Here is a 67,178-nt window from a genome sequence, read left to right on the forward strand (position 1 = left end):
GGTCAAGAGGACTACCCACGGCTGTAAGTTCAGGCGTGTGTCGGAGACTTTGCAGGATTGAGGGCAGGTTGATGAATAGCAAGGAGATGTTTCCTTTGTAAACTTGTGGCTTTTATTCTGAGCTGAATTAAAGTGAGTCATGTTCATGTCTGTCTTTCAAGCCTGGCAGGTGTCCCACAGCTCCAATTCTGGACCAAGTGCTTTCTGGGGAGGATGGCATGGTGGGCTGGTCCTCCGTCCCTGGGAATGACTCTCGGGGGTGGTCCGGTTTTCTAGAGCTGCTGCATTCTTGTGCAGAATTCAGCCCCTGCACGATTCAATCTTGGTTCTGCAGAGCTGGTAATGAGAGGGGTGCCTGGGTCTCTGCTGGTGGGGTGGGTGGGTGCGTGGGTGCTGAGAGCTTGGCTGTGCCTGTGATGTCTCCTTTGCTCTGCCCCTTGCTCACTCGTTGTGCCCTGTTGTACCTCTTCTAGTCTTTGTAAGAATGGTTCTCCTCGGGATAAAGAGAGACTCTTTCTCTCCCCAGGTATTTATAAGGACTGTGCAGTCAAGGCTGTGATCTGTAGTTTTGTTAATTCTGCTCTTTTTACTGCCTGTGACTGTTCTTCCCCCGTGCAGGCGATGGGAAGAGCCGTTGGCATAGCGCTCATGAAGCGGTTTGGGTGGCGGGCTGATCTGCGGGACCCCGATGCAGAGGTCGCGGTGTTTGTCTGCCAGACGGCCTGTCGCTGCTTCCAGGATTGCCCCCGATAGCTTTTGGTTTGTTCTCTGCTCCCTTTGCACTCAGGACCGTGGCCTCTCCCCTGTTTGTCTTTCTGCTGCTGAGTTTAACTAGAAACCGTATGGTAACTCTGAGCAAAGCTTTTCGGTAGCTACCGTGTGCGTAGTGCCTTCCAGAGCACTGAAATAAATAGCAGAAGGGCCAGCATGGAAAAGCTGTAGTGGTCATATTGGCCGTTGAAAACATGTGACAATGCCTAGTGAATCGTTTTCTGCAGGTATTCCTAATTATGTGTCAGTTATGTCTGTTAATTTTTGCCACCTGAGGATGTGAAGGTACTTTGTTAAATTAAATGAGGTCTTCTGCCATGACAGCGAGGCAGACTTTACGAACAAGGAGTGCTCTGTGCGGAGGTGACAATGAGTCTTCGGTCTCGTGCCTTCAGGATACAAGATAGCTGACATTTTGTGACTTCTTTTTGGTTAGAATTGTTCTCTTCAAAGTCAGTTGATCACTTTCTGGGGCAGTGTGTGAATTTGGATATTATTTGGGTTTTACTGTAGCTGAATAATTACCCCTTAGGCTCTTTGGTTGTGGAGTGGTAGTTTGTTGTGTGCCTGCAGAACAGCCTGAGGCAGATTGGTTTCATCCACTTCCTGCTAAATAGCTGTTTTGGAAACTGCCTGTTAGTTACTACAAAGTGATTGAGGAGAACTTCATGTATACATTACGTAACTTTTTACACACATGCGCGCGCACACGTGCAGGCATGTGTATATATCCACCTGTGTAAGTGTGTATGCTGTGAGCTTACAGGTTGAGAGGTTTAGGAAAAAGAGTAGTAAACTGCTGCGTACAGAAGAATGTTTGATTTGTGGCGAGAATTTTATCTACAAATGTCTTTTACCCTTTAGGATGGCGCCAGGAGTTGCTGCAGTAGGAAGAAAAGGTGTCTATAACCACCTCTGTGATCTGTGGGCAGCTGGAATAACTGCTATAGAGCTTGCTAAGCTTCATTCTCCAATGTTTGACCTACATCCAGTGAGGTTAGCAAGAGGTTAAAGCGCGGTGTGTAAGTACAGCTCCCCAAATCATCCATCTGGAGTAGTGGCTACATGGGTGCTTGTGGTGTTTGGGGGTACTGCAAGGGTATTGGGTTGTAAGTGTTCTGGATGTACGTGACAGAAATTGTGACAACTCCTTTTGGTGCATAAATGCACCATGTTGTCCTGGTAGCATCTCTTAAACGGATGGACTTCTTCCTGCCAACTAAACAATGTATTCAAAATTCATGTCAGGTATGTACTGCCATGTAAACCACAGAAATACTGTTGGTTTTTTTAGAGCGCTTTTGCTAATGATGAAAAGGAACTGCCAGCCTCCTGAATTAAAGGACAAAATGAAATGGCAAGTACTTTTCTGTTTCAGTAGATAATGATCATGTATTTTACTGGGCAATTGATTCTCATGTTTACCACTTCCTTTTACAGGTCCAATAGTTTCCATCATTCTGTGAAAACGGTACTTAGGAAAAAATGCTAAAAAAAGACCGACAGCTGAAAAGTTACTACAGGTATAAATTTATGCATGGGATTTTTTTAAAGTTCTAAAATTAAAATGTGCTTAATATGAGTGGTTGGAATTTTAATCTGTGTTTTTCCTTCTGTCTTTCAGCATCCTTTTTGTTACCCAGCCATTAAATCCAAGTCTTGCTATTGAACTTTTGGATAAAATGAATAATCCTGAGCATTCCACTTACCGTGATTTTGATGACGATGATCCTGAGGTAGGAATGAATCAGATTAAGTTTTCATTTGCCGACAAAACTAAATGCTTATGATTTCTTGAGCCACAGAATGTTTTGTGGCCTGGGAACAGGCTCAAGGGTTGCTTTTACTTTTGGTTGTGCTGCTCTGTCACATGTACAGGCCCTTAGCAAAACTCATTATATTTGGGGGAGAGACGCTCAAAGAGAGAGAGAGATGAAAACACTTTAAAATTTTGTTTGCGGTTGTCCTTCAACAATTTTGCAGCAGTATGTGTGGACTGCTTCTCCAGTCCCGAGTTCTGTCGTGCATTCTGCTTTCTGTTTCTTTGTGGAATTATGTTTCCATTCATCTGCAAAACAAGCATTCATAAAAATCGTGTTCTACCTCTGCAGAACTTGTTCTTTTGTTCCTCATTTGCTTTCTTATGAGAAGGAGAGAACGATCCTGTAGTTGTTTTTGTCAAGCGGTTTGGTATGTGTTTCTTGCAGATTCTATTTTCTCTCTTGGAAGAGTCTGAAACTCCATTTCACCTACGGTTTTGTCAAAGACAAAGTTTCTGACTTTCTGCTTTAACAGCTGGGAAGAAACAGCACGCTTATGTAAGATGATAAGCGGTGCAGGACTGAAGTGTTTCATAAACAAGAGAAAACAGATATTCTGTTACTGCATCCTGTCTTCATACTTAACTGTATGTTAGTGAAGACTTTCCAACTATCAATACCGTTAAACGGAAAGGGCAAAAAGGAAATGTTATCTTGATACCAAAGACTCAAACAAATTAGTTAGCATACAAAAAACCCAGATCCCTTTGTGCAAACTTTGTACAGATGAGTTAAGATGATACTGCTACTGCGTTGCACAAACTGAAATATGCATTAGTTTTCCCGGAAACAGGCTGGCTGTGGCGATTAGCTCTATTGGGTTATGTTAATGTTGTCTACCTGGAGACAAAAGTAGACCTAGCACCTGATATAGCCTCTGGGTCTCCTGATAATGGCCGATATGCAAACTTGAGACTTGGCCAAACAGCCAAGTCAGTGAAATGCCCCAAATGGGTGCCCTAAGGCTGACCTACCTCATTATAATGTTAAAAACCACACCTCCTAGCTAGAAAAGCCCCCAACCCAAATAAGCCCCCTACTCTCTGGGCATGCGTAGTGAATTAAAAGAGAACTGTATCTTTAAGATGCAGTAAGAAAGATCCTAACCAATAGTTAGCTACGGGGTGGGACCAGAAGGCGTAACTAACTTTGTTAACTGTTTAAATACCTTTCATGATTTCAAGCCGGTGTGCATGCTAGGAGGAAGGATCCCCCATGCACCCAGCGCTGCAATAAACCAATGTCGGCTTTCTAAACTATCATTTGGTTTGGAGAGTTTTCTTGGTTACGATTTTCGGTAACAATCTTAGCAAAGATAAATGCTGGCCAGCATTGTCTTTACTTGCTCAAATCCAGTGTTTTAAAAACCCTTGTCTTGAAGTTAAAGACACTCTACAGATAAAACGTCTCCAAATAATTCTAACTTTCATGTACAAAAACGTACATGCAGTCTTTATTTTTAGCTTCCGCTTGATTTCTGTCTGTCTTTGTTGCTATTATGCTAAAGAAACCTGCTAAAAACCAGGTACACAATACTGGGTTGCAAGTGAATATATTTTGGTATTGAAGTATTTTATTGTTCACTTCTAGCCTCTGGTAGTGCCTCATAGGATTCATTTGAGAAGTAGAAATGGGAGAGAAGAAAAGACATGCTCTGAAATAAACTGTAAGCATATGACAACATTAAATATTCTTAAAATAATCATTGATATTCACTTATTTCAACTCGTATTCTGCATAGCTGACGTATATAGAAACAGTTTTAGTGATATTCAGGAAAAGAAAAACTACGCTGTTTCACTTACGGATATAGTTTCTAGATGACTATGCAAAAGAAACATTAGTGTAAAACATTTGAATACCCCTTTTGTCAGCACTTCAGCAAATCTCACTATTGCTTCACCTTAACTGAACAGGACACAACCTGAGCTCTTCTGAGAGCTGGTTGGTATCGCTTCATACGCCACTGCAGCAGGGATATTCGGAGTGATGCCAGATTGTGCTAGGTAGCAGAATGGCAGAGGAAGATTTTTCTGCCTTAATTTAGTCTCTTGTTGTGGTTTTTGCTTTTGAACTGAAACAGTCCTGTAGAAATCAGGAAAGGAGGTGGCTGATCCCTGGCCATTAAAAGCAGACTCCATCCCCCAAACTGAGGTCATTCTTTTGCTTGAATTAAATCAGAGCAATCCTTGGAGCTTTAGTTGTCTTTTCTGAAGCTAAAATTGTGGGAAGGAGTGTTGAAGAGTGTCTGCCAAAGAGCTTTCCTAGAAGATGCGATAAGCTCTCTCCAAACTTCATTCACGGCTCTTTAGTGCTATTGAATCACCCCAAAGAACGTGTTTTCTCTAAATTACATCTGTATTGTCGCTCTAAAGAGGGCACTTGATGGCCTTGTTTGCTGAATGGTTTTCCTCATCCTTCTAATGAGTAAGTAGGTGGGGCAAGTGGCGATTGTGCTGCCTTTGTGACAGAAGAGTACTTTCTGTGCCCCTTAGTTTCCAGCAGGCACAAGTTGGGGGTGTGCCTGTGTCAGAAGTTTCCATCAGTGGGGCTGTGATGCACTCATTAAACTGGATTTGCCTTTTTGGTTAGCCTTTGGAGCTGAATTTGGTCTAATTACAGTCCAACTTAGATTCTTGTTTTCATTTCTCCTCTGTAGTTGGTCAAGTAAAATTTGGTCCACCGTTGAGGGAAGAGACGGAGCCACATCGTGAGTTTGTGAGTTACAAGCAGCGTGGGCTATGCTCTGCACATTATTCCCTGCAAATGTCTGTGGAGGAGGAGAAATCCAAGATGTGTAGCATACCTCCTTAGCGCTACTGAAGTTGGTAGTGAATTTTTCTGACAAGTAGCATATTGGTCCTGGATCTTTTGGTGCCATTGCACTATATGCAGCAAGACCCCTTCTTTGTGGGCTGTGCCAGGTGTGATGTACGTGCTAAGCAACAGCCCTTGGTCTTGTGGGTTTCCCCTATGCTTTATACCTCATTGCCAAGTATATAATTCCCTTTATTTATAGACTTATTTTTTTAATTGTAGAATTACAGTGCATATTCAAATGTTTCTCTCCCTTGTGCTTGTATTGACACTTGAGCCACGCCGAGTCTGGCAGTTGATGTATTCTGTGAAGGTGTGTTGCCAATGTTTTCATCCTACGGACCTGTCAGTGCAAGGGGTGTGAGAACTCAAGCAGTGAGGGAAAAGGTGTCTGTGCTGCCTCACGCACGCGATTGCAGCAGCTTCCTCTCTTCTATGGAGACTGTTGCTTTCCACACTTGTGCTCTTGGGCAGTTTCTTCACATTCCTGGATAAAAAAGACACTCCTTTGCTTCCTTACTGCAGACTTCTGTGTTCTCTTTGTTTTTCTAAGGCAGGTGTTGAGGTGAAAAAGTTGGCTTAGTGCATAGGTGGGAGGGACATTGGCTTTGCTCTGAGTTGGTTTTGGGAAGGGTGTGTAGCTGGGAATGTAATTCCTCTTCTGAAGGCTACAAACTACACGTGAGTGGGATTTCTGGCGTAGGTTTCCTTGTACTGCTCTGTCGTTGTACTAAAATCTCCTTCCCGGTGCCTTGTCCTTTGGTAGTGGGTCAGCTGGCTCTGGGTGTATGAGTTTGTACGTGATCTTGCTCTTCCTCAGCAATGGCTGGACAGGTAGTCTGCAGGTTCTAGTGCCCGTTGGAGACAGAGGAGAATAGCTTACCACATCTCACGTAGGACTTAGGCAGTTGTTTCAGCTATGTTATTTAGACCTTGACATGACTGCATGACAACATCATTTCGGAGCCCTGGTTATACAAGTGTTTGTTAAACATTGTAATAAAGTCAGTGTTTCACTGTAAACTCATCACCGTAAACTCCAAAAGATTTTTGAACTGATTCCAAGTTATCCTGGCTTTGCTCCCCTGTTGCATTGTCTGGATTATAAAGAAAATACAATTGGTAGCATCGTATAGTTCAAATTATAATGCTTGGCTCCTTAAGAATTTCATTTATTTCTACAGACACAGACTCATAATTGCAAAGAGATGTTAAGGGAGAAGCTGAAGTTTTAAAAATACTTTTTCCATTTCTTTCTTACTTTATCAGTTACTGACCAAACCAAACCAGTTAGCGGACAACTTCATGGGGCAGAGACGTGTTTTCCTTGCACCTTAGGAACCTGAGTTGCTAAACCGGGGAGAGGGATTTTCTGCAGGGACTAAAGCACCACTTTGGAGAGCACTTCTTCGTCCGGTGTTGTTGGGAGGGAGGAGCAGAGCCTTTTCCTACCTTGTGGGTTAGCAATCAGGGCCTTTGCACTTTGGAATGGCAGAAGCCCTTGCTGCTCCAAGAAGGGACTTGAACGATGCAGATTAATTCTGCTGATAAGGAAATCTCTTAGTATTGTCTGCTCCTGTTGGAGTTTGGGTATTTGAAACCTGTCCAAAGAACTTGCCTCATCTCCCTGCCTGTAGGGAAGATCCCTGATTGCTTGTTTGGATCTTTCTGAAGAGGGCAATTAACTGGTCCACTGCTCGTATCAGAATGAAGCATGCAGTCCTGATCTGTCCTTTCCAGATAAAACAGAGCTATGATTTTGAAAATGATGATGTTGGGGTCTAGAGACCAAAGAAAATCTGTATTTTGTCGTTAGATATAGAACCGATGGACAATTTAAAGTGGCATGTCAAATGCGAACTAGAGCTCTGTTCACAGAATGGCTGTTCCAGCAAAGAGCCTTAGCACAAAGCAGGCTGAGGGAGAAGTTTGTAACAACCTACACGCTCTTTTAAATGCAAGCGGGAGCAAGAGGTGCCTGTCTGTTCCTCCAGCACTAACAGTGTGGATCCCTTTTCCTTACAGCAGTTCTTCTGACCCTTTTGCTTCTGTCTCACTAAAGCATGCTTAAATTTGATGTTTATAAGGCAAAGGACTGGACCGCTGCAGCATGAGGAGTTACTGGTGGTGGTGCACGGAGATGTGGAACTGGCACATACTTGCCTCTAACTGAGGCAGTTTGTCGCTCATTGCCACAGCTCAGGTGGTGAACAATAATCCATTCTTTTGGTGTGACTCGGTAGTGTCTGGTAATGTGACCGTACCCTTCGCTGTGTTTTACCTCCATCCCCAGAACTGGCTTAACATGGTTTGAGTTTCAACTAACAACTTTTTTTTTAGCAAGAAACTTTCCCTTTGTGTCTACCTGGCTTTCAGTCACAATGTAAATAATTTGAGTGTCTTGATCTCTGTCTAACAAACAGCCTGGCAGGAGTGATTTTTGGACGATTCAGAAGAAAAATACTACACTGCAAGATCTAACCTGGTATTTTTCATCTTATACCTTTCTTTGTCAATGTTAGTTCTGTCTTTGTTTTCCCTTTTCAAAGCTCATGTTGTGCCCTGTTGTTGTACTGGTGTTTTCATCTGTGTAAAAACCATTCAGTCAGTATAAGGATGAGTCTAGATGTGGGTTTCTGTAATGTGGGAAGGAATTCTTAGTATGTGCAGTATTGAAAGTATTTAACCCATATTCATGTTTAGTTGAATCATTTGTATAGAAGGGGCTCAATATTAGGCATTCATTCTAATTTGTTTATTTAACTGCCTTGCAAAGCATAACTTGTTAATTTTTTTGAAAGTGATTAAAAATAGAAGAGACAGTCTCTTTGTATTTTTGTCTGGTAGTTCCTTTAAATAGTCCCATGAAAGACTATAAAATTACATAAATGTAAGTCTCTGAATTCTCCAGATGGTAATTATGTGACAGAATGAATATACACTGAACAGCAGTAACAGAAAGTGGGGTCATAAGTGTTTTCAATGGCATTTGGCATCGCTTACAGACTGATACGTTTTTGACATTTTCTTTTACTGCACTGCTAAAAAATTTGGTTCCTAGCATTGCAGTGTAGAAATTACTCTAGAAAGAGAGTTTTCTTATTTCTGTGCTCTTTAGGCACTGTGTAGTTCGAAAAGTAATGCTTTGAAATCTTGGACATCTTCATATACTGTTAAAAAAGTTAAAGAAACGTTCTGTACTAGATGAAGAGCATTATTCTGCTAACTTTCTTTGATTCATGAGATGTTTCATAGAAGTGCAGTGAGGGGAACATGGAAGACTGGGCTGCTTGGGAATGTCTTGTTTTGTTTTTCATGTGGTGTTTTTTGTTTTGGATTTGTTACAAATCTGTAATATAAAAACTCATCTACACGATGTACATAGGTGAGCAGGCACTTCTTTATTGCAGTGCTGGACGCCCAGGGGATCACTCCACCTAGTGTGCGTGCCTAGTTTCTCTGCTACAAAAGTTATATTCAACTAAAGTATACATATTCATCATATTTCATTTCATGAGGTTCAGAGAGGACCCCCTTGCTTTCTAAACTTCTGAGAGAGGAGGCTAGGTGCGGCTGGATCCAGACCTGGGCAACATCCTGCGGCTCTCCAGAGCTAAACAGAGGGTAGGAGCATAGGGCACACAGGGCAGGAATGCCTGGGTGTCCCAGCTTCATCCCCTTGGGGCTGGGGTGCACCGAGGTGGACGGTCTCTTTCTAAAGACCTCCCAAGGAAGGGTTTGTCCTCAACGTCCAGATTCAGCCCCCCATGGGTTTCCCCTGCCCATGCTCCTCTTCCACCTCTCAGCCCTTCAAAGAGTTGAAGGGGTGCTTTTCTCTCTTTGGCCTCAGGACATGCAGCTCAAGCTCGCCCTGGTGCAGAGCATCACCGAGGTCAGCTGCGCCATCCAGGCTGTGGGCGACTGTGGCAGCTTTGAGCTCTCCTTAAAGCGGAAGGCGATGTGGACCTTGCTGGTGAGTACCCGTAGGTGGGGCAGTCGCACGGGGGAGTTTTGGGCTGCACCATCAGACTGGTTTCCCCAGAGGCACGATGGTCTCTGGGCTTCGTGCGAGCTCTGGAGCTGTGTCCGGAGCTGGTGGGGCCCTTGAGTGCTGGTGCTGGGTGGCTGTGGCTGGGGAGCAGGGTCCCTCCTGCGGTGCCTTTGGGGATGCGTGGGGGTGATGGGGCAGTGTCTGCCCAGACCTGGCAGCAGAGCCTGTCCCCAGGGGAGGCGGGAGGGCTGTCCCATGCCCCGGCCAACTCTGTGCTTCTCTCTCTGGGACTTGCAGGACTGGATCAAGGGGGAGCCCTGGGACTCCCTGGTGTATGGAGTGTTCCAGGCCCTGGAGGAGTTGAGGTGAGGTCTGTTCCCCAGGCTCTGGGGACTTCTAGTGTGCCCCATCCCAGCTGTCTGGGGCAGCCCCAGTGGCCTTGAGCATGGAGCTGGGAGCTGCTGGGGCTGTGGAGTGGGAGGGTGTCCCCCATGTCGGGTGTCTCCCCCAGGAAGGGAGCCCCCAGGGTTCCTTAACCTGGGGGCGGGGGTTTGCCTGCTGCCTGGGAGGAGGCAGGAATTGCTGGTGCTGAAGGCAGTGCTCGCTGGCATGGGCTGGGGGTGTTGGATTTGGGGCCCTCGATTAGGAGGAACCCAGCTGTGGTCTAAGCCACTCTGGAGAGGGCTAGTAAATCCTCTTTCTGTTTTCTTTTTTCCTCTGGCCAGCAAGCTGAGGCCACTTCTGAGCAGGGAGGAAAATCGCAAGCTGCTGTCAGTGTGCTGCCAGACTGTCTTGTCCTGTCCTTCCGAGGACTGGATGAACAAGGTCAGGAAGACAGTGAGGGCAGCTGTGAACACGCAGGTACCCACCAGCCAGTGCCTGCCCACCCCTGGGTCAGGGTCCCACCTCAGTGCGCCCCGGCAGCCCCCCAGCTCTGCTTTCCTGCTTTCAGCTTCTGCACATGAGATGCATGGAAGATCTGGGCCATCTCCTAGAAACTCTTCTGGAGGCAGAGGAGACCTCTGCCTGCTTTGATGACGTGGTCCATGTGAGTGGCCATGGTGCAACAGGGAAAGTGTCGTGGGGACAGAGAGTGGAGGCATTAGAGGGTGTTAGGAGGTGGATACCTTTCCTACGGGAAAGTGGGGCTTTGGCTCCTCGCTCTGAGGCTGTGCGTCTGGCTGGAGCAAGGGGCTGAGCTGGGGGACGGGAGCGCAGGCCAGGCAGGGAAGTGGGCCCTGATTTAGGCAAAGCCAAGAGCCAGCCCTGAGCTGGGTGAGAGCAGCCTGGGGGAAGGCTGGAGTTGGGGAGGTGCCGGCAGGGAAGCAACAGTGGGCTCAGGGCAGAGGTGGCTGGAGAGAGCGAGGTGGTGGAGGCTGCAGTGCCAGTGCTTAGTGGGGCTGGGGGCCGTGCTGGGAAGGGGCCAGAGAAGGAGGGAGTTGGAGAGGGACCTCAGGGAGAGAAAGATGCCTGTTGCGAGAGAGATGCACCCTGCCTCAGGTCCTGAAGGGCTGGCTCACCTCAGCCAAAGAATGGGAGCGGGAGAGAGCCCTGCAGGTTTGCGTCCATGTGCTGGGAGCTTGCAAGGAGCAACGTGAGCTTATGGTGAGTAAAGCCCCCCTGCATGCCCTGGTGCCCCCTTCCCACCATCTGTGTCCCCCAGAAGGGAGCCCTGCCCAACTGGGTGCTGGGTTTGGGGGCTCCTGGGGGATGGAGCTGCTAGGAGCAGAGGCTGCTGAAACCCTGAAACCCCAGCAAATGGTTCCAGGAGGAGGAGGGCTCTTTCCAGCCCAGGATTTCTCAGCAGGGAATTCCTGCTGCACCGAGTTCAGGAGGGCCCTGGGTTTCCCTGTGGCCTTCACTGCCATCCCTTGGGTTCTCCTTTGCAGTATCTGGGGTCAGCGGTTGGGTTTCTGTAGACGTGACTCGTCTTTTTTCCTGGTGTTTGCTCCAGCCAGGACCATGGAGGTGGTGCCTCAGGCAGATGAGATCAGGTGCTTTGGTGAGGAGCTGAACAGCCCAGACACGGAGACTGTGGTGGAGACCTGTACCAAAATAGCAAAGGTAACTGGCCCCAAAAGACCGGGGTGGGGGCCCAGCTCCTGGGCTCCTGCACGTCTCCCTGCTCCCCTCCAGAGTCTCTCACTGTCTCCAGAGCAAGCTGTCCAGGATGGCTGTTGTTAGCAAGTAGCAGGAGGCTTTGAGACAAGACTGTCCTTTAGACACACTGGAGCAGATACCGTGATGTGTGTATGTGCGTTCGCACATGTGTGAGTGCTCTTGTCAGAATACAAATTTGGTATATGAGCCAACGACGTGGGGGGAGACACTTCCAAATCGGTTAGCTGTGTCAGATGTAAACAGCACTGTATGCACAGCAGGAGGAAAAAGTGATTGCCCCCTCTACGATTGCCTGACTAACAGTCCCGTCAAGTTTCCTTTCCTTGCCGAATTGCTGGAGCAGAGCTGTGACGTGGTCTCTCCTGTTCCTGACTTCTCTCCAGGCTGTTTGCAAATGCATCCTTCCAGCACAGGCTACAGACTTTCTGAGTGCTGTCCTGGACAGCTTGCTGCATGTCAGATCTGCGTGTGTGAAGGCAGTATGGAAGTGGGTGTTCCATCTTCCTGGTGGAATGCAGGAAGGAAATAGTCCAGGAGGCAAAGGAGACCTTTTTCCCATTTGACTTTGTCTTTTCTCCTGTTGGCTGTTGCACGACACCCTGTGCAGTTGGCATGGGCTCAAGAAACACTGCCTGTGTGCCGAGCCGAGGGACTGCCGATGCTCTGAGTCGTGCATTGGCAACTGCTGCTGGGGTCTGCTCCAGCTGGTGACAGGGATGTGGGCCCGTCTTGTCCAAAGTCTTCCGTTGTCCAGGTCCTTCCCACGAGTGACGCACTGGGAGGCACCGACCTTGCCGTTCCTCCCCTTCCTCCGGGGTCACTGTCAGTCCTCCCTGCCCTGGGACCTGCTTCACTTTGCTCTTTCCTCACTTCTCCCCAATTCCCCCTATCCTGAGCTTTGCTGGGCACACCAGGTTTTCCATAGGTTGCATACTTGTTCATTGCTCTCATTGCTTTCCCCGACTGTGGTGTTTCCCAGCCTGCGAGGTGCCCTTCCTTTAGCCACCAGTTGCTGCCTGTTTGTAGCCTGGGAGCCTCTGGCCTCGTGCTGTGCCTGCCCTTTCAAGGCTCCTGTTCTCCTCCTCCGTTCCTGCTCTCCTGCGCTCCATTTGGGCTCCAGGGCCAGCAGCAGCTCGCTCAGCCCAGACTAACTCCGTGGCTGTCCACCGCTGACAAAGGCCGGTCGCAGTGACAGCAGCCACGGGTAGCAGCCCACAGGATCGCGCCCAGCTGAGCTAAAGCTCACCCAGCCGTTAAGCCACTGCCATTACAGCCAGGGCAGGGTGTCCCTGTGCCGTCCCTGCGCCGTCCCTGCAGAGCCCGCGGCCGCTCTGGGCAGCGGGAGTGCCGCATCCGTGGGCTGTGGGGTCACCCCTTGCTGCTTCCCCAGGCGCAGAGCAGGTTCTGTCTGCACCACGGGCCAGAGGTAGGCAGCTGTGGGAGAAGCTGGGATCTTCCACGGATGAGGGACCTGGCTGCCTATTTGTCCTTATCATGGCCACGGCTTCTAGCTGTGAAAGGCTCAAGCAAACACTCCTTCCTTCAGGGGAAGGTCCTCTGTGTGGGGAAGGGGTTGGCGCTTTGGGAAAGGAGGGTAGAGGCAAGGAGAAGTGTCCCCGGAGAACTGGGTTCCTCTGGAAGGAGTCACGAGCCCTTGCAGAGGCCCTGCAAGGCATCTTCAGGGTCTCAAAGAGCGTGTTTGGTTTTGCTCTTGCATCGCTACAGACACGTGGGGAGAGTTAGTCAAGCGTTGGGTGTGAAATGTGTCCGTGTTCTCTGTGTGCACAATGGCACGCAGCTGCTCATACGGTGCCCAGGGACATGCCATGACTGAGTCTGCCCGTGTGAGTGCACGCATGTCTGTGTGTGCGTGTGCGCGCACAATTGCTAAGAGCACGCTCGGCTCCAGACGTGAGCCAGGATCAGGCAGGGTGGAAGGGGTGAGGTTTCGAGCTAGGTCTGGACTCTGTGTCACGGGAGCAGGCACTGCTCATATGCTGAATGACTGTGTCTGGGCCCCGCAGGAGGGGGTAAAGGATGCACCGAGCCCTTCTTTCTCCTCTTCTTCCATTCAGGTGCCAAAAATCCTGAACACCCTTTACACCTGCATGCAGCAGAGCACCCACAGGCCCTTACCCAATAATGACCAAAAATGGCTCTTCACATCAGTTTTCTGTATGTTCAGGTTAGTTCTTTCAGTCAGACACAGAAATCAGAAGTGATTTCTTCTTCTTTCCCTGAAGTAATCAGTCTTTTAAGTAGTTACTGCTAAACAATGCGGAAGCTACCAAAAGAAGTTGAAGCAGGTACTTTCCTCCTCACAAGCAGCATATCATTGAAGTGCTTCCCCTGTTAAATTCTCTTCTCTACTCTAAAGGGTCCCTGTTTTCTCTGCCCCCAAGGGAAACTCCAGAGCTATTCATGGGGTTTCAAAGAAAGGCACAGGTAGTTTACCTGCCTTTAAAAAAAAAAAAGGGCACTCAGAGCTGTGAATGGAGACTGTTTACTAAACACTGCACAGACAAATTCACCAAAGAGCAAACGTTAATGGGAAAAGCTGGGAGCAGAATGAGAAGCATCACACAACTAAAGCTATCCCAAGCACTTAGGCCTCCATCAAGGACCACAAGCCCTGAGGCTGATGATGGCTGTTGGATGAGCTTCCCTCCCCCAGGTGGAAACACCTCTCACTGCGCTGTGCTCAGACCAAAGAAGGAAAAAGCGATACACCCCCCCACATCTAAAGGCATGCCACTCCTTTCAAAGGTAAATTTTGATTTATTTAGATAAACTGCCTGGCCAGTTTTAGCACCTGCCTCTAGAGTATATTGATTTCATCCACCCCTACCCACAAAAACTTCTGACTGAGTGCTGAGTAATGTGGAGTCAGGTGGACTTAGACAAGCACGTTGCTACCAGGGAACTGTATTTTTAACCTATTTACAAGTATTTGTTGCTTTGAAGCTGCCCGAGGGTCAGCATGCCCTCGCTACTGGAGGTTCTTGCTCTGTGCAGGCACTAAGGAAGACATTTCTGGCCACAGGTTATTTTAAAGCACAGCAGAACATACCGTTTATGACCTCCTGAGAATTATCTCCCAGACAGATCCGGAACAAGGGCAAAACTTGTATATTTAACATGCATTTGGGTTACCTGACTGTTAAACATGTTACAAATCTGTACTATAAAAACTCACCTACACAATGTACGTAGGTGAGCAGACACTTCTTTATTGCAGCGCTGGACGCACAGGGGATCGCTCCACCTGTGTGGGTGCTTAGTTTCACCGCTAGAAGTTATATACAATCAAAGTATACATATTCATCATATTTCCAAGAAACAATTAACATATTCATACAATTTCTGAGAACTCATTAATATATGTAAATGCTCGTGAGGCATGGGCCTTCAGGTACAGAGGTGGTCGTCTGACGTCCTCTGGTGGTCGTCCATAGTCTTCCTCATGGTGTCCTTTAGTTGAACCCCATCTTTGCGCATGCTCAGGTTGGTTGCAAAATTCCATTCTTGGAATCATCTTAAGTTTTCCTCGGTTTACTGACCAGGCCTATAACTTACCATTCTCTTGACAAGCAAACCCTATCAATTCACAATGCTACATTGTTCAACAGTTAGTTTATGATTAAATCACAGATAAATCATGCCTAGTTACCTTCATACAGAATATATATAATTTATTTTTTATTAATCGCTCTCTGGATTATACTATTCTATCAATATCCATCCTTAAAATAATCAATGGTTATTTCTATTAATATCTATTGATTGGCATTCTTGATATTCAAATCAAGATGGGAAAGGTAAGGAATTTTCCAAGCAGCATCACTGGTGCCTATCAGGTCACATTGTCACAGGACTCAAACGAAACTTTTCTATTCAATTCTTCATCGTTCCATCTCGTTACTGTTAGTTCCTCAGTATGGAACGGCAACTCCCTGGTGAGGTTCCTATGGTTAATGCTTCTAACTGAAAAATCCTAACATGCATTTGTATTTTATTATTTTATTTATTAATCATATTTAACCTTTCTGTATGATTATATTGGATTATTTTAAAAAATCAGAGTATTTACAACAGATTTGTTTGTTTGTTTTGGCATGAGTTGGCTTGGTGTGACGTGAATCTGCCAATACCATAGTTACTGAGAGCTTAGACTGTCTTACCCGTTCGTGGAAGGATTTTCCTGTATTGCTTGATTATGAAAATGTTTCATAAATTGCGTTGAGATCAGTAGCTTAGATTTCTCTGTACGCGGTTGGAGCACCTCCATCGTGTGCAATTGCTCTGGTTTGGGGAGTGTGGTTTTGGTTTTTCGGTTTGGTTTTCTTTTGTTTTCATCTTTTCAGTTTAATGCTTTTTAAAATCTGCCTTTTTCAGGTTACTTTCAGTGTTTGTCGCATGTCTTGCTAGCCTCGTATCTGGGGGTCTGAGAGACAGCTGAAAACATGTCTCCTAACTGGACTGTCCTTTCCCATCCTTCTTTTGCCCCATGCCGTTCAGTACCCTCTTCAAAAATTATTACTATGATAAAGCTTGTAAAGTACTGTTGTTGTCCCATTCGTGGGAGGGTTTTTAAAGTCAATCGACAGCACTTTCTGTGTTTCACTGCTTTCTTCACAACCTCCTGTGCTCATTGTGAATCAAAGAGGAGAATTCTGGTTTGGTGGCAATGCTTCACCCATTTGTGAGGTTTTTTCCAGTAAGACCTAATCCTTCTGGAAATTAGGAGATCTATTTAGTAGTTGGTTCCTTCTTCTGTTGTGGACCAGCACACACTGATCAGACTTTCTGTCTCTGTCCTTCCCCCACTCCCCGCTCCTGCACTGACAGTATTGGCTTCAGCTATGTTCAGTGAGAAAAGTGATATGTGGATTTTTCAAACGTCATCAAGAGGAAAAGAAGCATAATATATCACCTACTATTGTTGGGGTCTTTCCCATGCTGTTTTACTGGCTTTATAAAATGCCTTATGAGCAACAACTCTTTTGCAGAGCTCCATGTCTCTAAGATCCTGCGCCAAAAAAATCATCAGAAATTGAGACATATTTGGGGCATCATGAGTCATAAAAGGTATACAGTCGAGGCTGGGAGCACATCTGGGGAGTGAGTGAGGGTATTTTTTCCTATCACCTTGCATTTGGCACAGCTTATGCAGTCACCATGCACATTACCTTTTAAAAACTTGACAGCTACGATGTGGTTACCCTTAAAAAGCATTCTTCTCCTTTTCCTCTTCCCCCTCCCTCTGCAGCTGTGTTCCTGAAACAGCTACCTGGATCTGCCAGAAGGATGGAGAAATTCAGTAAAGGTCTTGTTAGCAGGGAAAATTCCGTGTCCAAACCCCAGTAGCCGTTCATGCAAATGGCAAACAGACAAGAACAAGATAGTACTCCTCTTTGATCTTCTACAAATATACCCCTTTGATTCGTATCTAAAGACAGAATAACAGAATATTGTGCTGTACGTACAGGGCTCTTCTCTTTTTCAGGATAGATCTTTTTTACTTTTTCTGCACCTAGACAACGAGTTTCTGAGGAACTTACTAACTTGAGTACCTTCCGCCGTTTGAGATTGTCTTGCACATTCTGCTTCCTGTCATTTCGAGTTCCTCCTGTTCCTATTCCGGTCATTGCGCTGTGTTTTGGCAGCTGTTTTCTGACAATCATCTCCTTTGCCTCAGGAGCAGCAGAGGTATGCTGGTCTTTAAAAAAAAAAAAAAAAAAGTCTTACCTTCTGTGTATGTAGGTGAGCAGGCACTTCTTTATTGCAGTGCTGGACGCACAGGGGATCGCTCCACCTAGTGTGCGTGCTTAGTTTCTCTGCTACAAAAGTTATATACAATCAAAGTATACATATTCATCATATTTCCAAGAAACAATTAACATATTCATACGATTTCCGAGAAATCGTTAATATAAGTAAATGCTCGTGAGGCATGCACCTTCAGGTACAGAGGTGGTCATCTGACGTCCTCTGGTGGTCGTCCATAGTCTTCCTCATGGTGTCCTTTAGTTGAACCCCATCTTTGCGCATGCTCAGGTTGGTTGCACAATTCCATTCTTGGAATCTTCTTAAGTTTTCCTCGGTTTACTGACCAGGCCTACAACTTATCCTTCTCTTGACAAGCAAATCCTACCTATTCACAGTGCTACATTGTTCATAGCTAGTTTATGATTAAATCGGGGTAGCTCATACCTAGTTACCCTTATACAGAATATATATATATATATATATATAACTTTAGATCTTTTAATAATCACTTTCTAGCTTATAATTTTCTGTCAATTTCCATGCCTATGAATAATCAATGTTTATTTCTATTAATATCTATCGATTGGCATTCTTGATATTCATATAAAGATGGGAGGGGAAGGGGATTTTCAAGCAGCATCACTGGTGCCTATCAGGTCACACTGTCACAGGACTCAAACAACACTTTTCTGTTCAATGCTTCATCGTTCCATCTCGTTACTGTTAGTTCCTTAGTATGGAACGGCAACTCCCTGGTGAGGTTCCTATGGTTATTGTTTCTAACATAACAATCCTAACTTATTTATTTATTAATTAAATTTAACCTTTTCTATATATCATATTTTGATTAAAACCCAGAATATTTACAACAACTCTGTCCTGGGAGGGGGCCAGGGAATCCAGTTTGGACTGGGAATGATCCCAGTCTGGCCTGGGAGGGGGCCAGGGGATCCAGTTTGGACTGGGAATGATTCCAGCCTGTCCAGGGAGGGGGCCAGGGGATCCAATTTGGACTGGGACAGGGCCTCTCTGTCCTGGGAGGGGGCCAGGGGGACCAGTTTGGACTGGGAATGATCCGAGTCTGTACTGAGAGGGGGCCAGGGAATGCAGTTTGGACTGAGACAGGGCACAGTCTGTACTGGGAGGGGGCCATGGGATACAGTTTGGAGTGGGACAGGTCCCAGCCTGTCCTGGGAGGGGGCCAGGGGATCCAGTTTGGACCGGGACAGGGCCCATTCTGTACTGGGAGTGGCCAGGGGCTCCAGTTGGAACTGGGAATGATTGCAGTCTGTCCTGGGAGGGGGCCAGGGGATCCAGTTTGGACTGGGAATGATCCGAGCCTGTCCTGGGAGGGGGCCAGGGGATCCAGTTTGGACTGGGAATGATCCGTGTCTGTCCTCGGTGGGGGCCAGGGGATCGATTCTGTACTGGGGCAGGGCCCAATCTGTCCTGGGAAGGGGCCAGGTGATCCAGCTGGGACTGGGAATGATCCCAGTCTGTCCTGGGAGGGGGCCAGGGGATGCAATCTGTACTGGGGAAGGGCCCAATCTGTACTGGGAGGGGGCCAGGGGATTAAGTTTGGACTGGGAAAGGGCCCAGTCTGTCCTGGGAGGGGGCCAGGGGATCCAGTTTGGACTGGGAATGATTCTAGTCCATACTGGGAGGAAGCCAGGGTATGCACTTTGGACTGGGAATGATCCAGGTCTGGACTGGGAGGGGGCTATTGGATCCAGTTTGGACTGGGAATGATCCCACTCTGTACTGGGAGGGTGCCACGGGATCCAGTTTGGACTGGGACAGGGCCCAGTCTGTCCTGGGAGGGGGCAATGGGATTCAGTTTGGACTGGGACTGGTCCTAGTCTGTCCTGGGAGGCGGCCATGGGATCCAGTTTGGTGTGGGATACAGCGCAGTGTGTCCTGGGAGGGTGCCAGGGGATCCAGTTTGAACTGGGAATGATCCCAGTCTGTCCTGGAAGTGGGCCAGTGGATCCAGTTTGCACTAGGACAGTGCCAAGTCTGTACGGGGAGGGGCCAGGGGATCCAGTTTGGATTGGGACAGGGCCAAGATTGTACGGGGAGGCGGCAGGGGATCCAGTTTGGACTGGGAATTATCCCGTTCTGGACTGGGAGGGGGCCAGGGGATCCATTTTGGACTTGGAATGATCCCAGTCTGGAATGGGAGTGGGGCCAGGGGATCCAGTTTGGACTGGGAATGATCCCAGTCTGTCCTGGGAGGGGGCCAGGGGATCCAGTTTGGACTGGGACAGGGCCCATTCTGTACTGGCAGCGGCCAAGGGCTCCAGTTGGAACTGGGAATGATTGCAGTCTGTCCTGGGAAGGGGGCAGGGGCTCCAGTTTGGACTGGGACAGGGCCCACTCTGTCCTGGGAGGGGGCCAGTGGATCCAGTTTGGACTGGAAATGATCCCAGTCTGCCCTGAGAGGGGGCCAGGAGATCCAGTTTGGACTGGGAATGATTCCAGTCTGTCCTGGGAGGGGGGAAGGGGGTCCAGTTTTGACTGGGAATGATTGCAGTCCATACTGGGAGGACGACACTGGATCCAGTTTGGTCTGGGAATGATCCCATTCTGGACTGGGAGGGGGCCACCGGATCCAGTTTGGACTGGGAATTATCCCAGTCAGGACTGGGAGGGGGACACTGGATCCAGTTTGGATTGGGAATGATCCCAGTCTGTCCTGGGAAGGGGCCAGGGGATCCAGTTTGGACTGGGACAGGGCCCATTCTGTCGTGGGATGGGGCAAGGGTCTCCAGTTGGAACTGGGAATGATTGCAGTCTGTACTGGGAGGGTGCCAGGGGCTCCAGTTTGCACTGGGAAAGGGCCCAGTCTGTCCTGGGAGGTGGCCAGGGCATCCATTTTGGACTGGGACAGGGCCCAGTCTGTCCAGGGAGCGGGCCAGGGTATCCAGTTTGGACGGGGAATGATTGCAGTCTGTCCTGGGACAGGGGCCAGGGGATCTACTTAGGACGGGGAATGATTGCAGTCTCTCCTGGGACGGGGGCCAGGGGATCTAGTTAGGACTGGGCATGATCCCAGTCTGGAATGGGAGAGGGGGCAGGGGATCAAGTTTGGACTGGGAATGATCCCAGTCTGTCCTGGGAGGGGGCCAGGGGATCCAGTTTGGACTGGGACAGGGCCCAGTCTGTCCTGGGTGTGGGCTAGGGGATCCTTTTTCGACTGGGAATGATCCCAGTCTGTCCTGGGAGGGGGCCAGGGGGTCCAGTTTGGACTGCGAATGATCCCGGTCTGGACTGGGAGGGGGCTAGAGGATCCAGTTTGGACTGGGAATGATTCCAGTCCATACTGGGAGGGGGCCAAGGGATCCAGTTTGGACTGGGACAGGGCCCAGTCTGTCCTGGAAGGGGGCCAGGGGATCCCGTTTGGACTGGGACAGGGCCCAGTCTGTCTTGGAAGGGGGCCAGGGGATCCATTTTGGACTGGGAATGATCCGTGTCTGTCCTCGGTGGGGGCCAGGGGATCCAGTTTGGAGTGGGACAGGGCCCACTCTGTTCAGGGAGGGGGCCAGGTGATCCAGTTGGGACTGGGAATGATCCCAGTCTGTCCTGCGAGTGGGCCAGGGCATCCAGTTTGGACTGGGAATGATCCCAGTCTGTCCTAGGAGGGGGCCAGGGCTTCCAATCTGGACTGGGGCAGGGCCCAATCTGTCCTGGGAGGGGGCCAGGGGATTAAGTTTGGACTGGGACAGGGACCAGTCTGTCCTGGGAGGGGGCCAGGGGATCCATTTTGGACTGGGAATGATTCTAGTCCATACTGGGAGGAAGCCAGGGTATGCACTTTGGACTGGAAATGATCCCGGTCTGGACTGGGAAGGTGCCAGGGGATCCAGTTTGGACTTGGAATGATCCCAGTCTGTCCTGGGCGGGGGTCAGGGGATCCAGTTTGGACTGGGACAGGGTCTATTCTGTCCTGGGAGGGGGCCTGGGTCTCCAGTTGGAACTGGGAATAATTGTACTCTGTACTGGGACGGGACCAGAGGCTCCAGTTTGGACTGGGACTGGTCCCAGTCTGTCCTGGGAGGGGGCCAGGGGATCCAGTTTGGACTGGGACAGGGCCAAGTCTCTACGGGGAGGGGGCAGGGGACCCAGTTTGGACTGGGAATGATCCCGGACTGTACTGGGAGGGGGCCAGGGGCTCCAGTTTTGACTGGGAGTGATCCCAGTCTGTCCTGGGAGGGGGCCTGGGGATCCAGTTTGGACTGGGACAGGGCCCAGTCTGTCCTAGGAGTCGGCCAGGGGATCCAGTTTGGACTGGGAATGATCCCAGTCTGTCCTGGGAGGGTACCAGGGGATCCAGTTTGGACTGGGAATGATCCCAGTCTGTCCTGGGAGGGGTCCAGGGGATCCAGTTTGGTCTGGGAAAGATCCCAACCTGTCCTGGGAGGGGGCCAGGGGATTCCGTTTGGACTGGGAAAGGACCCATTCTGTCCTGGGATGGGGCCAGGGGCTCCAGATGGAACTGGGAATCATTGCAGTCTGTACTGGGAGGGTGCCAGGGGCTCCAATTTGCACTGGGACAGGGCCCAGTCTGTCCTGGGAGGGGGCCAGGGATCCATTTGGGACTGGGATAGGGTGAAATCTGTACGGGGAGGGGGCCAGGGGATCCAGTTTGGACTGGGAATGATCGCAGTCTGTCCTGGGTGGGGGCCAGGGGATCCAGTTTGGACTGGGAACGATCCCAGTCTGCCCTGGGAGGGGGCCAGGGGACCAGTTTGGACTGGGAATGATTCCAGTCCATACTGGGAGGAGGCCACAGGATCCAGTTTGGACTGGGAATGATCCCAGTCTGTAATGGGAAGTGGCCAGCGGATCCAGTTTGGAATGGGAATGATCCCACTCGGTACTGAGAGGGTGCCAGGGTATCCCGTTTGGACTGGGAATGATCCCACTCTGTCCTGGGAGGGGGCCAGGGGATCCAGTTTGGACTGGGAAAGGCCCCATTCTATCCTGGGATGGGGCCAGGGGCTCCAGATGGAACTGGGAATGACTGCAGTCTGTACTGGGAGGGTGCCAGGGGATCCTGTTTGCACTGGGACAGGGCCCAGTCTGTCCTGGGAGGGGGCCAGGGATCCATTTTGGACTGGGACAGGGCCAAGTCTGTCCTGGGAGGGGGCCAGGGGATCCAGTTTGGACTGGGAATGATCCCAGTCTGTCCTGGGTGGGGGCCAGGGTATCCAGTTTGGACTGGGAACAATCCCAGTCTGCCCTGGGAGGAGGCCACCGGATCCAGTTTGGAATGGGAATGATCCCAGTCTGGACTGGGAGGTGGCCATTGGATCCAGTTTGGACTGGGAATGATCCCACTCTGTCCTGGGAGGGGGCCAGGGGATCCAGTTTGGACTGGGACAGGGCCCAGTCTGTCCTGGGAGGGGGCCAGGGGCTCCAGTTGGAACTGGGAATGATTGCAGTCTGTCCTGGGAGGGGGCCAGGGAATCCAGTTCGGACTGGGAATGATCTCACTCTGTCCTGGGAGCGGGCCAAGGGGTCCAGTTTGGACTGGGAATGATCCCAGTCTGTCCTGGGAGGGGGGCAGGGGATCCAGTTTGGTCTGGGTCAGGGCCCAGTCTGACCTGGGAGGGGGGCAGGGGCTCCAGTTTGGACTGGGAATGGTCCCAGTCTGTCCTGGGAGGGGGCCAGGGAATCCATTTTGGACTGGGAATGATCCCAGTCTGTCCTGGGAGGGGGCAAGGGGATCCAGTTTGGTCTGGGTCAGGGCCCAGTCTGTACTGGGTGACACGCGGAAACGAGCTTCACAACTCACACAGAGTTATAAAGCTGACATTGGTTTATGGCGGCGCCGGGTGCAAGGGGATTTCTCCTCCTAACATGCACACCGGGTTAAAACCATGACAGGTATTTAAAACAGTTAACAAAGTTAGTTACGCCTACTGGTGCTACTCCTTAATAACTATTGGTTAATAATTTTCTTACTTCATCTTAAAGTTGCAGTTCTCTTTTAATTCGCCACGCATGCTCAGCGAGTAGAGGGCTAAATTGGGTTGGGGCTTTTCTAGCTAGGAGGTGTGTTCCTTAGCAGTAGAATGAGATTATAATGAGACAGGTTAACTCTAGGGCACTATTTTGGCAGTCTTTTCTATATTTCTACGATTCGTCCTTGCGCTAATCATTATTGCTAGTTAGCAGAGAGTCAGTGAAGACAGTCTTTATCAGCAGAGAGTCAGTGCAGACAGTCTTTATCTCTAATATGTCTAAGTACGGGGTGCAGTTCTTACAAAGTATCTTCTCTGCACTTTTCTTTCTTACTTTTAGCCCTTGTCTCTCACGATGCCCTGTAACATTCCCCTCTTTTCTTTCCATTAAGCAAATTCTTTTGCTCTTAAAAGTGGTTCGTTATGTTTCATCATTACTTTTAGTGTCCATACTTGCCCAATAATTTCCTTTAGTTTACACCAAAGGATAAGATTCACCGTTGTTAATGTTGAGGTGGCTCTTAGTAACACCAATATCGGGTGGGTCATTATGTTTAAGATTTTGGTAGCTGACGGGGAATAACCCCTAAACACATCCCATCTGCATCATGATGGACAGTAATTAAAGTCTTTCTTCCACTTTCTTCAACTTGTTTTAACAACCTTTTTAAATTTTCATGATGCAATAGTTTTCTTATTAGAGTGAGATTCATTCCAATAGAGGTGGGCTGTATATCCTGAATCAATGTATAATTAAACTGTAGCAATTGATAAGTAGTAACAGGAGCCGTGTAGGTAAAATCACATCCTGTAAGACTAACAAAGTTGCAAATGCAAATATTTGAATGGTTGCTCGTGTCCACCATTTGATCATCTACTTGTACAAAATCCCATTGACTTCTCCGACAAACACATCCCATACCCCTGTAAATTATGATGGTTCTTGGGGTCTCGTTGGGATGCACCTCAAAGTGACAAACTTTTTGTTCAGTGTCAAGACGAATATCTTGCCCTTTGATGGTGTTTCCTTCACAAATAAATCCTTGCTGGTCTCGTACAACACAGGCCTCAACATCAATAGTTTGCCACTTATTCCTGTTTTTCATAGCCCATACCCTATGTTTTGGGGGATAAAGTACAGTTCCATGGTAATTTAATCCTAGCACAACAATCGGGTATATGTTATATACTAAAGCTTTATATATTGTTAGTACAAAAGCTGTAGCTGTGTTGTTAGTAGGGTCAAAGGTAAAATTAACTAAATGCCACCACGATTGGAATCTCCTTTCAAATTCCGCTGCGTTATTCCAAATCACCTTTCGGATTTCTTTTGGTAGGATTCCGTCTTCACCTTTCCCTGATGATTGCAGCTGCTATTGTCTGTAACCATAACTGAGCTTGGATACAACTGAGTGCTGTAGAAACATTAGTCTGAGCCACGTCTAATGCATTTATAATCAGTTCATTGTCCTTTTCATTAAGCTTTTCCCACTGTGGTAACACATTTGCTGTAAGCCATTGACCGGTTCCTAAAGTTAGGAGGGAAGATCTTAAAGGGTTCTGTATTTTGTTCAGATCACTGGTCACCGTTGCGAGTTTGTTCCTTATTATCGCAGTATCTATACTATTTATAACTCCCAGTCCTGTTCCTACTGCACCAATCGCATGTCTCCTTTTCCTCATTCGGGAAGGAAGGGTCCTTTTATGTAACCATGATGTCCACCCCGTATGTAAGGGTCTTATAAATGACGAACAAGCTGGTTGAACGGTGGAAATATCGTTCTGTATCAATAATTCCATTCGCTTAAGGGACCATATTGGATTAGACATTACCTGTTGCTGACCGACATATTGAATTACGTATGGTCCTGTTGGATACATATATGGTCCTATTTGCTCAGGCTCTGTGGACTTGATTTAGTAGCCTGAGTCAGGGTGGTGTAGGCAGGGGGAGTGGTGGTTTCCTCTGGTGTCTGCAACCGAAATCTAAAAGTTAGAGCTTGGGCCCCCTCTTGAGTTGCCCCCAGACATACTATGGTCACCGTTTGAGTTATACTGAAGGGATACCAACAAACCTCCTTGCTTTCACATATCGTGCTGCCTGTTCTATTGGCAGAGTCCCAGACAGCACCGTTCTTGGCAGTAATTTGGGTCTGGAGAGGAGGCGGGTTACTTACATTAAGGAGTCTACAACCTATCAGGACCTCCTTTCCTTTCTCAAACATCCAGGTACAGACCAATTCTATTCTTTCCCATTCAGTTGGTCGCAGTGCCATGTTATTATTATATATTACCACAGTTGCCAAATTCAATCCGTTTAAATCCTTTCCTGAGCTTCCCATACACCCAAAATAAGCGTCTGTCCAAGGCCACTCCCAACAGTGGTTACAGTTCAGCAGAGTCATAAGAATCCATATCATCGCTTTTGAATGCGAAGCTTCAATGCTCCCATAGGTGTCGATTCCCATCGTGGCTTAGGGCCTTTCTTCACTCTGGTGTGATGCACCCACGAGGTCTGCTCTTTAATCTTGATCGCTGTATGGGATGTCAGCAGCACCTGGAAGGGGCCTTCCCATTTCGGTTTCAGAGGTGAATCTGTAAAGGACTTCACATACACATAATCACCAGGCTTAATATTATGCACCGGCCCATCAAGACCTCGGGCTCTGGTTCCTAAGACAAGTTTCTCTGTCTCCCGAGGTTGTTTTTGCAGGTTTACAATATAATCAGATAACATCTCATCTCCAGTCTGAGTTGATATTCCTGCCTGTACAATATAGGGCCTCCCGTACAGTATTTCAAAAGGGCTCAACTCCTCTTTAGTTCTGGGCTTAGTTCTAATTCTCAGGAGTGCCAGAGATTGTGGCAATCCAGCCTCCTCCTGCCCAATTTTACAATCTGTAACTTAATTAAGTGGTTCATCTTCTCCACTTGACCACTTGCTTGTGGCCTATATGGGGTATGTAACTGCCAATCTATTCCCAAGAGTTTACTAACTTGCTGAACAATTTTTGCAATGAAATGTGGTCCTCTATCTGAGGAGATTGTTGCAGGAATTCCAAATCTCGGTATTATTTCTTGTAATAGTGCTTTAGTTACTTCTCTAGCCTTATTAGTTCAGCAAGGGAATGCTTCTGGCCAGCCTGAAAAGGTGTCTGTTAGAACCAGCAGATATCGAGACCCCCCTTTTCTTGGAAGTTCTGAGAAATCAATTTGCCACCACTGCCCTGGATAGTTTTCCTTTCCCTATCTGTCCAAGTTGGACTTTAGGGCTTACCTTAGGATTATTTTTCAAACATATTTCACACTGCTGTGTCACTTGTTTAACAGTGGTGTAGAGGTTTCGGGCAACTATACGCTGACTCAAATGTTTATACAATGCCTCAGCTCCCCAGTGGGATTTCCTGTGTTCTGCTATAAATATGGCCCACAATAACACAAATGGGATTATTATTTTGCCCTGCGTAGTCTTTGCCCACTTACCTTTCTCTACTTCTCCCCCTATGTCTTCAACTAATTTCTGATCTTCTTTGGAATACCTGGGTTCACAATCAATTTGTATTTTACCATCTGGAACCAATGACTGCACCTCTAATTCACCTTTCTCAGCTGCTCTTTTGGCTTCTCGGTCTGCCATAGCATTGCCCAACTCTTGAGCGGTATCTCCTTTCTGATGAGCCTTGCATTGTATGATAGCCACTTTTTCAGGTTGCTGTACTGCTTCCAGGAGCCTAAGAATTTCTTCAGCATGTTTTATATGTTTCCCTTGGGTGGATAGGAGTCCTCTTTCTTTCCACATGGCTCCATGGGCATGGACTACCCCAAGAGCGTATTTGGAGTCCGTCCAGATATTAATCTTTTTGTCTTTGGCTAGCTCCAACACTCGGGTTAAAGCGATTATTTCTGCTTTTTGTGCCAAAGTATTTGGGGCAAGGGCTGCGGATTCTATTACCTGATTCACGGTGGTTATTGCATACCCTGCTCTGCGGACACCTTGTCGAACAAAGCTACTTCCATCTGTGTACCAGGAATCCTCAGCTGTCGGAGTGGGAGTAACGATGGAATCTCAATATGAGTATAGTCGTTCTCCCCTTTATTCAAGCTTAGAGTATATATAGACAGATGCCAAGAACACGCGTCCGCAACAGTTGTATGATTGGCTTACAGCCTCTGTTCACGCGTCAAGGCGGCGAGTGAGATTGGTACAGTGCTCTTGTGCACGCACAAGAGCACTTCTCCTCTTCGCGGATGTAGCTCCTTCTTCTTGTTTACCATTCCACTGTCTCTTATCACAACAGGCTTTCAAGGACAGTGAACGGTTTCCTCTGAGCCTTCCCTCTCATCAGAGACTGGGTTGCTCATGGGAATCAGATCATGTCCCTTGTTACTAAGCCATTCCTCCACATGTATCCTTCCCATAAATTGTTTTAATTGGCATTGGTTAACAAATGACTTAATTTACAACTGTACATGTAGCAAGAAAACGTCCTACTTCAGTATGAACATAAGTAAAGTTAGACTTACTTTGAGCTCACAGTCATCCACAATCACTGGCTGTGTGAGAATTTCCTTTGATTTCTCAACTCCTATCACTTCTTGTTCTTCTACCCGAGAACATCTCTCACGAGTCATATGGTGTGCCCACGAATCTGGCATGACAAAAATTTCTTAAGTCAGGATTTCTGTTTATCGGGAATACAGTATCAGTGAAGTGTCCTGTGCCTGGAATACAGTCTCTCTCTGCAATGACAGAGGCAGACCCATTACCATTTTTTCACTGAGAAATGCTTGACTTTTACTTTCTTTCTGGCAAAAGCCAGTGCTCCATAAAAATTAGAAATTCAGGCACACAGAAAAGCACTAGAGAAAAAGGCAGGGTAAAAACAGGAAAAAAAAGTAGAGTCACGTTGCCATTACAGCACTGCACGGTAAAACTCCAAAGTAATTTAGGTTAGGAAACACATCCTGCATTGCAAACATTAGGACAGAAGTCTTCTTTTCCACATGTGACTCTGGGTCCACATTGCTTGAAGTACAGCTTTTTAACCTCTTTGGAACTCACCGGCAGCGAATAAGCTAGGTGAACCTCCAAAATGTAACTGCTTGGTTTTGTTTGGGTTTTTTGTTGTTGTTGTTTGTTTCTTGGCTCGGTAACAGTCCTAGAACTTTATGAACATACAGAAGAGCATGCCATCATCTATGTGGCAGCAATGAGAAATAGTTTCACATGGGATGTTGACCATACACCTCTGTCACATCCTACCTTTTCTGTTTGCAGCAGCTGAAAGCACACTGCATGGTTTTTGTGCGTCTTAACTGCACGTTGTATAGAGTGAAGTTGAGGGGAATACTCAAATTTTGTGCTAGCTGATCTGAGGGAGGCAGAGTTTGATGACGGGCACTTGTGAGGCAGTAATATTTTCATTTGGTGTGGCTGCTCTTTTAAGCTACACAGCCTCACACAACACAGATGCTGAACAGCGCAGCAGGGGAAGAAGGTGCTGCCACTAGCTTGTTACTGCTGTTTTCCCAGAGATTATCACATTTACGTCTTTGGTAACAGAAACGACTGTGTGAGAGATTAGTAATCTGCTCCAGGCAGAGTCACTCTGCTAGTTTATCCACTCTTCAGTTTAAAGGTAGGAGCTAAGTGATCTAACTTTGCTTCCTGGTCTGCTTTAGACACTTGAGCAGTGTGTTCAGAGTTGTAGGCACAGTACACGTTCAGCTAATGGGCAAAGGTGAGCACCTAAGGATGCTTCTGTTTCCAGCTGGGACAGCTGTATCTAGAAGACCTGTAGCCCGCCTTCCAAAGGTCCATTTTACGGTGCCCTGCATTGCAGCAACAGTTTCTCTAATGAAATGCTACAGTGGCTTTGCTGCGGCAGCAACTCTACGACAAAGTGGATTGTGTCATTCCCGGCTGTTCTGGAAGCAGTTGATTCGCAATTATGATAGTTGATGTGATAGATTGATTAGTAATAAAATATTGTCTGAAAGGTAAGCCTTCCTTTTTTCTGAAGTATGAAAAATTAACTCATTTTCTCCAGTTAAATCTTGCAAGATATTTAATCTGTTCTCTGAAGTGTCACTCATATTTTATTTAAAATTATAAGAAAGTAAGATGGCACTTTGTTGCATTGTTATTGTTTAGCTTCTGAAAACCTAAAGAGCCTATTCAAAGGATCTTGCGCTATTCTAAACTTGTAGTTCCCATTTTTTTCTTCAGCAACTCTTGCATTTTGTCACTGTGATAACCAAGAACTTCAATGTATTTCACTTGGTAAAACTATATGCTGTTCTTAGTCAGTGCATTTACCAACATCGGGAAGATTACGACAAAACCGAATTAGTGAAGGTAAATTTTTTTGTCTTATAGCACTTTCTACCACTGTTATGCATGTGTGTGTTATGCATATGTATGCGTGCACGCTGGACATCATGCTTATTTAGCATTACTCTTTACTGCTTAGTCGCCTGTGTCACAAGACTTTTTCATTTCAGTCTGGAAGACATTTATCCATATTGCAAAACCATTGTTGTATTTGGCATAATTGTTGGCAGTTTCAGCAGGAAAAGGCTTCAACTTGAAGACAATGGGTCCATCCACACAGCTCTCTCAAAGCAGTAAACTTCAGTCTGCAAACAGTCCTTCTCCAGAACCTTTTTAGGTGTGGGGGGCTATGAAAGGAGGGTGCTTTTCACAGTCTGTTGCTTCCTCTTTCTCCCCTTACAGGCAGTCAGACATGGTAATACTTGGTATAGTAGTCATTCTATTCTTGAAAAGAAATTAAGTATGAAATATAACAAGACGTTGAGGTTTTTCTGTAGTCTCACCAGAATCCCTTTTTAACTAGCATGGCTCGAGCATCTCGAGTCTTATGAGGAGCAGCTGAGAGAGCTGGGGTTTTTTAGCCTGGAGGAGGCTCAGGGGAGACCTTATTGCTCTCTACAACCTCTTTTCAGGTAGTTGCAGGGAGGTGGGTGCTGGTCTCTTCTCCCAAGTGACAAGTGACAGGACAAGAGGAAATGACCTCGAGTTGCACCAGGGGAGGTTTAGATTGGATATTAGGAAAAACTTCTTCACTGAAAAGGTTGTCAGACACTGGAACAGGCTGCCCAGGGAGGTGGCTGAGGCACCATCCCTGCAAGTATTTAAAGGACATGTGGACAAGGCGCTTAGGGACATGGTTTAGTGGTGGACTTAGCAGTGTTAGGTCAACGGTTGGACTTGATGGTCTTAAAGGTCTTTTCCAACCTAAACGATTCTATGATCTTTAATTTGACATAGGGGAGATTTCTGCCTATGACAGTTTCATGCTAATGAGTGAGATTCTGTGATCTCTTCCTGTAAGAGAAGATTTCTGAGTTGTCAGAACTCAGCAGAAATCTTCCAGAAGCACCTGTGGTCCCAGTCAGGCATTCCCAGTATTGAGTCAATTTAGATAGGTTGGATATTCAGTCTTCAGATTCAATATCCTTGAATCCATTTGTCTTTGAGACGCTTGTGCCTGAGAATAGATAAAATTTTTTATGCCTCTCAGTCTGCCTTAAAAAAGGGGAAGCCTCTTCTTTTCAGCCCTGGTCATCTCGATCTCTTCTTCCAGGTCTGATGAAGAGTTAGAACAGATGCTCTGTTCCCATTGTGCAACAGTGAGGATTATTTGGCTTCAGGGAGGCCATTCCTGAAAAATGCGCCCTTCTCTCATCTAGGATAACGATGTGTTTTAGCATGAGAAGGGATTTATTTGTTATCTCAGGGCTTGTGAGCTTTTGTGACTTAACTTTTAATGCTTAAATTAAAAGGGACTTGATTTCTTTGTTTTCTACTTCTACCTTTAGCTTTAACAAAAAAAAAAATCTCCTATTCCGAGTGACTGTGTAGGTCAGTCAGGAGCAAGCTCTACTGTATGAAGAGAGAGACTTCGACAAGTCATTATTCAGAGTGCAGAAAACAACATTTCCAGCTTTTAGTTGTGGCTTTTCAGGAACTGTCTCCTCTTTCTAATTGTTGAAACCACTGTTGATACAGATCCATAGTCTCTTGATACAGAGCCATACAGTCTCGCTAGCCTACTCTCTGTTTTGGATGCATAAGGATGCGTTTGAAGCTAGTGGGTATAGAAAGACGTTGTGGTGGTGGTAGCACATGTATTTGCTAAATATTACTGACAATTGTATGTATGTACAGATTCTTCATTCTTTTTATGAAGAAATAAACAGGGCTCTTAAACTTATATTTATGCTGACTGCTAGTTTGTCTTTTTTTCTTATTAGGAAATGAAGAAAGAAATTACAGCCTTCAGTTATGCTCAGTGATACTTGATTTCAGCGTACTCGACTTCTACTCTCATGTTTTCTTTTCATTGCATGCTGTTACCTGTGCATAATTCAATAAAGATTACTTCTACATATATATTTATACATACATGAAACAAATATACCTTAAAATTTAAGAAAGCTGAAATAAAGTCCTTCAACTGCTTTTATTTCATATTTGTCTCCTATATACATATTTTTATGTGACATACTGCTGTGATTGCCTTTGGAATGCTGCAGATACGAACATCTCCCAGATAATTTCAGTACCTCTCTTTAAAAGGAAACAATTGAAAACTTGATACACTTTTACCATCGTTTTCCAGCTTGTGGGAATACATTTTTCTGAAGTAGCTTGTGGTGCTGTATAGTCAATTGCATATTACATAAAGGTTTTAAACCAAATCTCATTTTGGTATATGAAAAGTAAATCCTTTAGAAACCTCTTAATGCAGTTCAGAGGTAATTTTTTTTAATTACCTGATGGCACCTCAAGTGGCTTTCATAGAATTAACAACCTAAAGAAAGTATGTGGGAGAAACGCTCTTTCCACAAACATAAGAACTTTTGCTATGGCATATGTTTGCCTGTCAAAAAAACCTAACTTGAAACAAAGCAAGATGTACTACTGTAACTTTCTAAGGTAAAGTTGAGTCTTGCTTCTAATAATGACAATCTTCTTGATACCAGAGAATTGCATTTTAATATAAATTGTTAGTTACAGGTCAGGTGGCTTGTAGTTGAATTTAACTGTAAATAGTTTTCTAGTTACCTGGGGAGAATTACATCTGTTTATTACATAAAAGTGAATATATTGTTAGTGATAAGTATGTTTAAGTAAAAGCAAAGCAGTACCCCGTTTTGAAGATGTATGCCTCTTCAAACCAGCAGAGAAAATGTCTCTGTTAATTTTTTAAAAAATTGAGGATAGGCAAAGTGTAAGTTTATGAGAATAGTTTATATCAGCTGTGATAAAGTATGTGGCATGATACATTGCTGTTATGTCACCTCACACACACAACGTCTGGTGACACTGAATGCCTAACTGTGCAATCCCTCCGTGCTTAGTTTCTTACGCATGTTTTAGTTTCCTTTGTTTGGTTCTTTCTAGTGTGTTTGTGCCAACATCTGTGTACTATGCAGAATTTTTTCTTTTATCTGTATTGTTTGGATGGGTGTTAATAAAAAATGAATCACCTTTTTGGGGGGTTTTGTCTGCTCTATTTTAAGCACAGAATAATTTTGATCATTAACAATCTTACACTTGAAAAACAGCATGAGCCTTAAGACTTTAAAATAAGAACTGTACATGAGCTAGGTGTAGCTAGCTACACCCCACTCTAGGTGTATTGGTTATGTGGCCAAGGCAAGCACAGGAGGATGAAAAATTATATTGAAAATTTACATTTTAATGTAACGTATTACATTGGAAAGGTAATAAAGGAATTAACGTAATTTTCCTCAACTTGATCTCCACCTTGACTGCTGACAGCCATTTTCGATGGGACTGTGGGGGTGGTTTGCTGACCACGTTCCCCAAGATGACTGTTTGAAAAACTGAACAGGAGTGACAGTGTGGAAACGAGGAACCAGAAACATTCCTGCGATCAAATCTTTTGCTTTTCAAAGCTTTGACCAAACTCTTTCCTGGCAGTAGTCTCGACAGGATACTGTACCTATACAGTTTTTAAAAAAAATTGTAGCTCTGTGTATCTTGAGCTTCCATGACCAACTGTTAACGGTTCCCACAAGGCACACCTTTATTTTTCTTCCTCAGGGAAACAGTCGTATTCTAGTGTCTGAACCAAAACGGCAAGCAGCGATCAAAGAAATAGTATGTAGAAACGCAACGTTTTTGACAAGTAGGCAGCGGGAGTCAAAACTAAATATTGCCTCAATAGCTAGGTTATGTACTAAAGGAAAAGGTCCCCGTTCTCCAAGTTCTGTAACTAAACAAAAAAAAAAGGGGGGGGGGGGGTGGTGTGGTGTGGGGTTTTTCCCTCAGAGCCGTCACTTTGTGCTCACTCGCCCCTGGTTTGGGGCTCTGGACCCTGCGGCCATGTCCTCCCTCAGCGACAGCTCAGGGCGCCTGAGAGAAACTCGGGGCTGGCGTCGGAGAAAAACCCTTCACGGGGCTAGAGACGACGCTGTCTTTAAAAACCATCTGGGTGCGTGGCGGGACGGTCTAGCGCGGAGCCGAAGTTTGGCGGCGAAGGAGCGGGCTGTGAGGGCGTCCCTGCCACCCGAGAACTCCCAACCTGCGCAACCGCTGCGCACCGGCACCTCGCCTGGCCGAAGGGCGAGGAGACGCCGGCGGCCACCGGCCTGCGGTGCCAAGGATTTCTGTTTATCGGGAATACAGTATCAGTGAAGTGTCCTGTGCCTGGAATACAGTCTCTCTCTGCAATGACAGAGACAGACCCATTACCATTTTTTCACTGAGAAATGCTTGACTTTTACTTTCTTTCTGGCAAAAGCCAGTGCTCCATAAAAATTAGAAATTCAGGCACACAGAAAAGCACTAGAGAAAAAGGCAGGGTAAAAACAGGAAAAAAAATAGAGTCACGTTGCCATTACAGCACTGCAGGGTAAAACTCCAAAGTAATTTAGGTTAGGAAACACATCCTGCATTGCAAACATTAGGACAGAAGTCTTCTTTTCCACATGTGACTCTGGGTCCACATTGCTTGAAGTACAGCTTTTTAACTTACGCTGCTCCTTAGTGGAACAATACTCATACAATAAAAGAAAGTCAATGACTGTTTTTCAATTAGGTACCATTTGGAGAAACAAACTTCAGAATCAAAAGAACAGCAGCTGCAGAAAAACATGAGTTTGGCTACTATAACTAGAGGGGCAGCACGATTATGCAAGAAACACTGTGTGCTGATTTTAGAGAGATGCAACAGAAACAGCAGAATGGAATTAAAGAAGGCTAAAACCTAATAAACAGTGTAATCCTCCTCAGGAAGAAAAAGGAGCTAAAGGACCTGTTTGACCTTTCACTTACCATTTGAATCTCCGTCTTCAGAACTTTCTGCTATTTGGCAATCTGGCATTTCACTGTCCCCTCTTAGGTCTGAATGTTCAGAAAGCATGACACTCTTCTTTTCAGAAGCAGATTTAGCCACAAGGAGAACCCTCTCTCTTTCGTTTTCTGACCCACATTTATTTTCATGCCCATTTTTCTGTCGTTCTTGAAGTACGCTTCCATTTTCTTCCATAGAAGAATCCTGTGTGGACTCAACTTCCGTGCAATCCATGTTAGAAACATGTTCTTCTGGAGACTCTTCCGCACTCTCTACTTCATTTTGGTCTTCTGGAACTTTATTCTCTTTATTGAACTAAAATTTCCTCCTCTTTGCTGCGATACTTGAAGACGCTTTGTTCTTTCTGCGTTTCCTTTTTGACATCTCTACAAAGAGATATCAGAAAAAGTAAGCCAAAACATTACCAGAACAGTTCTTCCTTCAAAATCCAGCATCCTCATCTTACTTGACTTACAAGGAAAATTATCAAAGGAGCTCAGGTAACATTGTCTGTCTCCCTACATATGTCTAGAGAAAGAGTTGCAAGTTAATGAGGTCAATTTGCTATTAGATTTTAAAAAGCCAGCTACAGAATTTCACTCACAAAACCATCAGCTTCAAGATTTTATGAGCAGAAAATTCTTACTTTAGATAGGAAGTATTACCAGAAAGCAAGGTTATTAGGTGAAGTTGCTTACTGTCTTACTACGTGAACTAATATAGATGAACAGAAAAGCATTTGGAGACGAGCCCTTCTTCAAATCGGTTATAAAGCTGTAAACTTCAGAAGCTAAACACATGTTGGGCAGAGTTAAAGAGACAATTTTAAGGGAATATTTGCTGGAGAAAAATTTGCCTGTGAAGACTTACACCTCACACGCTTTCTGTTAACCTTGTTTAAAACAAACTTAGCATTTTTGCCTTCCAGAAAAACCCACCGTTCTTTGTATCGACGGAGTACTGCACAAAGCGCATGGGTGAAGTCAATGGCAAAATTCCTAGTCCTGTTATGGAGACCAGGAAAGTTCACACCATGTCATGCGTTTTAGCCGAGAGACCCAAGTCCCTTTGTTCTTTCATGTCCTTTTCACAGGAAAAGTGGGGAAATAATTGTCTTTCCTTTACATATCTATTATTATTGCTCCCCTATTTTTCTGCCCTTTCCCCCTTCAGTTGGAAATCACACTAAGAGGTGGCATAGATTTTAGCATTTGAGGGCAGGGAAGGGAAAAATACTGTTTCTCATAACTAAAAGCTAGTTGAGTATTCAGAAACTGCCATGTACAACATTTTTGACTTCAAGAGAGAGCAATTTAGGAGCCGTTAAACATCAGTTGGGTCATCAAGTCCAGTGTCTTACAATGTAAACCATCCACTGTACTTGAACTTCATAACTATATCGAATGAATGACCTCTGGATTTATCTCACGTTTTGGAGCAAATTAAAAACACTGAACGCCTCTGGCACAAAGAACCAGGCATCACAGAAACCTGTTATGTCACAAAACCAGAGAAGGTATCAGTGACTTTAGCACCTTCTCCAAGAAAGTCTGAATAAAATGCAACTTGCCTTCAGAGCACGGTGTACTGGAATCTACAGGCGCTGCTGGCATCTTCATCTTTTCGTTACACTTTGGGTCTGTTTTCTCACAGCCAGGAACATAGTTCTGCTTTGGCATTACACGGTAGTAAGGCGGAGCATACTTTGAAGAGCTACAACCTTGCAATAAAGAACAGATAGCAAAGAATTGTGTCTTGCATTGTTGGTTACAAATACCGAGACAAGTCTTAAAATCATTAGCGTCAAAAACCATACCTCTTTTCTTGCGAGATTCTTGAATTTCTTCACAGCATTGTTCAAAATCTTCATCCATTTCCTCTCTCACGATGGCATATGCAGTATCTCTCAAAGCACAAGCTCTGTGCCTAATGAGACGATCTGAAATTTTACAGTCAGAACTGAGTCTTTTCTACCAGCCGATGAAATCCTTTATTTTGATTACTTATCGAAAGATTTTGCTCTTTTCATAGATAGGTTCTGAAGGGTTATCTCAGTGAATATTTTCAGCATAACAACATAAAAGTTAATCATTAAAGCAAAAGCACTAGTTACTGATCAACACTTCTATCACAATTTCTTGTCCAAGTAGTTTAATGCTCCAACATTTACAACCTGGCAAGAAATGCTCTCTGTGGATATTTAAAATGATCGAATCCCAAGTCTACTGTCCACAGACGACGTTTATCAATTTATACATTTTTAATTTTTCCAAATTAGGGATCAAAACACATTCTTACCTCCAGGGTCTTTATCTGGGTTGTACTGTAAAGCATTGCTGCAGATTAGATCGATGTCTTTTAGAAAATCTCCTGCAGTTAGGTACTGGTGCAAGTCAATCTTCGAGAGAACTGCCGAAAGGTCCATGGGCTGTTTAATGACTGCGTCATAATCAGGTACCTACAAATGAAATATGCGTGTTCAGAGATTTAACACGGTATCTACCAACATTAATTATTTTAATAACGTAAAATAAAGGACTTCTTCAAAACCCCAAATATTTATGACACATCCAAAGATATGGAAATTAACCAGTTAGTTGCTTGAAAATAGAAGGGCTATTTCAACTGGCTTTGAAGAGACAGACCAGAAGAGGGAAAAATAAGAAGCAGGGAGGTCAGAAGCACGTGTGGGGCAGAGAAGGGAGGAGACACCCAGAGTGGGATTCATTTCACTTCGCTTCAGAAAATCACAGCAAAGAAAGCTTTCTCAGTAGAGTCACCCGAGATTCTCTTTGTTGTTGGCGGGAAGAAAAAGGTGCAGGAATGCACCTTTGAAGTATCTGTCCTAGGCATCTACTTTTGCATGAGATAACTGGACCGAGAGGTGCCAATTTCTTTACTCAGACCATAAAAGGAGCCTAATGACTAGTAGAGATGAGGACATCTAGGTTTGTTTAGGTTATTTACATCTCAGAAACTAGAAGTAAAGGGAAAGACAAGTCAGTGGATGTTTAGGGGAACAGGACTTTGCTGAAATGCAAAGCTCTATTAAAACGACAGCTGACTTCCAAGTATATGCCCCTGGCTTAGACTTATTCAATACATTACATGAGAAAAAAAAAAGACAGAAGTGTATGGGAGGAAGAAGAAACCACACAGCCCTTATGGTTGATCTTATACGGAGGAGCCCCAGACGAAACAGAGAATAGAATCTTAGAATTTATTTTAAAAACTGCTGTTCTTACTCCTGTTCTCACAGAAACTACTGACAGTCAATTAAAGAGCTTTAGGCTTTATTAAAACAGTCCTATAGATACTGTTTATAATTATAAAGAAAGAGATCTCTCTGCTTTTCAGTGCTGTAACATGCCTACATGTCAAAGCCTTTTCATGAGTGAACTGTGTTGGCAGTCGGTCTAACTGGCAGTTGGTCTAACTGGCAGTCGCTCTAGATGATCGTTATAGGTCCCTTCCAACTGAAATATTCTAAAGTTCTGAAGGCATTGCAGAAGGAACCCGGGGCTTTCAGTGAAACTCAAATAACAGACATTTGAGGGCCTCAAGGAGTCAGCAAAAGTAAAAGCAAACTTCCTGCTTCTTGAAAAATCAGAATAGTACGGTCCTAAAAACAAAGACAAACCTTCCTATAAAGAGCACACAAACTCTGAGAAATATAAACATGCAGAAATTATGAACACACACAGATAAAATGGTATTACAGATCAACACTAATTTACCTCCTCTGGGTCGGCACGCTTTGTAAATGCTCTGAAACGTCTGTCACCGGCAAGTCTACGAGTCACATCCCTTAAGAAAATCCTAAGTTCACGCAATATATCCTCCTCCTGCTCCTCCAGCTGTCTTATTTCTTCCTCTGTCAGCTGTGGAGGCTTAGGCGGTGGTGCTACAGGCAGTACTTCCAAGTACTGCCAAGCTTAAAAGAATCAGAAACTTTTAGTCAATTTACGGTACTCAAATACAAGCCTATGAAAAATTATTGATAGAAAATTACCACCAAAGCAAATGCTGTAGAGCTGTTAACTTACAGTTAGCAAAGTTTTCTATGTAGAATATCCTCACCTGTCTTAGTTTTTGATGCAGGAGGTTTAGCAGTTTGATTTACAATTAAGTCCTCAAAAAATGTTCTTCTTTCTTCCTCATTAGGCAACTGGATTTTGAACACTTCATCATCATTGATAAACAATTCTTTTATCTAAAGCACGAGGAGAAAAGATATTTCAGATGTAAGGTCACACAAATTCATGTTCTGTTCCAAAAAGATGAGTGCCTTTCCAAATTAAACTGAATAATCACCTTGATAAGACAAACTGTGAAAAGGTGTCTTCTTGGCCTTAAAAGGCTGGATTTTCATAGGTTAGCATGGCAAATTAAAGTATCTTCTCTAAGGAACACCTCTAGAGTTAAAGCTCAATGAAGGGACCCTATGATACACTGATAAAGTGCTGACATTCAGCACCTCCTAGACTGCTTATTTTGTATTTACCTGCCTTGCTGTCCTTTAGTTTGAATCTTTATGGCAGCTATAGAAGGAACAGGCAGGATTCAGGAGACAAGTGTGGGCTTTTTTGGTAAGGTGCTGTGGGTTTTTTTAAAATTAATTTAAATGAGGTGTCTAAAGCTGCACACTTCCAAGTTTTACTCCATTTTTCAATCTCTACTACCAGAAAGTATGGAAGGAATTTCAATACTTATTTTAGAAAGAATTTATTAACCGTAGAAGAATTTCTGTAGAAAGTTAAGCCCTTTCAAAGCATTTGATGATAAACACATCTAGGCAACCCCCTCTCTCCCCCCCAGTAAATGAGACAAAATAATCAGAGCAGCATATTCACATTTTGAACACCTTCCTTTAATGCACACTCTCAGATACCTAGAAAGCTAAGCATATACTCTTACTGAATTTGTTAAGAAATACAACTAAAAATAGATTTCCAAGTTACTTAAACAGAAGTTGGAACTTAGCTTTCTGATTTGTAAAGCTTTCACCGATATGAAGAAAGAAATTGAAATTTTTAATAAAGAATTTAAATTTGAAATTACATTCCATCATTAAGAGTGTGACCATCATACTTTCTCTGTAAAACTATCTTTCACTTTTCAGTAAAAGTATCTTTTTCCCATGTACATTTCAAGCACCGTATATTCTTGCCTAAGTACATACCTAACAATCTTGAAGTCACTGGAATTATTGTCTGAAGTAAATGTTTATGTCTGTCTAATGAGCATGAGTGTGTGAGAAGGGGGAAAAAGTTGGGTCAAAGTCAAGCTCTTTACTCAGAAAACACTTTAGGCAAATGCTTTCAAGCATTGTTTTGTCTAAGCAAATTTTAAGAGACCTGGTTAGGGTGCCTGAGTAATAACAGTATGAATTTGCTTAAGAGTGCACAGTACTCCAATGTTTAAAGGATTTATAAATTAACAAAAAACTGACTAAAAAAAGTAAGAAAAGTATCAACAGAAATACCTCTTCTGGGAGATCTGCATGACACACATCAGATGTTGCAAGCAGCAAAACTGGAGCAAATGCTGGAATGTTCTGCAGTAGTGTTGTAAAAGTAGCTCTCAATGTAGCTCCAGCAGCCTCCCACCACAAATGGATATGTGGAATATAAATGATACTTGGTGCTGTTCTTTGTGCTTCTCGCATCAACTGGTAAAATGAAAGCTTGGATAAGAAAACTAAACCATGTAGAACAGGCTAATAAATAACTACGCGTCAGTCAAACTGTCTTATGAAATAGGAGCACATGCAGCCAAAACATCAAAACAATCCAACAAAAGAACAACTCCTTAACAATAAGGTAAAATTTTCACTTTACTCAAATATGGACATTGCTACACAGACAGAAACTGACCTGAATCTCTGCCTGATTTCAAAACTACTTAGGTGTAAGGTAATGCCTAAAGAGCCTTACAACTCAGCTGCTGTGGTGGTGTGCCTGAAAAAACAAGACTAACCCTTGAGCAAGATGTATTAGCCTGGGTAAATCACTACACGACTCTGACTGCACCATTTTCAATTCAGGGTGCGCACATATCCAAGTCACTCTGAAGCACAGTTTGAACAAGCAAAGACCTATGTGAAAAGATGAGGGCTGACACTGTGAAAGAAGCCTGGTTACAATTCATAACTTCACGTACATTTTATAAGAGGTGACCAGTCTGAATAGCTGCCTGAATAGCTAAATCACTCACAGCCTCTCATTATCAATCAGACCAGATTACGTGCTTTGGAAGACCACAAGCCATTGCCTACAGATGGTACCTCGATCACAGAAGAGGACGTGCATCTACCACATGAGGGAAGCGGCAACAGTCCTTTCACATGACAAATTTCTCCGTGCACCCTTTCAGATTATCAATATTCAGGGAGTTCCTGTCACAAGATGGGAAGTGCACGTGGTATATCCGGGCAGTGACTAGACATGCTAGTTATATGACCGCAGGTGCAACCATCACATAACACAAAAGGAATTGTTCCTCTTATGTGACAAATGAGTATCCAGTCATGTAACATGTCCATCCTTACTTGTAGAGCTCTCAAATGCTGCTACTAAAGGTGAAAATATTTTAATACAGTGATGTCAAACAACGAAACAGATTTCCTGCCTAAAAGTAAAAAGGAAAACAGCACTAAATCTGCTTATATTTAATTTATAGTATAAGAAAAACAAACATAAGTGTTCCATGAATTTTAACGCTTTTACTGCATATACTGCAGCAGTACAAGCTGTATATGTATATATAAGAAAAGAAACACTTCTTTTCCCCAAAAGCTTGATTGCCTTACAAATATAATGAAAATGAAGGTTACAAAAAGTGCATGACAGGCAGTCAGGCTGCTGCAGAGCCATCTACTGGGAGCACAGATTCTTAAGCAGCAATGAAAACAACTTTCTGGATCCCACCGAGATGGGGAGGACTTCTTGCTATAAAGAGGGGTTTATTAGCAGCACCTCCCAGCTTCCCAAGCTGCTAGCAACATCCTCACTTTCCATTCCTTTGGAATGAAAGATACGGCCACATGTAACATCCTCATTTGGTATCATTTGATCTAGCAGAAAAGTGGCTTTTCAGACAGAAGTAAACATAACAGCACATTCAAACCAGGCCACCTCCATTAACAATGAATTTTGCTTACTTTACTAGTTTATATACAGTTCATGAATCCTATGAGATTAAAGAGAAAAAAAGGTACCTGTGCACATGTTTCTTCCGATGATGTGATGCTAACAAACAAAACAGATAGGTCTAGTGTATAGACTGGAAACTTTTCCAGGGCATGTATTACTGCAGGTGCCAAATGAGAAGCTTGCCCGTATCCTGGCTCTCCAACTAGTAAGAACCGTGGCCTGCAAGATGTTGGCTGGTAATAAGCATTTCTAGAACAGGAAGAAGAAAACAAGTTTAAAAATGAGGTGATGAATAGGCACACAGATGATAAGGTTTTTTCCTATACACCTTTCTTTCTTTTTTTTTTCCCTTTCGGTAAATACTCTCCATGTTCCAGCAAATAATAAGCTGGTCTGTGATCAGGAACACTGTCAAAGCCCATTTTCTTTTTAAAAACCTTGTACCATACCTCCCTTAAGAAATCCTGCCAATCCCCAGCATGTCTGCTGTTCCTTTGGCTGGGTTAAGTAACGGCTCTTAAATCATACAGGGGGACTGTCCAGCCAAATACACGTGTGACAACTCATCAGTAACCCGATATGGGGGAGAATAACAACTCTATCTCTCAGCACATGCCAATCTGGATCTCCTCACTGCCCGTAGACACTGATTTTCAGTAGGTCTTGAGTTTAAGTAGCTGTGAGATCTCTACATCTGTCTAGTTTAGCTGAAATTTGGCCATAGTTACTGGACATAGTGGGAAGGAAGGAGTAGAACAACATTTCTAGAAAAAAATTAACGTGGGCACTGAAACACATTAGCTGTATCTGAAGAAGTACACAAATGGACTGGTTAAATTACAGCAGTACACTCAATATGTATTAAGATGTATATTTATTTTATTCAGTCATTCTAATGTTTCATCTTTGAATTGTCTATTAATTTCCTAGTAATCCTGCTTTACTAGCATGAAACACATTTGTGAAGAGCATTCGTTTTTTTCCACCACAATACTATTGTACCTTTGCTGGCTGAAGACAAAGATCTAGAGACCTAACCAAGCTCAGCAGGTCAGAAGATTTTCTGGACAGCGCAGCAATAGAAAGTGAGAAAAATAACTGACCCACCAGTGACGACAATAATCTGTTTTTTTAACTGTCAGCTTATATGACTTCCACATTAAAATGTTAAAAAGTTAACATAAACTTAGTCGGTTAAAGGTACAAAATGCAGACATTGTTTAAGTTTTTCTCACAGTGTTTTAACAAACCATTTCTCAGTTCTGTTTCTGCTACATAATTCGCTGCTGGTTTAACAATCTTGGAAATTAGAAGGGCAAAAGATGTCTACACGAATCTGTAGGGTTTTTTTAGCTAAAAGGACAGGCAGCACGTTTCTTTGGTCTTGAGTCTTTCAAGGAATGCCATGGATTAAATCAACACATTCTAATAGTCTGTGGACCACTTTGACTTAGGAAAAGAGGGCTGGGCCATTCAGTTTGATGGGTTATGGCAGTGTACTCCATTAGAACCTCAGTACCCAGCTGGATCTTCACGCTTACTTCTTGCAAATATTGATCACCCCCCCACACCCCTCCCCTCTACTTCTTCATCTACCACCCCTCACACCAAAACTGTTTACAGACACGGTCATCTGAATAATGCAAACATAAAGGGACAAATATGTACCTGCTAAAATTGAGGAATTTTTCCTTTTGTCTGCCAGGCATTTTAGGAGTTGGCTTATCTTCAAAGATTGATGGTGATTCCTCATCACTGTCAATCGCATAATTTCTTAAAATATGATTTAAACTGTCTGAAAGACAAGAGAGGTTTGTTAACTTTCCTGAATAGTCCATATCTCGCTCTCACATTAATACAGCTTCTAAATCAGTGCTGGAGACCCCTTATATTGTATTTCTTCATTTGAGGGCACATGCAGAATGTTATTTTCTGAAGAGTTTATCCTACCACAGATCTAAGGAGATTGCACAAGTCTCTACAAAGCTGTCCTACATCGCATGATTTGCATAAGGTATTCTCTCTCTGTTGGTGAAAACAACAGGAGGTTTCTTCCTTAGAATAAAGATGATTAGGAACTTCTGTAGTTCCTAGACACCTGAAAAACCCAACAAGGCCACTTCCTTCTGGAGCAGGTTCCCCCACTGGATGTGGGGAAATTAAGTGAACGTGGTGGCCACAGACTTCCCTTTGTCTAGGACTAGTGAGTCAGAATATACAGACCAACACATCTTCTAAATAAGGCTCCTCAAAGATCCCCGAAGGAAGAGATCATGAAAGGCCGACAACGGAGACGGGATGCAATTACCAATCCCTTAGCCTCTCTGCTTTTATATTGTTGGTGGGTTTCTGCCTCTTTCACCAATGCAAACAATCTACCAGCTCTACTGGGAGTAATACTGGTAGGATATTCTCCAGGGATTAGGATAATAACTAACTATTCATGGATCTCCGTTAATCAGGAGTGCAGCGAGTTTATCGATTTATTTGCTGTCACCAACCGACAGACAACTTGGTCAGGGTTGATGCAGTCAGGAGTGTGAGCTCACATACGCTATGCAAGCCAAGCCCCAGAGTATACGTTACTGAAACATTCTGATCTCATGTGCAGGCGTACAGTGTGATCCACAAACATTCAAATTAAGAGACTATGGTTAAAAATCACGATAGCTGTAACACTATTTAGCTTAAACCACTTATACTTGTATTGTGGTTCCGACATTCTTCACAGGAATTAGAAGCATTCATGTAAAAATGCCCTCTCCCCCCATTTAAACATTTATTTTGAAAGAGGTGCCTCACACATTAAACCTTAAATCCATCTCTACGAATGATAAACACGATATTAGCTACTGTCAGAAACAGGGTGCTCTAGGAGAGAACGCGTAGTTCTCTCCCATGTATTGCGAGTCATTCACAGCTCCCATCCAGCACTTCAGTTTAGAATCCAGAATAAAAACTATGCACGATATTCCTGAAATAAAGGCGTGCATGTGCATATTATAAAATCCTACTGTCATTATGGCTGAGAGGTTTCTGTATGTTGATTGCACAAATCAGAAGTTTTTGCTTTGGCAGAAGTTTAAAGAAGCGGCTACTATTGTTATACCTTGCTGTTGGTCCTTCTTTAGAGCAAGCTCTGCGTGGGGAAATACTCTCTGCAAGGCTTGTAAAATTCTTGCTAGTGTGTTTTCAAGCAGTGGTTTTGAAATAGGTGATAGTGCTCGCCCAGGTGAAGCCACAGCCCTCCGTGAAGCTGGAACAGTCTTCTGCATAGCCATGACAAAATCCTTCGCTGTTATTTTAATAGAAGCAATATCTAACTGCAGTTTCTCACTGCTTTTGTATATTTGAGGATAGCGGCGGCGCAGAGCACAGAGGGCAGCTTCAGCACATAAGCATTTAATATCAGCACCACAGTATCCTAATAAACAAAACAAGAATCAAATGTTATGTCAGTCTCAGGCAACACAGAAGTCAAGGCCAAGGTTTCCAAAGTGCAACACTGAAAGACTTTGTATGCAGCTAAAAATTAACAGGCTAAGAGATAATCCAAAGCGTTACCGAACTGCAGAGAAGTTTTGTTATGTGGCTCACAGCTTGATACCCTGCGCTTATGAAGCGGCCTCCTAATCAGAACTTTAGTCCTGAGGAAGATGCCCCAAAGCTATTTAATGTTCTGAGAGACAAGAAGAAAATGACAAGAAAAGAAGCATCTAACTTTGTTTGCTCCCAAGGCGTGTCAGCTGCCTCACGCTGCAGCAAGGCACAAGAGCTCGGGTGCTGCCTGGTACAAGCTCGGATTCCTTAGGACTCAGTCACGTGCAGTGACTGACTTTGTTTTCAAACTTACCAACACATTTTTCAGCTAGCTCTTCAAGAAACATGTCCAGTGGCTTAGGGGTCCAGTCTCGTGTGTGAATCTTGAAAATATCTTTTCTAGCCTGGAAACAAAATGGTTGCATTTTGGTTTGTCCTAAGTTTTCTCTTAAAAATAAAAAACAAAACACAAAACCACCTCACATTAATAAAAATACTTTTTCTCTCCAATTCAGCAAAATCTCATGATGACAGGCTCATTAGTTCATCAAATTTGGTTTTCTGCCAGTTCATTCAAGGAAGACAGTCCTAGCACTACCTTTCAAATTGCTACAGTTACTACGAAGAACAATAATTATGACTCAAACGCCTGTCATTGATCCAGAAAATGTCAAATGTTGCCTGTCTTCGTGTCTGATCTTAGCAAGACTTTCATTTAAGTATTTCCTGGTACACAGATTAATTATGGCAGATTTCTAGAATTCTTCCACAGTAGGGAACCGTGTATTATATCCGTTTCATGGCACCTCCTCTCCTGTTCCTGAAAGCAGATAGAAACTGGAGGCAAATGTGTGTGTTAACTACACTGCTCAGTGCACTTTTATTAGCCTTCACTCCAATAAGCATTTTATCCTTTTTCCAAAAAGTGCTACTAAAAGAAAAAGCAATATCAGCGGTAGCCAGAGAAAAACCACAAAAACAGGGTTCCAGTTTTGCACACTATCGTCCCCCAATATGTTTTTGTTGCTATATACCTATTTTTTCATTGCTTAGCTATTGCCATTGAACTAGAAGCTTCCCAAGCCCTGCACCTGTGCAGTGTACTTCACATCTTTGTCCAAGTCGCTGTTAACGAGTACCAGTAAGAATGTCAGATCCCCAAATACTTATAGGTAACTCCCAGGATACCCAGCCTGGGAACAGTCCAACACAGGTACGTCCACTATCCATTCATAAACCAAGAACTGAGAGCAAGAGTGCTTCAGGGTGAAAGTGCCTAACTGGATTAAATAAGTAAGCAAACATGAACCGCTTTGGGAATGAAAAATCTTAAGTTGCTCCAGCACCAGCCTTGGTAAAAGTTGTTGTTAGCAGAAAGGAATTCTTGCGTGCACACCATTTCTGTCATTTTCCAGATGAGATAGCAGTAATTTATAGCTAATTCAGACATTGATCCTTACTTAAACATTTCAGTGACTAGCAGCATCCCCTTTTCTTGGCTGGTCACAGTGAAACCAAAATTAATTCTAGAACTACCTACTTGTTGAAATCATCTTAGTCATATATATTCAGTACCAGATCTGCCCTCCACAGCACAACGCAGCTCTCTCCAGACATCCCTCTTTTGTCCAAGTTGTACAACACTGATTTCGACTTTAACTGCTCCGTGATACTGCACTGTTATGTGATTTTGTTACAAAGAGGGACTTTGCCACATTAGCATTAGGGTTGAGTTTAAGTTCTGACCTCTTTATTTGGCAGGCTGAAGAGGAACTCTCGATCAAACCGTCCGGGTCTTCGTAAAGCAGGATCTATAGAATCCAGCCTGTTGGTGGCTCCAATTACCACAATCTCTCCTCTGCTGTCTAACCCATCCATAAGTGCCAGAAGTGTTGATACAATAGAGCTAACAGAAAAATATAATTTTCATTCACTGGTTTAGTAAATTTTGTTACGTTTTACATGACCTTCTCCAATGACCACTCAAAAAGGACAAGCTTTTATTGATGAGATGCTCCTTACTGAAAGACTCGTTTTAAGACATAAAGAAACAGACAAGGTAACACAGGTCTTGTGCTGCTATCAAGCTTAGTGAATTGTTTTCAATTATTGTTTAAAAACCATCTGAAGTTTAGTAGCATTGAATTACTAGTTTTCAGGACAAATGAATGTGTCACATGAAGTTAAATAGGTTGTGGTCTTCTTTTCACAAAGATCTAGCAGCTTCTATGTAGGTACAAAAAATGTACTACCTATGGATTTCGTCTTGTTCACAGGACCGCACAGGAGCAAGACCATCTATCTCATCAAAGAAAATAATTGAAGGTCGCATCTGGTAGGCCTAGAATGAAAACACAGGAATACTGACATAAGTAAACCAGCACAATTTTAAAGAGAGAAATGTCATGGTTGGAAAGTCACTGGAGCTAGATTTTTCCAACTAGCATCAGGGATCTCTACTAATGGAGCTAACGGAGTAAGTGGCACGAGTAACAGAAGACAGCAGCTATGTCAACCCGCTGAGACTGGGTGACAGGAAACAAATCATACCAGTAGTTTTTACAGCTATTTGGCAACCACCGAGAACAGAGCCAGGACTTAATTCAATTAGAGGTTCTGGAAGCAAGCTTCTGTTATGAATTTAAATGACCATGCTTGCAGCCTGCATCTGTTTCCCTCTGATCTAAAGCCACCGTCTCTTGCCTCTTGAAACCTTCTTTGTGGCTGTTTGATGTTTTTTTGAGGGGGGGTGTGTTACTTTGTGAGGTTCTCTCATTTGCTTTATTAATCTTTCCCAATACACCTCAAGATTTCAAGCCCCTAAAAAACCCACTGAAAAAAGAAACACTGACAATCCCGTTTCAGTGGAAGGAACTGACAAAACCCAAAAAAGAGTGAGTTCTTAAAAATATTGACCACAGAAAACTACAGTTACAACTCGGACAGAACACGTGGCACATTTCCACTTTACCTGATCAAACAATAAACGAAGCTGTCGTTCAGATTCCCCCGCCCATTTACTCAGGCAGTCGGCACCTTTTCTCATAAAAAAGGCTATTCTCCTGTCACCTTGGCTACATTCATTAGCAAGTGCACGAGCAACCAGTGTCTTCCCAGTCCCTGGAGGGCCATAGAAGAGACAGCCTCTGCAATTAAAAATACCAAAGATTCACATAAGAAAAAAACATCATGGCAAAGTACCTATTACAACCCTCATCCCTACAACACACAACTCTTCTCTCTAGCTTACACTTCACGTGTAAGAGAGCGGTAACAGCTGAAGCGTGAGAAAAGTCAAACCAGATGGAAGTTTTGTGTTCCTACACAACTCAACAAGGCAGTAAACAACATGAATAAAGAGGATCATGCAGATGTACAGAATCTTGAGAAATGATCGTAGTGTCCCAGAACAACACTTCCAAAACTGCTGACAAACTAACAGGGGTGGTTACAGCACAGTGGAGCCAAACAAGAACAAACTTCAGCACAGAATCTAAGACTGGGCTAACTTATGAATCACCAGTTCATTCTTCAATGATACACGGCACATTCATTCTTGTTTTCACAAAAGGCAAGATTTGATAGTAAAGCATTTAATTCTCCCATAAAAAGCTTTAAGTTAGTGGACTTGGTCTCCCATTGCTAATGATAAACGAGGAGGAAGTCTAAAGCTGGGATGGTATTCTGCATTTCCAGATAAATATAGCCATCAGCTAGAAAAGCCAATACACTGCTGTTTCAAAAAGAATTTAAATGAATAAAGAAGCAAAACACAGATTTTGCTGTCGTTCTTTGTAATACTTTTAAAGTTACTGAAAGCAAAGGATTAAAAGTCCTATTTCAATATACCATGATTGAGTTTTGCTGACCAAGAATATGTAAAGCTAACAATTAAATCTCTAATAATTTCATTTCATAACTAAGTACAACAAACGCTGCAAGGTTCTAGTTGCAAGTCCTATCAATTGTAAAATTGATACTTGAGCACTTGAAAAAAAGAGAGTCGGTGGGAGAGACAACAGGACTTCCAAGAAACAAATTACAGTTGACTACCAGTAGGTAATTCCTTCTTCCTGCTTATAAACTAATGAAGTTGACTTGTACGTAGAACTCAAAACAAAAACACTCCAACCCTGCCTTTTAAAAGCAAGACACTTTCAAAGTATATTCTCCCCACACAGTACATCTTCGAACCTACATATATTCTGGGTTCTATCCATTTTTAAGAAATTACTTTTTACTACTGCTAAAAAACCCCATCAACACTCCTGAAAATTTTGAAGCATGGAAACATATTGATACCTCAGTTGAATATTCTCATGAAAATGGGTGACCAGCAGGTCGAGGGAGGTGATTCTTCCCCTCTACTTCACTCTCATGAGACCCCACCTGGAGTACTGCGTTCAGCTCTGGGGCCCCCCACGTAAGGACAGGGACCTGTTGGCGCAAGTCCAGAGGAGGGCCACAAAGATGATCAGAGGGCTGGAGCACCTCTCCTATGAAGACAGGCTGAGAGAGTTGGCATTGTTCAGCCTGGAGAAGTGAAGGCTCCGGGGAGACCTTAGAGCAGCCTTCCAGTACCCGAAAGGGGCCTACAGGAAAGCTGGAGAGGGACTTTTTGCAAGGGCATGTAGTGACAGGACAAGGGGTAATGGCTTTAAAACTGAAAGAGGGTGGATTGAGATCAGCTATAAGGAAGAAATTCTTCACCATGTGGCTGGTGAGGCACTGGAACAGGTTGCCCAGAGAAGCTGTGGACGCCCCAACCCTGGAAGTGTTCAAGGCCAGGTTGTATGGGGCTTTGAGCAACCTGCTCTAGTGGAAGGTGTCCCTGCCCATGGAAGAGGGTTGGAACTGGATGATCTTTAAGGTCCCTTCCAACCCAAACCATTCTATGATTCTATGAAACAATGTCTGTTACCTTGGAGGTTGAATTTTGAATCTCTCAAAGACTTCTGGGTAAAGCAAAGGAAAAACGACCATCTCTTTTAAAGCTGAAATGTGGTCAGAAAGACCACCCACACCATTAAACCGTACCTAAAGATAAATTCAAAAGAACACATTTTATATGTTAAAGAAAGCTGCAACCTTGATAAAGTTCCATCAGAAATTGTATGTCAGCACAAAGGAAATGCTCTGGGCAATTTTCAAACTGCTTGAGAGAAAACTGTAAACCAAGGTAGCTGTAGACAGCACGTTATTGAAAGCTTTCATAAGCACTGGAAACATCTCACTGACACAATGAACTAAAAATACTTACTGAACAATCTGTTTGCATTGGATCAACGTCAGCCAGACTTGCTCCAATTTTCATTCGATCCTTGTGAATTCCCTTCAAATCATCTTTCCGAAAGTTTAGTGGAAGACACCTGATTTGAATTAAGAAGAAAGAGAAAAGCGCTTTCTAACTTAGGATGCAGCTAGAAAGTTTTTGCTTTTATAACAATGGCAAGTGAATGCAGAAAACCTTACAAATGAGCTTAAACTTCCTAAATAGTTAAATACTTGTTCAAATTGTTTTCTATTTAATGTCTGTGAGTAAATAAAGGAAAAAGGTCACTGCAGGCATTAAACTGGGTTTACTTTAACAACTCTTAGCAGTTACGAATAGCCACACCAGTCAACACAGCACATACATGAATGCAAGCTTCAAACAAGTTATTCCCTATGTGGAGACTGTGAACTGACCTCGATTTGTGTGATGAAAGAACCCCCCAAAACACAGTGACATCTTTCAAAGATTTTTTGCTTCTACATTCAAAAAGTTACAGCCCAAGGGGATACTTATTTCAGTGCGGATTAACATTATAAAGGCTGCCCACCACTGCTGGTCCTTCCCAAGGACTTTGGGATGCGTGTGCCAGAAGACACACATGTCTGAAAGACACTGGGCTGAAAACCTGTTTCTTAGATTGTTATCAAAATAGTTTTTCTAGACCAATTGTTAAGTAATAAGAGCACCGTCATTTCCTCTATTTATAACATTTTCTGTTACGATGGTTTTCTTTCGGAATGAACTACTGTAAAGCACAGGAGCAGTAGTTTTACATTTAAAAATTACATAAAAGAGTTCCTCCCCCCATTCCCACCTAGAAATCAAATTGCTTATTAAAAATCAATTCTAAAAATCCAATTTTAGAGAGTCCAGTTACAGTCGTCAGTACCAAGAGATACGATTAAATATTGCCACAATTTAGAAACTATACAAGATGAAGAGGATAACAGTTCACGGTTAGACAGGTGCAGACTCCTCCCAAGTAGATTTCTCCCTCCCCTACGCTCCAATTTCATTAACCTTTTTGAATCTCTGTTACGGCTGCACTTCCTACGCCTCTCCAAATGCTCTTCGTCATCAGATGAGGAAGAGGATGTGGAATCCCTGTTGTGGACTGTGTGTCTCCGTCTGCAAACATTTAAACAAACAAGCAAAAAAAATTGAAGTACAGACTAAGTGATATCAAAATTTAAATGAATTGTATCTCAGAATTTACTTTGAGATCTATTAAGTTTCCAGATCAGTGTACTCCTTATGAATCTGATTTCAAAGTACACTACATGATTTTCCTTATGACAGCAAAATTCAATTTTTTTTAGGAAGGGAAAATGTTTAACTAATTTGCAAATAAATTTCATGAACAAATGACGCATTTTGTCCAATCTCTCTCTCTCACACACAAATAGAGTTTCACTTAGCATTATGTACCCACTCCGTGAAACATAAACCTTTTTAACTGATTTAAAAATCTGGCTTCAGAAACCCTTCCTTCCATAACTGTCTGCTTTCAGGGATGCTAAACAAAGTTCTCATATCTAGCAAGAGACAGCGTTCTCCATGCTTCAGCTGCTTACAGGACCCAAACCCCCTTTGTCATTACTCTTGCCATTTATCATCTATAATTTCATTTAGTATTTTTCTTGTTTAATGATAGTTTCATACAGAAACATTAACTGATTGCAAAGAGAAACCAGAATCAGTATTTGAGTGATTAAAAAAAATTCCACTAGAACTTCCATACAGGCTCTCCCTCTAACTAAATTATCTTCAGTTTTAAGAAAATAATTGGTCTCCTTCAAGACTGAAGAGTCTAAAATTTTCAGAGTGAGATTCTGGCTTCAATTCCAGAACAAAAGAATTTCAGTTATACAATCTCAGCCACGACCTCCATAATCACCTCATCAGTGACCACAAATACTGCATTTAAAAAAAAAATCTAACGGCTAATAAAACGTATAGTCTCCCCCCCAAGATTTGTTTTCTTTATACCCTCAGACTACCACAGCAATAATCATACTACTAATCTGTAACTACCACCAATTCAAAACCCTTGCCCCTTGAAAGCATTATTCAGTAAGGGGCCTGACAGCATTCTTGATAAATAAGAACTATCACTAACCATACACCAACCTGTTAGTTCTTTTGCAGCAAGAGCCTTGTGACTGAGCACTTCTAAATGAGTATCTCTGTCTGACAGGTGAAGACCGGCCCGAAAGATAGTTCTTACGTTGCCTTGGTTCTGTTGAAAGCAAAGAATTTAGAATAATGTTACAAACAAGTTTAAGAGAAAGCAGGATAGTGAAAGAGGCAGAAAATGTGATGTGTTTCACTGATCTCTCATTTCAGGGGAAGTTTCAAGTGATTGGGGGCGGGGTGTGTGTATTTATTTTTTTTAAATCAGCGCACAGTAGAAGTGAAAAAACACGCACCTACTTTTTAAGGAGAACTGAAAACCACAAGAGTAAGGTTATCAATTCTGTTTAATTACCATTCTCTCAAGGATACATAGGTCATTTTTTACTGAAAAACAACAGGAAGCATGCCAAATGGCAAAGAAATACAATGTGCACAGGATACATACATTTAATAAAATCTAACTGCAGAATGAAGGTAATAAATTTAAATAGGAGTTGAGTGTGTGTATACATTTTCATTAAAAGAGTAGCTCGCTTATATGCAAGAAATTAGCTCTTAAGAGAAACTGTGCATATAACCTACTTTCCAGTGGAGCTTGATAGCGCTCAACAGTTTTCCTCTGTCGAAAGTCATAACGCTTTCGAGTGTCTTCGCTTTCTTCTGATGAAACTACTGTAAATCGACATAACGTTAAACTGTTTAAGTACCGTTGTAAATGATACTAAATTCAAAATGCACTGCACAGATGCCTATAGGTTTTACTATTACCTTCATGTTAATGACACAATAGATCTGAAAACGTGCAAAACCTTAAGACCAATTTATGCAAGACACATTCCAGAAATTACAATACACAGAGGAACATACATATAGATATTGTTCTGTCCTCACTGAAACTGCTGGGTGACGTCTCATCAGTCTTAGTAACAACAATACTGTCATCTTGCTTAGCTAAGATGCAGCTCCTGTGAAAACCACTATTTCAGAAAGTAATTCCTTGTTATTTTGAGAAAGTGTTTCACAGAAATGTTTTTAATACTCTACAGTGCTAAGACTAAGCATGGTAATCTAGCTGCCAAACCCTAGCTCAGCCACATGAGCAATAATGGGCAAGCCACAGGTGTGAACCTCCCCAGTCAGAAAACAATGTCAAATGCATACAGTTTATGCCACTAGCTTCTGTAAAGTAACTTGAAGTTTCTTCATGAAAGACAATATGAATGCAAAAGACAGCGTATAATTGTCTAGCAGGTTCTTAATAATACCCTCTCACATTAATAGCTGGACACCAGGTGAGGAATGTACATGCTCTGTTCACCTACCTGCTCACTAAAATTAAGTAAAATTTTATTCCTTGGAAAGCACTACCCATTTTTTTCTTCCCCCCAAAAGGTCTCACTGCTTTCTGAATGCAAGATAAATTACACAAGATATATAGACAGCACATGGAAAACTGAAAAATTATTTTGGCACCACTACCATCCCAAGTCCTTGGTACTCCAACGCTCCTGTCACAAAGGCATGAATTTCTCTGCTTTTCTGCTCCTCTAGTCCTTCCCCTTGCTCCACTCATCTTCTTTACACCACCACTGACACGCTTTCCTTTCCCCACTCCTTCCTGGCATGATTTTAATTATAGAAGTATATTTTAGTTTTTTCCTAATTTGAAATTCCAGAGTTTTCACTTTGATCACAAATGAATTGCCCCATACTCTTTCTTTCTCATTCAACATACGATTTATAATTACTTTCTACAAGTCTCTCCTGCCCAGCACCCCTACATCCACACACTTGAACCAAGCCATATAGAGGAGGTCTGATCACCAAGGTGCACACCTGGGAGCCACGGGTTCAATCATGAACAGGCCACGGACTGTTCTCTGAACAAGATCACCCCAGTGCTCATTAACACCTGGACATCTAGCTTGAACCTTTTTGTAGGTCTCCATTGCCAGTGGTCAAGTCTTACACAGGCTGTGTAACATGTCCAAGATACTGCCCTCACTGCATATTGCATAAATCATCTCTTATTCAAGCTCTGATGGTCTGATGGTCAGACAGGTGATCAGGCGCAGGGCACAGTCAGACAAGCGTACTGACCAGCCAACTATTTACACGTGACTGGCCCTTTTTATTCCCTTGCCCCTCTACTTGCCCACTCTTGTTCCTCCCAGAATCACCTAAACCCCACCCTTGTCCCGCCTTTGGTTCCTGCCCTAAAGATCCCATAAGTCCTGGGTGAACTGCTTTTCCCCTGCATCCCACAGTATGTCCCACCCCTAGGCAGTAACCCCTTAGTCGGAAAGGTGATCTGGAGAGCTGCCCCCGATGACTCATCCAGATGGGTTTCACCCCTGGACGCTGGGGCGGATGGGGCGGATGGCTCCGCTGAGACAGCCCTGGGAGGGGCCCAGACAAGGTGGCTCTTCCTCCTTGACTGGAGTCCTTGGTTTGGGTCCCTGCCTGCCGTCGTGCACCCCTGTGCTCCTCTGGGCTTGTGCAGATAGGACTTTGATGGGCTGATGGCCCTGGGAGTAGCCCGGTGGGGTATTATTTGGGCTCCCCCTCCTGCCACTGTCTCTCTGAGCTCCTTTGTGGGTGTGCAGAGGAGGTCTACCGCAAAACCTAACACCCATCGGCTCAACTACCGCCACATCCTTTTCTGTCCTTGAGTACAGTCTCGACCCATTCTGTTCCATCCAGAAAGCTCCTACAAGGATCGTTGGACTGACTGCCTTAATCACAACTATCATTCTCCTTAAAACCTTAACGTTTTTCCCCCTCACTTCAAACATAAAGTTAATATGGCCTTTTACCATTTAACCTGATTCCTCGTGTTATTTCCCGCTGAGTACTGGGATGACAGGTCCTAATTACAGGACCAGACAGCAGCTTTCACTGACTACCTGCTGAACACAAAAATGAACAACACTATCTTCTCCCCTGCTGATCTTCATCCTCCGGAGGAGCTTTCCATACACACCGGGCAGCGTCCCTTACTTCCTGAAAACTCTTGCCGTGCTGCTCAAAACCGTGAAAACTGTCATGCTGCTGCTGTTGCATGATCACTCTTTCTCATTCTGAGTAATAACGTCCATTTCTTGTATTCCCACCTGTTTTTTTCTCTGAATATCTGTTCTGAGCTCTCTGCAGTACTGCCCTGAAGTCCGTGACTTGTAGTGTCAACAGCAATATAGATTTTTTTAATAGATGAAAAATACCGAGTAGTTCAGCTCATTTCAGTTGTTTAAGACAAGGCTTTTGGCTACAGCGTAGTAAAGAAAATTTAAAACAGAACTAATCTACAGTGCCACCTTGATTATCAGCTATTTCTTCAGCAGCTCTTTGGATTTCTTTCTCTCCTTGGGAGTACATATCGAGGTTTTCCTAATTAAAAGAAACGAGAAAGATCAGTGACAAATATGCAGAAAACCTGACATAGGCATATTGCCTGCCTACAGAGTAATATTATCAAGGCACTCCAGAGACAGAAAAGATTAAATCAAGGTACTGGAAGAGAGAACTGGAACATCATTCTGGCATCCAGAATTAGTAACAAGAATTTCTGCTCTAAAATAGAGTTTAGTACATGTGATAGTTAAATACTTATCCAGATACAAAACTGAGGGTATCTGTTAATTACGGGTTAATAATCCAAGAGTGTGGCAGAGCCCAGGAAAAAGCAATCCCTAGCAGACAAAATAAAATTTGTGCGGGCATTTGAGAGATGATATACAAAGTACTATGGACAATTCCGGTTTCATTAAAAAAAAGGATTTCAGATCTAAACAAAAAAACCTCTGAAAGCCGGCTATGAAGATGTTTAAAAAATGAAGTGCTTGTCATTCAACAAGACAGGAGAAGAACTTAATTTAATAGAGCAAAACTAAGACAGAGGAAATATGATTGCTGTATATAATTTTAACGTAAGTTCCTCTAAGGACAGAGGACTATTTAAGCTCACAGGCAAGGCTGGCACAAGAACACACATAGATAAAGCAGGCATCAATGAATTCAGCTTTCAGTAAGATCTGAAGTGAAAACCCAAGCCCTGAAACAGCTGTTTGTAAACAGTGTCCATTCAAAAATCATACGGCAATTCAGAAAGCATAGTATAAGACATGTATTTCAGCATATCACTGCTCTTTCATGTCTTCTGAAGAAGGTATTTTCTTCACCCTTAGAGCGTATCTGTAGCATGATCATACCAGTAAGATGTTAAATTATAATTAGAGAGCAAAAACAAATGTTATTTTAGACTACGCTATTCTTTGGAAGAACTTATTTCAGCTCAATTAAAATTACAACTACGTAATTCCCCTACGTGAAATACACTACTTATACAAAAATAGTAAAATAAATTAGTATCTACTTCTTCTGCATTGTGGAACACCCCAAGGTCTTCCATCATTCGCCGCCTATGCATTTTCTCCGTGTCATCCATTTTTTGCAAGACTGCTTCTGCAGTACTAAGATAAAAAGTTAACATGTAAGAGCAAAGACAGGCAAGAACAAAAACACCCATTTAAAACAGTACACATAATCAATATGATATTTTAATACAGTATTCATAAAGCAAGAATCATTGACAGACAAGTTTTTAAACACTACTTAAAAATTAGATCAAATGTTCAAGGTTTTTATAGATTTAAGAACAAGTGTTTGAGATTTGCAAAAATACACTGTTTTCAGGTTTGTTTTCCCTCTCGGTGAGCACAGTAAAAAAAATCCATTTAAGCAAGAGAAAAATAAGAATTCTAAAGATCATAGTAAGACAACAGAAAGAAATTATGGCAGTTTTTAATAGCACTTAAGTTGTTCTGCATGATAGCATTAAGTAATTTTCAGCTCACAGCCTTCCTCAGACAACAGGCTGCTTGTTCTTCTCTTAACTGTAATCTAAGTTTTGTGCTGGTTTTCCATGACTAGACATGCTGGAAAAAACATCCCACTGCTGTTACACTTGGCAAACCTTTCCGAAAACAATGTCCATTTGGGCTTCACAAAGAGAATTAAGCCATGGACAGACAGGCAGAAACACTGGGACTACTTCACTTTGGCTTTATCCAACTTTCCTCAGTATCTTAACTCAACCAAGCATTATAAGAACATTCATAAGCATGGAAGAAAAGTTAATTAAAAATGAAGGCAGTTCTGATGCTAAGAAAATTCATTTAGAGGGCAAGTTAAATCTACTGAAAGTCACAACGTAAAGTGATCTTCTTGGTTCACAAGACAACACATAAACCCACCGAGCCCATACATAAAAGATGCTCTCGTATGAAGACCTCTCTGCAACTGGCAATCCCAAAACAGAGACACCAGTGGCAAATTTCAACATTGGCTGTGCCCAAATTCTTTACACATGAAACACCTTCCAAATACATCCTCCCGCACATGCTCTCAGACCTGGAAGTCTTAAGCAGCCACAAGCACCTATTTCCAAAAAACAGGTTAAGCAGTTTTGCTGCCAAGTACAAAGGCCCACACCTTACACAAATCAATGTATTAACAATAATTACAGGACATACCAGTGCAGGCAGAGGAAGAGGAGGAGACCCTACCTGATCAACGACCACGGAATGTTAGCGGAGGTTGCCAGTAACAACCCAGAAGTTCCAAGCTGCACCACCCTGGTGGAACTCTACTATGGAAGGCACCTGCAGCCCAGCAGTTGTCACACGGATGTACCGTATACGTAAGAGCACGTAGGGAAGTCTCAGCCTGAGCACTGAATACATTTAGCTCTTGCTGCCAGGAATAACAATACCTTTTTCTGTTGTCAAAAGAAGGAGAAAGTCCCTAGCCAATATGATGCCATAGCAGAAAGGCTTGCTAGTAAGGCTCATTTTAGTAGCTTTGTAAGATCATGAAAAAAACCCACTTACTTTGTTATAAGTTTGTCGAACAAAACAGATTGATTTGTAATGGTGTAACGACTTTGTTGACGTCTGCAGCTTCAGCGGACCTCCAAATCCCCGTTTTCTTCATGGACTTGTTGTGCAGCTTTTGCATCAGCTCTGGTCTTCAGTGTTCTGGTGACTACAATGCATTAATGTATAAAATATTTTGAGACAGAAAATACGTTAGTCCCTTTATTTCACCGTTGCTCTAGTAAAATGTAAAAAAATCTGCAGTGGCTTGATTTTTTCTTTAAATACTGAATTGGAAGTTATTGTCATCACCACAGCATTCAACTTAAATTAATTATGTTTACCTACCTAAAAGCATGACTTGTATAGCAATTTTTTAATAGACTGGGAAGCCAATCTGATGAAAACAAACACGCAACTTTTGTTCCATGCAGGAAGCAAGTTCATTCCAGTTACTTCTTTCTGGAAAAGTGAAAACAACAAATACCTCTCTCTAAGGTGTTTTTACTCCATCCATGTCAAATTGTATCGAATAGTTTTTTTAAAAAATTATTTATGTGGGAAGTCTCTTCTTAAGATGCGTGGTTTTAGTCCATTGTTTAAGCATGCATCACTCATTTTCTGCATCCTGACACAAAAGCTCTAGAAGATAAGAAACGTCTCAAGATAAACTCCCAAATAGCAAAGAACTCAAAGGCTTGCCTGCTTTAAAAACTATCTGCCCAGTATTTACCACACAGCATCCTTTGCCACGGGTCTGTTACTTGCACTATCATTAAAACAGTTAAGAGAGGTCAGTGAGGAAGTAGTGCACAATTAGAACTTGAATTACTACACACAAAGCGCATTTCAGGCCCCTTCCTGCGTTCAGCCCATCCATGGCTGGCAGGACGCTGCCTGGAAATAACGCATTTTCCCAGCTGCCAGCAAGCAGCCTCACAGCACCAAGCCTGCTTGTGTACTCAGCACAGTGATTCAGTTCCAAGGTGAATCACTGAACTTCAGTGACACCTTCCCCACATCAGCGGGTTTGTGCGCCTCATGACTGAATTACTTTTTAACTCAAATATTACCTCCTATTTGCAAGAACGATTTTCAATTAATTTGTGTCCTGCAGACTCCAGAAAATCCGTGTCACAAAGAAACCTGAGCTAAGGAACAGATTCTCAGGCACTAGTGCCTAAGAGCAGGCTGGAATTCACGCTGTGTTCTCCCCAAGCCTGACAGGAATTAATAGCATATCCTCCTATTCTCACCTACCTCTTTTCGTAAAACTCATAGGAAATTCACTATCTTTTCACTATCTATTTTCACAACTTCAGCTGCTTTGGGTTGATGCGTTCAGCAGTTTTTGTGGCCAAGTTAAATAGATGGTGTGACCAAACGCAATCCTTCTCAGAAACCAGAGTAAAAAGGAATCCTAGGGAGTTACCACTACTTACCTTCTTTATATTCTTCCTTTTTTTTGGTCTGACTTTGGCTTTGCCAACCGCCTACATTAAGAAAGAGAACAGAGGAGAGAAAGAAGAAAAGAATGATTGTATTAGAATATTGTATAGAAGTCTTGTATTGTACTGTTCCCCATCAAGACTAGGGAACCTGACCAAGTTTGTAATCCAGTGCTCCACATCATGCAAAGAAAAGCCTGTGGACCACACTGAGGATTCAGATCCCAAGTCTGCTGCGTACCATATGCAGACAGTTCGGTAAGGACGCAACTTTCCTAACCGGCTAATCTTGAAGTCTCAATAGTGCAAATAACATCTCAGTAACCAAAGCGGAGGAGAGATCTCAAAGGAGTTGGGAAAAGATGCACGTTTTTTATACAAGCAGAAGACTTTTACTAAGAAGAGTGATTCTGGTTCTAAGACACTGACACTGACATTAACATAATCATACTCCCCCGCAGATTTTTAGCTGTAGATTTATCATGATGTGACTCATTGTGCATGCTTTCACTTTTCCTTTTAATTCTATGAATTGAACAGAGATTGGACATCTAGAAATACAATACCTCGTAAAGCGTCTTCGATTGACATTTTCACTTAATATTTCCTTGCTTTTGTCAAAGCTAGAGTCTGAACAGGGCGGCATGTTTTTTCTCATTGATTTCAAACAGTGTCCACTGAAGCATTCAATTTTGCCAGAGGAAAATTCCTAGGGGAAGAAGGAAATAAGAACATATTAACCTGAACCATGTATGTTGAGCTAAGAAGGGAATTCTCCCTCCTTTAGGCAAGTTTATTCTGTAAGTCTTATGACTTGATAGTGGTGCAACTCATGGCAGGTAAGCCTTGAACCACTTCGGCACCAAGAAGTAGCCCTCAGAAAAAAACCCAACCAACCAGCTTTCAAAGCTAAAGCTCCTCTCCGCCACACTTTTCTTATGGACAACTTGAGCTTAATAGCCTTTGAAAAAATTATTGCGGCAAAACCTTTCAGATAAACTTAGTGTTTCATGAAAAAAACCCCACCTTTTATTTCAACATTGGTTCAGAGAAGCAGCCAAGCTTGACCTTGCATGTCCTGGGATTAAAATCTAGTTAGGAGAGTTTTTCTCCTCTCTCCGTTCCATTTGTGACTGCATTTGGAGGGATATTAAAAGATTTCCTTCAGGAGGATGGCATTTATCCACAGGAAGCCAAAGGGAATTCAAGATACACTTCTTTTATTACTGTTGATCTTGTTCACATTGGTATTTCTGCAAGGAGGATGAGTACTATCACTTCTACTATGTGAGGAAAGCTGTGATGACCATGAGAGGTGGCTTGTTCAATTTACAACCCAAGGTTTCATTAGGAATACCCCAAACTACATCTCACGCTGAAAAAGGCAGAAAAACGACCAGATTCTTCTACTTCTTGACACTAACTTTACCAAGAGGTACTTCCATTAGTAGTTGATGGAGATGGTGACAGAGGCGTGAAGAATGTCACTACAGGAGGGCAGTGATGCATGCGTAAGGCCCATGCAGGGCCATGCAATGAGAGCTGTGGCCACCTGCTGCTGAGGGCTCAGCCCTGAGCCACAGAGCTGGGCAATCCTGTAACTGTCTGACGGTCTTCTCCTCAGTCAACCTTGAACAAGTCATCCCCACCGTTCACCTGACAACTTCTCATGATAAGACAGACCTTTTGCACGAGGAGGATTTCCACCACCTTTCCTTCATGGCTCGTTTTAAGGAGCACCTCCCTTCCAGCAGTCCTCTGGGCTGGTGGAGCAAGGCCTCATGAGACGCCTCCCGTAACTGGCTTTTGAATTGGGGCATCTGAGATGAAACCCCTGAAGACATTTTCTGCTTCTCAGATCCAGCACAGATGGATGTAACAAGACCTAAAGCTTAACAAGAGGCAGTCGGATATGTCAGAGTCACCCTTAACATTTTTCCTCTCAAAGGTTTAAGAAAGAAATCATAACAGAAAGCCTTTCAACTATTTTTCAATTTGACAGAGCCCTAGGTTTATTTGAAGAAGGCAGGGCTTTGTGCACACTCACACACAGGAGCATATAAAGACTTAAACCAATACGTTCAGCGTTCATCACTGACACAACTAGAAAAAAAAAGCCTAGACCAAGAAATAACGATGTTCTCTTACCTGCAAACACACTCAATAGTATTCCTACAGCTGGTATGACTATGGCTTATCTATCATCCTATAAAATCTGTAGGCACGCCTGGGAACTACCTAGAATGTTAGGTGACGTGATTAAAGGCTAATCTGCACAAACAAAAAGCAGCGAAGCACTGGCGGGCAGAGGCACCCCGGTAACTCAGCGCGGGGGGAACAGCCGGGCCCCACTCCTCACAAGGCCATCGGTCAGCCCAAGGCCTGGCTCCAGGGTGAGGGACCCCCCAGGGGCGTGGGCAGGAGAGGCCTCAGGGGTCACCTCACCTTGTAACAGGTTCTGGGTGTTCACTTCCAGCAAAAGCTGGAAGTTATTGTCATTTCTGCCCTGTTTTCATGAGAACTCTATTTCAGGAATATGACAATTGACAAGTAAAGGAAGAGGTCATGTGTCAGTGGGGATGAATTTTTGCGGAGACTTTAATCTGTGTTAGTTGTGGTGTAAGTTGTGAAAAATCACGACCACTAAATACTACAACTGTATTTTGACATAGAATGTTTATTTTCCATAAAAATCTGAAATTGAGCATCACATAAAATATTGCGATTAAATATTACATAATATAATTAACAGACATTGAACTGAAGTCTACATGCAGTGCTTGCGCAGTATTTTGCTTCTGTTTCTGACTGCCCATTTTATATTTTATTATTGCCTATGACATTATTCATCTACTCATTTATGCGTTCTAAAAGCAGAATCAGTATGATGATCTAAAGGAGTGAAATATTCAGCTAAGGTAAGATACTGGTGGCTTAGGCAAAAATAATTTGAATCGGTGAGAAGTGTAAAATAAAAATTTGCGTGTGTGAGCACTGGAAGTAATATGAGCAGATGCAGCGCAGCTTACACAATGCACGTAACTATTGTGGCTCTGTCTTATGAAGAGGTAAATTCTATCACATTAAGACTAATTTGATTATCTTGTGTTTTTAGAACAAATTATCTTGTGTTTTTAGAACAAATAGTGCATCCTGGCTTTTGTTGAAATGATTGCAGGAGTATACTTGACATTTACTTTCTGTATTGTAGTTTTATTTGTATGCTTTATAAACGTATTTCACCGGAAACCCCATTCTTGTATAGCTCTCTTGTCCAAGGAATATCGGAATGTGCAGGCTGATGCATGAAGTACAGAGGTTCAGCTATAATTTCTGGATTAAATCCTTCATTCACCAGATGCATTTTCTGATGCTTGGAAGTTGCAGTGATTTGCATAACATCCTAACAAAGAAGTAATTCAAGTAAAATGCAATGTTCCATTTCAGCCTGTGTCAGTGAAAATTGGATGCAATTACTGACTAAAATGAATCATACCATTTTACTATGGAATGTCTTCAGTTAGACAGAATGATCTGATTCACAGGTACAGTGAAATCTCAGTCTAAATGCAGCATTTATTTCTTACTCATTTCTCTATCAAAGCCACATGCGAGCTTGGAAGTTTCTGTTTCAAAATAAGAATTTTCTTTAACTTTCATTGGTGCAGCTGATCACAAAATCTCTAGTTCATGGGACACTTGGCAATGCTCTGCAGAGAGCTGGCTGATTTTATGGTACTGGCTCTCCTCTCATTACCAGCTGTTAAACTTCATTTAAGACATTAAATACAAATACGCTAAACGCCTTCCTGTGTTATTTTTCTGTGTAAGCATTTGCTGTACAGCAGTGACTCAAATGCCAATTCATGAACAAGTTGGTCTACACACGATAGTCAGTGTACGAGAGCAGAAGTGGTATATAAAATAATCTCATTAAAAAGGTGGCTTACATTAAGGGAAAAGCTCAAAACACACTGTTTTCAAGCACTGTTATTACTTGTACGGTGTTTTCAATGTAGCCAACATTTTCTTTCACTTCTCTTGCTGAAACAGGCCACTTTTCAGTTCTTGTTTTTCCGTCTTGATCTGTAACATGATCTGTAACATGCCTGATTTCCTCTTCACACTGCTACTCCATTTCCACAGCTCCCAGATCATTTAGTCTTTGGCTTCTGAGCTGAGACTGCTAATAAGTTTGCCAGCTCCTTCTCTCTTTTGGCAACACTTAGGACAGGATCCACGCTTAGACCACCAAGTCATTTCACACAGGCACCGAATAGCTGCCAGATGGTAATAATGTTCAGTCATTACCAGGTGGGATTGCTCCAAACTGAATAGCTAGCATGAATTTGTCTTGGTAATTATTTAAAAAGTTGTAATGATAAGATTAAAAGTTCAATAAACACAGGTACTAAATATTTTAAATGTGTATTATGAATACAGATTGCTGAGATTTTCTGTTTAAATGATCCCTTGATGTTATTTTAATAAAGTCAGATTTTTCTACATGGAAAGACGAGTTTTGGAAAAAAAAAAAACCCAAAACCAAAAAAACCCTAAAAACCTCAAACCAAACCAGAGCACAAATAATGCAAAACTGAAATCACTCCCTGCATGCTCTTAGAAACCTCTTCCTAATATCCTTCTGCAAACAAGAAATAAAGCTAGCAAAAGTCAAGTGAAAACCTACTATCTCAGAGCCTCGGAGTACACTGGTTCTATGCATCATTGTCCCTGGGCCCCTGCTCTTCTTCTAGAGTCAAGTCAGGGAGGTTGAGAAGAACAACTCTCAGCCTGTCTGGTTTTCACAAAATCAGTCAACCATGGTTGCAAGTTATATTGGAAAGAGCCTACATATGGACTGCTGAAAAATTTTCAAGATTGATTTGATCTTAAATCCAATTTTGCAGGAGAATTTCATATTTTTGTTTGTCACTCTTGATTAGGATGAACTCTTTCTCAAGACACATCTGTTTTTTTCAGAAGGGACTGAATTATCTGTCCACTCAGAAAATTGTGAGTTCAGCATTCATCCTATTATCCTCCCCTAAGATGTTTTTTAAAGTAACGATATGTTTTTTGTAATTTTGAGGGTTTTTTCTAAGATTGTTTTTATCTGCTTTAATAAGAATTTACACATGTGTAGATGTTCATCAGTTAGTACTGATAGTATCTTTGGTAGTAAGCTAGCTAAAAAAAGCTTTAGTCAGAGAACACATAAATGCAAACAGGTTTAATCAGTTCCAGATATATAGACCCTAGAGCTCCATATAGATTTTCTCCATCTAACGGAACCATAAAGACAAGTCTGTTCCAAAGGTTTTTCCGAGAAGAGGGCACTGCTGTCCTGAGGCACCGTAGATAACCTATGCTAACTGCATTTGAAGATACATTTACTTAGTACAGTAACCTATTAGTGAAAAAATAGCTTTCCTCAATTCTTTAAACTATCTAAAAATTACACTTCTCTCTAAATGTATACTCTCTCTGTGTGCTTTCTCCGTTAGGTTCCCATCTTGTTCGCAGTCAAATTTGTGCCTTTCAGGCAATTTGTCAGTATTTAGGGAGAGGCAAAACTGCCGAATGCCTCTCGGCATCCCCTAACAGCACAAAACGGTCTGCTCAAACTTTCAGAAGATGTAATGTGGGGCCCTTTCCTGCTCTTTGCAGATGATGCTCTCCTGTCCTGTTGCAGAAGGTCGTCCTGTGGGGAGTACACGAGGGGTGTATTCCTTGCACTTTTAAGGTGCCTTTTCCCATCCCTTTTGTGTTTTGGTTCGGCAGCAGCAGTCTTGGGATCAGTTGCTGTAGCCCAGCATGCCTGCCCATGCTGTTCCCTAAGAAACAAAGCACTGAAATGGCTTTTAAAACAGTCCAGGTGTATACTTAGCATACCAAAAACCAGCATCTGGGCAAGACTCTAAGGACAGGACAGGAGGACATACCTGAAAAAACACCTGGTTGCTAGCTCTCTACAAATAACCCCCCTTATCAGAATCAAAAGGGGAGGCTCCGTAGTTCTTCCTTTCCTTCCCTTTAATATAAAGAATCCAATTCTGTAGGTGTTACTCAAATATGTGACTCAAAAAGCTCCAACACAGATTTAGTTGACCTTCTTCTGAAGGTTAGTTAAAGCTTCCGCAATGCATTTGTACCTTCTGACACTAAAAATCAAGCCTGACTGCCGAGATGCCTATGTGAATGCCCTTTTAGACTTTTGGTACAGGATACAAATAGGATTCTAAGTTAAACCTGCAGAACATACGCAGTGGTATGAGCAATACGCAGACCTCAAGTCATGTTATGGTGGATCTGTGTAACGATTGGCATCTGTTCTAAGCTTCAAAAACTAGGCATGTATCTTAGATATTGTTTGCAGACCGTAGAAGGTGATAAAAATGAGAAAATGACACAAGTCTATTGGTAGACATAATATTTGAGTTACTCACCAAACGGAGATACTTGCCAAACAACAGAATGTTACAGCATTCTCAAGTTAATGAAAATTCACTAGAAGGCAAAGATTGCCTAATTCAGTGCATCCACTGATGCCGAGAAGCACTCATGTGGTACAAGGGAAGAGTGAGCTTCAGAATATGCTGAGAAACTGCACCACACTGAGTAAATGCTAAGCAGGCAGATAGAGCTCTTAGATGAGTGATGATAGCGGCTTTTGGGAAACCTGTCAATGGGAGAAAAGCAAATAATTATAAATGTACTGCTTGCATTAATAATTTTGCTGCAAACAGAATTATGTTTGGAAGGTAGAGGGAGAATTGTCTTTTCTTCTGAGTCTTTGTCTGTCCCCTCCTTTAGTCTTTACCTCATGAGTACATCTCCTTAGTCTCTCAGCTTCTTTAGTCTTTCTGCCTGTAAGGCTATTAAATCCTCTCATCTGCTGTGTCTGTGGGAGAAAGTCCATACCCTTCACAGGCGAGTGCAGACCGACCGCGCACACAGTGTTCCCTCGCCACAAAGCGAGAATGGGAAAGCTTCTGAAGAGCCACTGTGCTGCTCGGCTGCTATTTGCAATAGGAAAAACTTTTACAAAGTTGATTGGCTTGACAAGAGGAAGGATTCCCCTTTGCTTCCCAGGGAAGTAAGGTGAAGCTTCATTATTCAGGTCAGTCTCAGGGGAACACTTTTCTC

The 67,178-nt window shown here is 43.3% G+C and overlaps 1 pseudogene; it reads right to left on the reverse strand.

Annotated features, from left to right (window-relative positions):
* Nucleotides 1–27,779: 27,779 nt before the first annotated feature.
* LOC132321903 (ATPase family AAA domain-containing protein 2-like) lies at nt 27,780–60,687 on the reverse strand (annotated as a pseudogene).
* Nucleotides 60,688–67,178: the final 6,491 nt, after the last annotated feature.

The sequence above is a fragment of the Gavia stellata genome, unplaced genomic scaffold (assembly GCF_030936135.1).
Source record: "Gavia stellata isolate bGavSte3 unplaced genomic scaffold, bGavSte3.hap2 HAP2_SCAFFOLD_83, whole genome shotgun sequence".
NCBI classification, from domain to species: domain Eukaryota; kingdom Metazoa; phylum Chordata; class Aves; order Gaviiformes; family Gaviidae; genus Gavia; species Gavia stellata.